Raw genomic sequence first — 72,089 nt, 5'->3', positions numbered from 1 at the left:
GGTATTTAATGTGAGTGATATGACGTGATGGTTCATCTACGCGAAGAAAGATTCCGATCAGGACGTACAATAAACTAGAGAAAAAGAAGATTGGACCAATACCCATCCTTTGTAAGATCAATGACAATGCTTATATGTTATTGATCTTCTTAAAGATATGGAAATCTACGCACGTTCAACATGACAAACCTATACGAGTATCATGAACCGAATCTGACGAATAACTCGAGGACAAGTTCTTTTGAAGTGGAAGGGATTGATGCAAAACGGGTCGCGGACTCGTTCATGGCTAAGATGGAGAAAAAAAAAAAAAAAGCGAAGGATTGAACACACTCAGCATAGTTCGACTGGTGGATAAATCCGGTTGATAGGTTGAAATTCCACTAGAAATTCCACATTACTTGCCTGTTTGGATCTGATATTTTCTCTTATGGATTCAAGAAAAGCATAAATTCAAGTTAGTTTATCAATTAAGGAAGATGGTGATCAATCATGTCCTTCCCTACGTCATAATCCTAGGCCAAGCAGAACTGAAACATACCAAATTTGGATACCAAATCGCAGGCATACGAAAATTGGATCGGCCTCATTTTTGAGCTCATGTCCCTGCTCACAAAATGGATAGACGGAATGGATAAAACACATGGTGGGGTGGGGCAGACAGAGCTTTGCCAGCCAGCACTGATCTGTACCGAGGTGGTGGTACTGTACCGGCGGTGTCACTACTGAATCCGAATCCTATTTTATGTGGCCCAATCCTGGTGTCAATCTCCTCATTTTATCGATCCTTCCCAGATTCAAACTGTGAGATCCGCATAAAAAATTAATGCTGACTCGCATTGCGTAGGAGCCGTCAGTTGCTAAGGAAATTGACTACAATTTACTCATTTACCTGCTATTGGCTGATTTAAATTAATAATAAAAAAATAAAAATAAAAAAAATTTAAAAAAAGAAAAAGAATCTAAGAAATCCAAGAAATACCTAGGATGAAAGAAGCTATTATTAGCTGCATCTTTAAGAGTTAAAAATGATTATGACATAACTATCCTTTTCTCAAGCGGAAGCTTTAAAGAAAAGGAATGCACTAACCACCTTCTCTACAGGAGGTGAGGAGAACAAGTTCATCTCCCCCACTTACCTATCCCCTTTCAGAGAAAGATGAGGAAAAAGATAAAAAGAATTAAGTAATGAAATTATTCCCGTTCATGCTCTTGGGCTCAAAGATAGTGTGATGTCCTGAAAAACCTTAAGCCTCTTTTTGTTGAGATTTCTTAGGTCTGTCGTATTCGCCACTGTTGTCGTCTCAAGAACAGGAGCAAGAACTGCCGCCATAATTGCATCATCTAATGCTTCACTGTCTGGCAATAAGTCTATCCACTTCTTGTCGATTTCTTCAGAAGAAAGAGACCGTCTTCTGGCCTTATGATCCAGCGGCTCTGAACCACTCATGGGTGGTTTCTTAGATTTCTCAATTTCATGCTTGTTGATTGGACCAGCATTGTTGCAGGAGGACCTGGTCCGCTTGAGGCCACCAAGAAGATCATGAAATTGGATTGAAGTCGTGTCCTTTATTAACTTGGAATAAAATGGGGGTGCCTTGCTGTTGAGGGAATTTTGGGCGGGACCCATGAATTTCTGTAATGGGCAAGGTTGAATTCTATTATCTACTGCCCCTCTGTTTATTCTGTTTACGTCAAAATTCTCATCAGGAAAATCATCATGTGGTTTCGATGAGTTTGGGACAAAAGGAATGGTGGGATCTTTGCAAGGTTGAGGTTCCCAAATAGATGAAGAACCCAGGAAGGCATTGAAAAGCTGAGTTTGCTTGAATTGATCTTGACCATTATTCATGAGTTCAGATTCAAGGTCCTGAAGCATTTCTTGAGCTCTTTCAAAAGCTTTGAGATGGGAATCCACACCCCTCGGACCATCTGCCATAGCTGGTTTCACTTGCCGAAGTGTTTCTTTAGCCTCAGTGATTCTCCCTTGCTTCATCAGGCAAATGCCCAAGTTGCACATTTTGTTATTGTCTGGTGCTATTGTAAGTGCTCTTCTGTAAGCTGCTTCTGCTTCTACGTAGTTCTGCTGCTGCATGAATGCCCATCCCAAATTCCCCTACAACATTTGTTTTCATTGTTAGTATACGAGGAAATAAATATATGATCTTCAGCTGCAAATATGATAGGCTGATCGTAATAATGTACATGTGGGGCCCATCTTTTTGCCTTCAACATTGTTCATATGCTGGCCCCAAAAGTCACTCCCTAAAAGTTTGGTTTGAGTCCCTGTCAGTTGTGGACCATTGGATGTAATTGCCCATTTTCATCTGATGGCTAGGATGATGCGATAAGGGGGAGAGATTGGATAATGACCTATCCCAAGATGTTGCCACTCATATGAGAAATATATGATCTTCAGTTGCAAAATTCCCTACAACATTTGTTTTCATTGTATGTGAGGAAAAATACATGATTACAATGAGGAAATATATGATCTTCAGTTGCAAATACGATAGGATCCTAACAATGTACATGTGGGGCCCATCTTTTTGTCCTCTACATTGTTCATATTCTGGCCCCAAAAGTCTCTCCCTAAAAATTGGATGGATTGGGCCTCCGTCAGATGTGGACCATTGGATGTTATTGCCCAATTTGTATCTGATGGCTAGTATGATGCGGTAAGGAGGAGACAGGAGAAGGACCATCCCAAGATGGAGCCACTCACATGAGGAAATATACGATCTTCAGTTTGTGAATTTGATAGGTTGATCGTAACAATGTACATGAGGGGCAGTGTTCACATATGCTGGCCCCAGAAGTCTCTCCCCCAAAAATTGGATGATCCTAACCGTCTGATTGAGCCCCTGTCAGATGTGGACCATTGGATATAGTTTCTCCATTTTCATTAGATAGCTAGGATGATCTGATAAGGGGGAGATTGGAGAGTGACCCAACTCAAGATGGTGCCCCACTCATATCAAGAAATATGATCTTCAGTTTGTGAATTCGATAGCCCTATTGTAACAAAGTACATGTGGGGCCCACTGTTTTGTCTTCAACTTTGTTCATATGCTGGCCCCAAAAATCTCTCCCCCAAATTTGGATGATCCTAGTAGTAGTCTGATTGGGGTCCTGTCAGATGTGGACAGTTTGGTTGTGATTGTCCATTTCCATCAGATGGCTAGGACGATATGATAAGGAGGAGATTGGAGAATGAATCATCCCACGATGGTGCCACCAGATCAACAGCTTATATATGAAAGTAGGCCCAGCAGATCAACAGCTTATCATTGCTGGGTCGAGAAAAATGAAGTTCTTTTGTTCGATCCAGCATCTTGGAAAGTGTAAAGAAGTGAAGAGAAACGTGGGACAGGAATTACCAGCAGTCTAGTCGCTTCTTGCTCAACAGAAACCTGAAATTTCTTCCCTTGAGATCGAGCCGTCTTCGTGCGCTTCCCATTGAAGGCCATCCCTTGCTGTATCAAATACAATTTGTGCTTCAACAGAGCAATTTGATCATCTAATCTCCCACACCTCTGCCAAAAAAAAAAAAAAAAAATTTCGGTCTTCAGAGGGAAAAAGGAAAACAAAAGAAAAGAAAAGGAAAAAAGAAAAATCTGGTAGCGCTTGGAATTTTAGATACAATCTCTCCAATATCAATGAGGAAATTAATTTTTTTAAAAAAAAAAAAAAAAAAAAAAAAAAAAAAACGGAATGTTAGAAGAAAAAACCTTGTAAAGATCGAGAAGTATATTATCCAAAGACTCTTGGGCCTGTTCCGAACACCGCGCTCTCAATGACTTAATCGCTTCGATAGCCTCCTCTGCCCTGTTCTGTTGCTTCATAACAATAGCCATGTCTTTCAGAGCACTATCGACTCTGTCTCCAGCATTAATGGCCGCCCAAAACAGCGCAATTGCCTTCTCAGGGTCCTTGTCCACTAACTGAACCAATCAAGACAACCGAAAATAAGTAAACCCATAAAAGAAAATCAATATAAAAAGCAGGAAATCAGTTTGATTTCAGATTTTTGAATCTGCAACTGCAAAACCTGCTTCTTCTTCTTCTTTTCTTTTATTTATTTATTTATTTTTATTTTTATTTTGTTTTGTGGTAAGTGCTTACCTGAACCTGTTTTGCCTTGACGTAAGGAGTATCACCAATTGGGACTTTGTGGGCCACGTGGAAGGATTCAGAGCGCGTTCGTAGGAGAGGCTTCACCGGCGAACATGGAGCTGATTTTGAAGGCCTCGTTCCGAGGGGAGCATTCCATAGATCCTGCATCATCTTTTCTTCCGCTGTTTCTCAGCAATTTCTGTTGTAGATATGAAGAGGATCTATGGAAGCAAACACACGCACAGAAATTGTTAGGAAATGGGAAACGAGGGAGTTTGTTAAGAAGAGAGGAAACGAGAGAGAAGAAGGATTTGTTTCTTTGGTAGACGGTTGTGTTAATATGAAAGAGCATTTTTGAATTACATGACCGTTGGAGAGTTACCGTTTGAAAATATAGCCGTTGTCACCGTTGTTATTTTCAAAGCGAAGCGCCACTGTATAGGGAGATGATACGGTGGAGCACGACGTACCTTATTATGGTAGCTTTATCTCTACTGGACACGTGGCAGGGTGATGTATTGATCAGTATCACGTTAGTTTTTTGAAACTAAATCCATTAGATAGTTATATCCATTAGTTTTATACAATTCATCCAAATGCATATTTTGATCGTTAATCTTTTCTTTTTCAACCGTTGATTTAATGGCAACGGATCACATGGATAGGATACTATAATAGGAGAGATCTTTTACTATAAATCATCCATAATAAGAGCCTACATATGAGCGGATCTGTTTTGAAATAACCTTTTCAAGTATCTTATGGAGAGATAGTTGTACCGTATTACAGTTCTTCGTGTCCAGCGAGTCACCATCTCTTGTTTTACTTATGGGGACCGATTGCGTACTACCTGCCGGGGGCTGTGTGTGCCTACCGTGATATTTTTGTTTTATCAAGCCGTTCATCAATTTTAAAAGATTACTAGCCCCAAAAAGGCTGCATATCAAAGGCTCGAGTGGACCACACCACAGGAAGCAGTGGCAACAATGACACACCATTGCAACCTTCCTTGGGCTTACCGTCATGTTTATTTGCAATCCAACTAGTTTATAAGGACAAATATAACTCGATGGATATCAGCTTGGCCTGTAAGCGTTCAATCCTCACCGTTTTATGTGGTGTGATCCACTTGATCATTTGATCTACCTTAGTTTTGGAATCATCAAATGAAATGATTCTCAAAATGAATGGACAACAGGGATAAACGTACATCATGGTTGGACCTCACAAAGTCCCTTATACGACCGTCCGTCAACCATGCAGATTGCTGATGTCGTCGGAGTGGATTAGGTGAGACCCTTTGCTTCACCCGAGATACTGCGGCCCTTACTGTGTAGCTCACCTTGATGCATGTATATGTATCGACGCCTCCATCAATTTCTTTTTCCATATTGTTTTAGAGCATTATCTAAAAAATGAAGAATATCTAATTATCAGGTGGACCATACTATTAAAAAACAATGGTGATTGACCATTAATGGCCACAAAAGTTTTGGATCGAGATGATTTTTATTTTTTCCCTTAATCCAGGCTTGTGTGACCTTATCAACAGATTGGATGACAAATAAACATTACAGAAACATTAAGGTTCACCTTAAAATAATTTAATGGTAGAGCATTGGGTCATCACTGTTTCCTATGGTATGATCCACCTGAAAATTGGATCAACTTAATTTTTGAGATGATGCTCTAAGATGATATGAAAAAATAAATAAATAAATAAATAAATAAAATAAATGAAAGGCCGGTGTGGATATAGAATACATACATCAAGGTGGGCCACATGGTAAGGGCTACACCCTCTTGGGTGAGTCTGCGGTCTCACCTAATCTGCTCCCTCCGTCGGGGCTTGCAAGCACTTGTATCGTTGCCACGGATGGGGATTGTGTGCCGCCACTGCCACGACGGACAGAGTCTTGGCTGAGGCTCTGTGTGGCCCACCATGATGTATGTGTTTTATACACGCCGTACATCCATTTTGAAAATTGGTTGTAAGGCATTAGCCCAAAAAGGAGGCAGGTCCAAGGCTCAAGCGGGTCATACCGCAGAAAATAACGGGGATGAACGCCTACCATTGAAAACTTCTTGGGGGTCAAATAAATTTTTGATCAAGCTGATATTTGTAATTTCCCTTCATCCAGGTCTATATGATATTATGAACAGGTTGGATGACAAAAAAACATCATGGTCAACCTTAGGAAGATTTCAACGGTGGGGCCTACATGATGAGTGGTCCAATGATATAAAATTAAAAAATCCATCCACACCGCGGAATCCTTTCTGTACGGCCACTCAATGAAACCCATACTGAAAGTATAATTGTGGCTAACATGACCATGCACCACATTGTACATGCCTTTGGCATGGGTGTTGAGCACAGTAGGAGTTTAGCATGCACGATCGTGAGATGATGTCGCTGAGGGAGTGCAGGCGAGGGCATGTATCATTAATACATATCATCCTTGCATTAACCAGAGTACTTAGGAATGCTTGTTATATTGCTTTATCATTACTGTTTGATTGAATTGATAACATGTTAACCTTTGCCTTATAGCTCCACTGAGTTGATCACTCACTCTCACTGTGGGACGATGTTTTAAAACACCAACCAAACTCTGTTGTAGTTGCAGATAATGATGCAGATTACGAGATGGAGCCTGACTTTTATGATGAAGAGGAGGAGTTCTCCTACATGCAACTCTCTGGCAGGTCTATGTAGACCTAGAGTTGCGTCGCAGGGATTACAAGAATACGAACTAGTTGAACATTACACCTTAGCATTTTCTATATTTTGGAATAGACATGTATTTATTCAGCCTAGCAACATGATCATACTCTGGGGATTTATGAAACACATCTATACTTTATATATCTATCACAGTCTTCCACTTGCATAATCTAATTGTCTCTAGAGTATGATATGCTGATTTAGTGTAATCTCACTCATGTTTAATGCACTGATACAGATAAGATTTAATCATCATTATCTATGTTGTATAAGTGATGCGTTGGAACTCGGGAGTTGAGCTTCTGCTCGACCCCTGATTTTCAGGGCGTTACATGTAATGAGGTCCATTGTGATGTATGTTGGGCCCAAGTGATGAGGCCCATTGTGATGCATTTGAGGGCCAGGCGATGGGGCCCATTGTGATGTATATCAGGCCCATGTGAGCAGCCATTGTGATGTATATTAAGCCCATTAGTGCGACCCGTTGATGCGGCCTACTTGATGTTTATGAGGCCCATTGGTTCGACCCGTTGATGCGGCCCACTTGATATATATGATGCCCGATATGATATATTTATGACCCATGTGTCGAGGCCTACTATGATTCATTTGAGGCCCATTATTGTGGCCCATTGCGATGTATATGAGGCCCTAAGATGTGGCCCATTGTGATATATATGCAGCCCACGAGTGAGGCCCGATGTGATGTAAATATGGCTTATGTGCCGAGGCCCATTGTGATGTATATGTGGCCCATGAGTGAAGCCCATAGTGATGTGTATTAGGTCCTTATGTGAGGTCATGACCCATGATACATTTGGCTCTATGTAGGCCACTTCTTGGGAGCAATGATTATTAAATGTCCACATTGATGGGCAATGATGGTTAAATGTCCACATTATGACCTTCCCTTAGGCCCTTTGTTAGATCGATTCTGATTGTCGAGGCTAATTTCGATTGTCGAGACCGATTCCGATTGTCAAGGCTGATTCCGATTGTCGAGGCCGATTTCGATTGTTGAGTCTGATTGTCAAGGCCGATTTCACTTATCGAGGCCGATTCCGATTGTCGAGACCGATTTCGATTGTCGAGGCTGATTCCGATTGTCGAGACCGATTTCAATTATCGAGACCGATTCCGATTATCGAGGCCGATTTTGATTGTCGAGGCTGATTCCGATTGTCAAGACCGATTCCGATTGTCGAGGCTGATTCCGATTGTCGAGGCCGATTCCGATTATCGAGGCCAATTCCGATTATCGAGGCCAATTTCGATTGTCGAGACTAATTCCGATTGTCGAGACTGATTATCGAGGCCAATTTCGATTGTCGAGGCCGATTATCGGTGCCGGTTGTCGATACCGATTATAAGTATGTGACAGCATAGTATCATGATATATGCCCATACGCATCATCTACATGTTTGTTATGAGATGTGGTTAACCATTGCATATGTCATTGGGCAGGTTGTTATGAGACTCCCTGATAGGCGGAGATTATCTCACATGAGCACACGATATGCGCAGGATTGATGCATGACTGGATTATATGATTTATGCATATTGCGTTGTATGTTGTGATTACTATATGCCCTAGCGACATCAGGGTCGTAGCCTTCACAGGCATGTCGTAAATGGCCAGATGGGACACCAAAAATCTGTTACTAGCATCAGGGCACCATAGATGTCCCTGGGTGAAAATTCCTAACCCTCCATGGCCAGCAGATACCCCAATGTCTAGACCAAGTGGATACATGAGTGCCCGAGTGCCGAATACCAGTAGGCAGCATCTCCCACTATGTCGTGGTCGGTTGGGAAGGGGTTGTGCCTTACTCCCCCGAGGGTAGTGGGCATAGGTAGGCTGAGTTTGACCAGCTCGTAATTGGGTCCACTATCGACGTACCAGGTAAATATTAGCTGACTACTGGCCAGGCGAATTATGAGGTCTCTTCCACTTACATGGTTGCATGTCCAGTGGGCGGCATTGCATGTAGAGTGTACTAGACCCCGGTGATAATCCCAGAGATGTATGGTATTAATATGTGGACTTATTGAGTTGGACTTGTATACTCAGCATCTTACTCATTCATTCATTCATTCACTATCCATTCGAGCTGATTGTGCGCAACTAATTTGATATATGTACCTTCACAATGGCTAGGATTTCGGTTAGGCACGCGACTAACCTGATATCAGGAGTCTACCACATTAAGCCTGACTATCCAAATTTAAGTATGGGACTGGTTTAGATAGAATTCCCTTGTGATGGACCCCATAGCCTGCGATACTACGTACTATTAACCCGACTTTAGACTTCAGCTTGGTCATTTCATTCACACTGCATATCGCATACTGCATTCGCGGCATCTGATACTTGACTCTTTATGGCATTGTATTGAATACTTGGCTTATTATGTCTCCGCCATGTTTCTGCATTACTCTGATATCGTACGATTTATAGATTGCCAGTATTTCTACTTACTTTGATATTTATATGCTTGGCACGTGCATCGCACACACTTACATCACCCTTTAAGCTTTCTATAAGCTTATGCATGATAAATGCATGCAGGTGGTGTTAGGTCGCAGCAACGTTGAGCTTAGAGCATGTAGTTGTCTTCTGGAGCTTCGATTTTTGATATATGTATTTCCCTTTCAGCACTATATTCAGCTGTTTATATTAGTGGATATGTGATAATGATGTTGCCTTTGTAATTTGGGTATACTTGTGGTTATGCTTCTTATGAGATATATGTACATTGGAAAATTTCATTATAAGATCCCAGGATCGGAACCTGGTGTATGGGCGTTGGGAGCCGAGAATGGGGGTACTACGGAGGCTGTTGGTACTGAATTCGGCGATCGGAAATTCTATGAGCCCGTTTTTCGAGTTTGGGACGTGACACCAATCCTTCTTTAGCCTAGCCTAGCCAGAGTCCAAGCTTCCTGACACACCCAAGCAAAAATCTGAGCCACTCAACCTATCCTTGCGACACTACCGTTCATCCTACTATTCAAACCTTTATTAGTTTCATCAAATCAGTACATAAATCAGTACATCAGCATCGTGTAATATTCATTCCCTTCTAAACTCCTTACTCATCATATACATCAACATCATAGTGCATTTTCACGTTTTTACACATCTGACTAGCAGGCGTATGCTCTGTAGCTTGTCGAGATAATCAGATCTTGCCTATCAGAAACCTTAACTAGTTAGCCATTGTTTTAACATATATATTATATTCAATCATTTTCATTGTATCTAACTAGTGGGTGAATGCTCTAAGACTTGCTGATATAATCACAACATGTCCACCAGAAACCTTTACCGATTAGTCGTCGTTTTATCATAAGCATCCATATATCATTAAGCATCCTTTGCACCCCGCACTTGATCATTTTGAATGTATACTCTGCGACTTGTTGGTATAGTCGGACCTTACCCATTAGAAATTTCAATTAATCAAGCATCTATACTACAACATTGCATTACATTTACAGCATGCAAGAACTACTCATATTCTTCAGAAATTAGTCAGATCTGGTGAAGTAAAGACCGTACATCTGTACGGGCAAAGTGGGTGCCTAATACCTTCCCTCTTTTTAACCGCGGTCCCTTACTCGGAATCTTTGTAACATAAACTCACGAGTCATGTTAAGGTTAAGGATCTTTGGCTCCTCAATCTTAAGCGTTTCTATGGGCTCTAATCGAATGTAGAATCGTAATAATTGGTTAGTGGCCACTCTGGTCAAATATCACATCCTTTACCCACTTTTACAAAAGCCCTTGAGTAATGCAACTAGTGGAAAGGAAGAGAGTAGATTGTTGAGGGTCAAATATTATATATTATCCCCCATTTATTACTTGGTTTTATAAACATAATAATATTTAATGTTCTGTTTTAATCATGTTTATATTCTAAGGTGAATTTAAGAGCTCGGATTGAAAAGGATGCTAAAAGCATGGATTTAGTGCTCAAGAATCACCAAGGCAAAGGTGGGATCTTAGGAGACCTAAAATGGAGAATTTTCATGCCAAAGATCCAAGGAAACCAAGTGCAAAGGACAAAAAAGATTGGCAAAAAGCACAAGTTAAAGCACAAAAAAACAACAAATTTCGATGCCACTTAAGGCAATTTTGGAGCCACCGAAAGTGCACAAAACAGTCCAACAAGAAAACAACTTAATTCAGTGTCACTTAAACTTAATTCGGTGCCACCGAAACCAATTTCGGTGCCACCTACTGTCATTTCGGTGCCACCTAAGTATTTTGCACATACAATTTCAGAAGTGATAAATTTCAGAAGCCAACTTTGGTGCAACCGAAATCACGCATAGTTGTTGCATATGGCCAACGCGAATTGCATAAATTGAGGCCTTTTGTAAGCGTTTTCTGAAAATTTTAAGTCGGTACGTAAGAGGGGGATGAACAACTATAAATAGGAGTTCCTAGGACATTCCTAGGCATCATTTAGGGTTTAAGGAGTGGAGCAAAAGTGTGGAGAGCCACCGCCAAGAGTCTTTCTTCCTCTTCCTTAGTTGTTGTTATGTTTTTCTTAAGAGACTTTAGTTCAATCATGTCTATGGTTGGCTAAACATCTTAGCTAGGGCTAAGAGGTGAAGCTTGTAGCATGATTGGGATGTTTACTTTGCTTTGATTCATATTTATATTTGAACGTCAATGAATTCTAGTTGATTCTAAGGAATATTTTCAGTTTTTAATGGTTTATTGAGACTCAAATTACAATAAGTTTGCAATAGCTTTAAATATTTTCTTTTCTATTTGAGATTGTGGATCTGGTAAATCCCGTTGTTTGCTATTGTCTCCTGGGCATGGTTGGGTAATGAAATCCCTTCCAATTCACCACAATTCTCCTTCATTGAGGCTAGATCAATGAGAAGTTCAGAGATTTGACCGTCACTTCTTCCAACTAGAGAGGATCGGACTCTGATTATAGTTGGATCTCTTGAATTAAGCAAGGTAACATCTTAATTTCTACAGGTAAATGCCCATAATGGAGGTTAGTGTCCAACCCAGTTTGATCAGCTTAATGCAGCGAATACCCAACAAGGAGATCATTTCCCAGTATCTCAGTGTCCTTCAACTGGGAGTGCTTTTCAATTTTAATTCCTTGCACACGGAAATTCGGTTACATTTCAACAAGCTCCCCCTAACGGGAGCCATAGGATCGAAGAAATCGATCACTATGTCGAAGAAGCGGAATGGGCCTTGTCGCGAGAGACATCGGTCCCTCAAACGAGCCACGTAGAAATAAAGTTACGAAACAGCTCCAAACCCTGCAAAATTAGCTTTAGAGACAGCGAGAGGTCGATCTCCCCTCAACAAAATTCAAGGACTTATGTCCCTTTCCATATGCATGGGTGCCTCAGAACTTTGAGGTACCCAAGTTCAAAAGGTACAATGGCAACAGATGTCCTAAATCACATCTCAAGGCATTCTGTGGAGAATTAAATGCAGTGATAGGAAACGAAGGAGCACTCATCGCCTATTCTAAAAATCTTTGAAAGGTGATGCTTTGGACTGATACACTTTCTTGGATTGTAACTGATCAAGACCTGTGAATAGCTATTGTAAGCATTTGCTGATAGATTCTCCTACAATCTCAAAATGGCTCCTAGAAGAGCATATTTAGTAGCTTTGAGACAAAAGGGCAACGAGACATTATCAACATATGTAGGGCAATGGTGAGCAATGGCCACGAGGATGCCCACTCCAATCGACGACGAGGAGCAAATCTCCATGATCACCCATTTAACAAGTCAGGGCATTTTTAGGTATCTGATCTCGCATCCCTATGTGAACTTTGCTCAAGATCTCATTGGACCGGCCCCTTCACGGTCAAAATGGTCCATCCTCATGGGGTTGTCAAGATAGAAAACCTGATGAATGGTAACATTTTCAAAGTGAACAGTCATCATCTCAAACCATTCATTGAAATATTTGATTTGGAGGATATGTCAATCCCTCTTATCAATCATGTCTATCAGGATTGACCTTCTAGTCTGATGGAGGTTCATTTATCCATTTATTGTTTTCTTAGGATTAAAATAGTTAGATTTTATTTTAGTCTTATTTTGTTTAGTACTAATCCCTTTAGATGATGAAGACTTCATACCATCTCATGATCTTCTGTAGGTACTATCTTTCTTACTCACTCTTTTATTTTTATCTTATGTTGATTTTATTGCATATCTTTTACATTTAGGACAATGTAGATTTTAGGTTGGGGGATGAGGTTAGGTGAATTAATCAATATTTTTTGACTTGAGAAAATTCTTAAAAAATTTCAAAATTAATTTTCAGTTTCAAAACTCTTTTTGAAGATTGATATTCTACGTAATTGAATACATTTGAGTATTATGATAAGATATAGAATAACTTTAGAAAATATGAAGTCTAGTTAATTAGTAGATTTTTGAATAACTTCTTCTAATTGAATTGATTAATAGAAAGTTAAACATCAATTGAGTCTAGTTTACATCTCACATTTAACTCATATTTTGTGAAGTTAACTTGAACTACTAGTTTTAGCTTGATGATTACTCAAAAGTGTTAGGAACCAAGTCTAGAGATCCTTATTTACCTGAAGTATAAAAAGAAGAAAAAAAGGACTAGCTAAAAAATAGTGAAATCGAAAATAGCTACTTACGGTATGTATTGTAATGAAAAAAAAAACAATGAAAAAGAAGGAAAAGAAGAATGAAAATAAGTGTGAAAGCAATTAATATAAAATTGAAATTTTAGAAAAATAAGTGAAATTGATATATTTTCAGAATCAGTAACTTGTGTTAATCTGTCCACTTTGAAGTAATGATTATGGTTACTATTATGGAGAAAAGGCTAACTTTTACAAATTATAAGTTGGAAGTCACTAAGCACACTAGAAACTTGATGTTTAGATGCATTTTATTGATTAAATTGTTAAAAAGGAACTTAGTTCATTTGTTTACTAGTGATATTAGGTTCTAGATTAATAATGTTTCATTCTTATATCTTTGAATTTTACTCATATGTTTAGGATTGCATATAAAATGTTGTTTTCTACGAAAGGTTTGAAATTTAGATTTTTGGAAGATTAGTTTCCACATGTTTTGCTCGTGATTAGCAAAATGCTGGTTGAGGGTGTGTTAAGAGTAAAATATTATATATTTCCCACTTGTTATTATTTGGTTTTGTGTACATAAATTCGCTTAATCAATCTAATAAGTTATGATTTTCTCTTATGAAGTGATTTTGAGAGCTAAGGAGAAAATGGCTCTTAAAGTGATGATTTAATGCTCAAAGAATAACTCTTGATTCTTCAATCTATAGAGGTCAAGATTGAAGAATCAAGAGTCTAAGATCTAAGGAAACAAAGCAAGGAATGAAGAAAACTGAGGATTCAAAGTGTAGAAAATTAGAAGTGCAGAAATCGACACTTCGATGACATCGATGACACCTTCGATGCCATCTTTGATCCCATTGTAAAAATCATGAATTTGTAATTTCATCGCTGGACAAATTCAGGTACCCTTTAATGCTATAAAAGGCATGTTTGATCCCATAGAAGGCAGTTCAATGACATCGAGAAAATACAAGAATTCGAAAGTTCATAACTGGATAGTTTCATGATTCACCTGGACTCTTCGATGGGAGTTTGATGCCATCGAAGGTGTCATCGAAGATGCGAAAGCTACGTAAATTCAAGTTGGTTTTGAAGTCGGTGCGAATCAAAGCTATATAAATGGTTGTTTTAAAATCTTCTAAACACGAATTAGGGTAAAAGGAGTAGATTAAGGAGTTATAGAGCTTCCAGGAGTCCTCCCTCCTCTTCAATCATTCAGTTCTAGTTAGTTTTTATGTTTTTCTATCTGAATTTTAGTTTAATCATGTCTATGGTTGGCTAATCTCTTAGCTAAACTTAAGAGGTAAAGCTTGTACTTTTTCTTAATGTTTATTTTACTTTGATTCAAGATATTTGGTTTTCATGTTGAATAATTAATTGATATTTAGTTTCAATGAAGAAGTATTTCTAGTTTATTTTAATCTATTGTCGACTACGGGCACGTTGGATGCTTAGGAAGACTATGAATATTTTTTGTAAGTACTAAAGTGTATAAAGCATACCTTTCTTTGTCAAATTTCGTTTAGACAAACTAGCTTAAGAAGTAGTCTGCCTAATGTTGATCTAGAAGGAAAGAATCAAGAAGATGGAAAGTTCACCTTTAAGTGATTCAAGATGGAAAGTTCACCTTAAAGAGAATCAAGATAGTTCAAGTGTAAGACCCTAATCCAAGTGTGCACGCCGTTCTTTTAGGTCTTGCGGTCCTACCGGTCGAATCTCGGTGACTTGCGACCTAGGAATAGTGTTTGCGGTCATCCTCAAGTTCGGTCATGTCAACCTAACTCGGATCTACCCGAAACCTATGCCATTGCGTCCACATCGGCGCCGCTATTTCAACACCTCATCTTGTGTACGAATCCAACATGTACATCACAAGTTATGGGCCATGTTCGATATGGATCCTTGATGTGTGGATGGTGGACCCCACCCCACACATTTTCCCATGAGCATATGGATGATGATGTTATGCCTAGTGTAGGGTTTCTAGAAAACCTACTACCCTATTACCATATAAGCCTACCTCCCTAGCAACCTTGTTTATATCACCATAGCCTAATGAGTGTTTTCTCTAACTAAGGTACAGAAAGTAATGATTATTTCTCTACACCTCCCAAGCAACCCTCATTTCTTCTCATTTCTCTCTAACTCCTTCCTCTCTCCTCACCCTCGCAACTCTCCAAACGTCCCACCTCCTCTCTATTTTTCAACCCTTGCTACCTCAAATACCTTCCCATCCATCCCTTCTTAACTCATCTCAACCTTAGATTCATGATCCTTGGAGCTTCTAGATGAAGATGGTGTAACTTTCAAGCTTGATCCTTAGGTGGGTGTGCTATCATTTGTAAAAATTCAAGTTTCTTTGGTTTCTTTCTTATTTTTCATTCTTCTTCTCATGATGGAGCTTGTGGGACCCATCAAGTAATGATGGTGGCCCCAAGTCTCCATGGATGTGACTTGTAACCCATCCTACATTGCATGCATGTTGCATGCAAGAGACCATTCTCTATGGATTCCTTCATACTTTTCTTCCTTTGATCAGGGATCTTTAGGTCATCTAGACCCTTGATCCTTTGTGGAGATTGGATCTCTACCATAGATCCCAAGTAGATAGCCCTTTAATCTTGTAGATCTTGTGCATATTGTGATAATGGAATGTGCATGTATGTGTGATGAGGGGAAGGGCCTCAATGAGGCGGAGACCCTTCCCTTGTGGCCAGTTTTCCTTCTTTTCTTGTTATTATGCTTCTGATCATTGTGTGTGGCCCACCTTATGGACCAACAAGATCCAAACCATCCCAAGTGGGAGGACGTTTTTGTTAGTCCATCCCTTGGACGTGTGACCCCTAAAATGCACCTAAATGGGGTGCATGCAAAGGTGTTTAGAATGTGTAAATGGTTTGGGTGTTTGTGGGGCCCACTAGGGTGGACCACACCATGATCTTCTCGGATTATATCCCCTTTTAAATAATGTTTATAATTTATTTATTTCAGATATATGTTGCTGTCCAGAATTGTCTGGACAGATTTTTGGGTCATCTTGGGGCCTGATTTTTGGGCATTTGGTGGGGATATTAGTACTATGTAATATTTAATTCTTGAAGGTGTATATCCCACCTATAAGTATGCCAAATTTCAGCCCCAACTGACCCCATTTGAGCCTCCAAAAGGGTGGGCCAACATGGTGGACTACTAGAAATTTCTACTGTGCAGTCCAGCAATATTGTCCCATAAAACTATAATTTAAAAATATTTTCTCTGATAGTGGGTCATCTTTCTAGGTCCCACCTTGTTGTATACATGATGAGGGACCTTGTCCCTCAATTTCAAGAATTTTAGAGGCCCTGGACCCACTCCATTGGAGTGCCCAAATTCAGGACAATAACATGTACATTGCAGAATTTTTTCTCTACCATGCTGTCCTCTTCATGTTTGTAGTAGTAATTGGGCCATAGCTCATTGGATTTTGGTGAATTCTTGTGGGACCCATCCTTGATGTTATTGAGGCCCTTGGACGCCATGTTTGTGGGGCTAATCGGCTGGACCAACAAGTCCTACTAGACGTCCAGCTGGTGGATGTCCAACAGGGTTAGATGTGCTGGCCCACCAAGATGTATGTTTTCATCCACGACGTCCCTCTATTTTTTAGGGCCCACATAGGTTGGGTCCACCCTAGGTGGAGTCTCATGTGGGGCCCACTTGGGACGTGTGGAGCCCACCTTGTTGCATGTGGTTGGCTGGGTCGTCTAGGCCTTGGACCGTCCCACCCCTTGGGACGCCCATGCCATGGGCTGCTACTGGGCCTGCATTCCAGTAGCAGGCCCACTTAGTTTGGGTGCCAAAACCTCTTCCTTCATTTGGTGGGGTCCCCCTATAAGTATTGCTGGTCCTTTTAGAAATAATTCACACATACTTGGACAAGTTTCTAGGACTCAATAGGCCCAGGAAATTAGGTTCAGTCATTGGGCACTAAATGTATATTGTATGGCTAGATTTCCATTGGATGAGGGACCCACCACATTGAGGGATTTGGGTATTTTCTATCCCTTTATATTTTAGTATTCTCTTGGGCTTAATTGATGCATGATTGGGCCACCCATTGATGACCATTTGTGGGACCCAAACACATACCGAATTTTTAGGACTTCCTTATGGGCCCAGATTGGGCTGGAATGTCCCACCTTGGCCAGCCATATATTGGGCTGCCCTTCCACCATTTTGATGGACTTATGGGCTGAGATAAGGGTGGTATTGAGCCCTTGGTGGCCCAATTAAATTGCTAGTTATTGGGCTGATGAGTGGGGCCCATTTCACCCAACTTAGACTTTTTTTGGGCCATGTTTTTGTGCTCATGGGCTGCCCATTCAGTCCAACTAAATGCATGGATTTGATGGCCATTGGAACTTGGGCTTTGGGCTTTGATTCCCTTCCTTTAGCCCATGTTGTTATGGATGGATTAGACCCATAGTTTTTAATGCTTTATATGGACTTATGGACATGGATTGGATGTAGGCCTTGGGCCTTATAGCTTATGGTTTGTGGTTGGATGCCTTGGGGCAATGGTGGTTGAATGTCCCCATTATGGACCCCTCTAGGCCTGTTTGTATCTAAGTATGGTTGAATGCCCACCTTAGTCTTTTGTTAGGCCTGTAGCTTATATGCTTAGTCTCGTGGGCTACCCCAGGTAAATGGGCCCCCACTAGAGGTTGTATTCCTTACAAGGAATTGGTTAAGTACCCAGACCTTTCATGGTTAGGTGAGAATTCATCTTCACCTTATTGGCACCCTGTTCATCTTCATGGCCCACTCCCATACGCATCATGTGCATGCTTGGTTAAGGTATGATTGGACATGATTGTGTCATTGTGTAGAACATGTTGGTATCTCCCCGAGGGATGAAGTTTCCCCTCTTGAGAACGATGGATGCTTAGGATTGATGTATGGGTGATTGTGTGATTCATGCATCTGGCATTGCATAGCATGTAGATATTCACCCTTGTTTCATCAGGGTCGTAGCCTCCACAGATATATCGTGAATGACCGCGTGTAGACACCAGAAATGATACTTGAGCATTTGGGGAGCATAGGATGTCTCTAGGTGATAACCGCTAAACCTTCACGGTACCGAGGAGATGCCTCAACACAGAGACCAAGTGGAAATCATGAGCGCCCGAGTGCCTTATGTCGTTAGGCCACGACTCCCACTGTTGTGAGGTCAGTTGAGATGGGGTTTGGCCTTACCCGCCTGAGTGAGGAGGCATAGCTAAGCTGAATCTGACCAACTCGTGAAATGGGTCCGCTACCATCGAGCCTCGCTAGTGATTAGCTGTCCATAGGTGGGTAGTGAGGTCTCCTACGCTCTTTTAACTGTGTGGGTCTTGAAGAGCGGCAGTCATCCTGCAGTGTACTTGACCGCGGTGGATTCCTTATGATGGAAATGTACTTGATGTGTGGATTGGATATGAGGACAGACATTACTTCACATTGCATTGGCATCAGCTATATAAGCCTTATGTTGCATCGCCTTAATATAGCACTCAGTACTCATGTATTGCATTGCATAGCCCTAGGTACATCTTACTGCATTCATAACTAAGCCTCGATACGGCTAGTATCATTCATGTTTCCTTCTGCATTCCCCCTATCTTCTTTTGAGCACCATTGTTACACACCTTCACCGCCCTCGAAGCTTTCTATAAGCTTATAAACGATTGATGCGTGCAGGTGATTTTGGATCGGAGAAGTAGCGGTGGGTCATTGGATTTGTAACACCCTGAATTTCGAGGGTCGAGCAAAGCTCTACTCCCGAGATCCAGTACATCACTTATGTAATATGGATAATGATGCTTAGATTTCATCCATATTAATGAGTTAAACATGAGTGGGATTATACTAAAACAGTATATCATACTCCGGATATAATTAAATTAAGCAAGCAGAAGTCTGAAGCATATATATTTAAATGTATAAGTGTTTCACAACCTCCAGAGTATGTGTAAGACTCATATCGTAGCCTGTACCGTTCCGTAGGCCTCCGCGGTCCTCCCGGTCGAATTCCAGCAACCCATGATCTGTTATCTGCAGTTGCGCACAACCTTAAGTCGTGTCCTATATTCCAGAGTCGGATCAACTCGAGACTTATACCTTGGCGACCGCGCCGTCGCCGCAGTTCCGATGCCGCATCTTGCACATTGATGCGGTATTCTGGTCAGGAGATGTGGGCCCGCGTTCAGTTCAAGGAAAACGTCGCACGTTACAAATCCCGAGAGAATCCATCACATCAATCACCTCACTTGTCAAAAGTACACCCATCACTCAACCCCTTACTCTCCACATTCCTAAGTACAAAAGCAACTCACAAAAGTCAACTTTCCTATCACCTCACCCTCTCTCTCTCCCATCGCTTCTTTTACATCACTCTCTCTCATCTCTTTCATTCTCAAAAAAAAAAAAAAAACAACAAATCCTAAGAGCTCTAACGTCCATGGCTTCCATGGAGAAGCTTGGTGTGGCCCACTCCCTACCACCCGACCCATCCTCCAAAATTCATTTCGACGGTTAAAATCCACCCCTTGGAGCTCTAGATCATGTTGGCGGAAGAAGGAAAAGAAGATCCTACGGTGGGGGCTTCTTTCTCTCTCCCCCCTGTCTCTTTCAATATTTTGGTGTGATGATGTGGCTGTGTGGCCCACTCGAATGAACCCCATCTTGATGAATGTCTTATTCAAACCATCCAAGCCATGTGAGCCCTACCCCCTGGATGATGGGAAAACGTATGTATCAGATTGATTCAAATCAAGTGGACCACGTCCACATGAGACCCACCAGCCATGGTCCCCACACGTGGGACCCACCTTGATGATACATATACCCACGCCGTCCGTCCAGCGTCCAGGGACGCTGGACGTTGTATTACCGTGAAGACAGTGGCGTGCTAGCAGTTATATATATATATATATATATATATATATATATATAGGTTTGGGATGGGCCACTCTTACAGGCACCACCTTGGTGTATGATTTTAATCCAAGCCATCCATTCCTTTCCCTAGCTCATTTTAGGCGTTGAGCCAAAAAATGAAGATAATTTGCTTGTCAAACGGGCCATACCAGTGGAAACAGTAATTTTCACCGTTTAAATTCACTTTAATTTTTCTACACGCCTAAATATATTGGATATTGGACTCTTTTGACTTGTGTTGAGCTATGAAATCTAATGGGTGGAGTGGATCCACGATCCACCTAATGTGGGCCCCACCTGTGAAAAACCATAGAAATTTGGTTTTCAAAAAAAAAAACAAAAACATGAGCAACACTTCTTCTGCTGACCAAGGACGCCAGCAGCGTCCTCCTGCTCCTAGTGTCGCGTGACATGAAACGGTGGCCAGGAACCCACGTCCCAGCCGTGGGCCCACCGTGAGGTGTGTTGGAACATCAACACCTTGCATTTGGTGGGCCGCCTTAGGGTAGCGGGACACCCCAAAAATCAATCTTATAGCACACTCAGGTGGCCCACGTCAGAGGAAACAGTGAGATTAAACGGCTGCCATTGAGACTCTTTTTGGGTATCACAGAAGTTTTGGATCAGCTATGAAATTTGTTTTTATCATTCATCTAGGGCCATGTGACCTTATCAATGGATTGGATGACATGTAAGCAGTATGGTGGGCCCCACATGGGACCCACCTGATACATGCCTTGGCTCTAAGGGTCCCACCTTAGTATGTATTTCATCTCACCGTCCATCTGGACAGTGGGGACCATCCTGACATATGTTTTATATGATGGACGGTTGAGATTAAACAGCCTCAGCTACTGCTGTACGTCAGCAGTTCCATGGACCCCCCACCTGTGTGTATATGATGCATCCACACCGCCCAGAAGCTGGACGGTGGGTACTGTTTGATGCATGTGTTTCATCCACCGTCCAGCAGCTGGACGGTGGTATACACTATGATGTAAGTGTTTTTGTCTACCCCGTCCATCTCCCACGTGGGGACTACCATGATATATGTGTCTTAATCCACACCGTCCATCATCTAAGGACGTGGGACCCAGCAGCAGGCGACTGCTGAATTAACGTCTGCAAGTTTTGCGGGTCCCACGTCATAGTATTGCATCTGCACCGTCCGTCCCTAATGTCTAGGGCCTGGACTAGACGGTGGTCATTTTCAAAGTAGTAGTAGTAGTAGTAGTAGTAATAATAATAATAATAATAATACTAATACTAATACTATTTTATCCATATCTGGTGGCCCCACGTGGAAACCCATTTGCTTTGGGGCCAACCGTGATGTATTGTTTCATCCACACCGTCCAGACAGTGATGGACGGTGCTGGACTTGTTTGGACAAGTGCTGTCCAACGTTTTGATGGTGCATATTTACTTGTCTAATGTTTGGACAGTGCTAATTTACATAGGTAATGTTTGAATGGTGCTGATTTACATAGGAAACGTTTGGATGGTGCTGATTTACCCGGTCAATGTTTGGAAAGTACTGATCATCATTAGTACCATGTACTACCCCACCATGATGCAGTGTTGTATCTACACCGTCTATGCAGTGGCCCACCTTGATGCATCCGTTGTACACATGGATCCCACATGATATATATGTTTTATATCCATACTGTCCAACTATTTTGATGGGATGCACCATGATGTATTTTGATCCACGCCATCCAGGGCAGACACCCCATTATGATATATATATCAGAGCCCATGGGTTGAGGCCCATTGAGATGTATTCAGAGCCCATGGGTTGAGGCCCATTGAGATGTATTTAAAGGCCATGAGTTAAGGCCCATTGTAATGTATTTAGAACCCATGAGCAGAGCCCACCTCATATGTTCCATCCTAACCATCCAGGTCATATAGGGCCAGCCTCGATGTATGATCCACACCGTCCATGGGACGTGTGACCCACTAGATGTATGCATTCTATATCCACACTAACCATCTAGTGGGGCCCATCTGCTGCATGCACAGGGCCTACCTATTGTGCATTTGTGCGGCCCATTAAGGCAACCCACTTGGTGTGTATGAGGCCCATTAGTGAGGCCCATTGATGCAAGCCCATTGTGATATGTATTGGGCCATGACGCATGGCCCATTTAATGTGTTCAAGGCTTAGATACGTGGCTCATTTGATGCATATAAGGCCCATATGTAGGGCCCACTTGTTATGTATTTGAGGCCCATGAGCAAGGCCCGCCTGAGGTGTATATAAGGCTCATTGATGTGGCCTACTTGTTATATTTGAGGCCCACGAGTTACGGCTCATTATGATGTACTGGGGCCCATGGGTCGTGGCCCATTGAGATGTATACTCAGCCCGTATGTCGTGGCCCATTGAGATGTATTTCCGACCCATTTAGTGAGGCCCATTGTGATATATATTCCTACTCCTATGATGAGGCCCATTGAGATGTGTTTCCGGCCCATATGATGTGACCCATAGCGATGTGCATTAACCCATGTAATGCAGCCCACTTGATGCTTATATGGCCCATATGGTGTATTCTAGGACCCACGTGTAGGGTCCACCTGTTATGTATTGGTGGCCTTTGTCAAGGCCCAATATGATGTTTTTATGGCCCACCTTGATATATTAGTGCGGCCCATTAATGCAACCCACTTGATGTGAATGAAGCCCATGTGCAGGGCCCACCTATGAAATGTATATTAGGCCCGTAGTGATGTATTTGTGGCCGAATTGATAGGGCCCATTGTGATGTATTTATGGCCCGTACCCCGATGCCTGTCATAATGTATATGTAACCCTTGTATGAGGCCCATGTGAGAGGCCCATCGTGATGTGTATTAAGCTCTTAAGTGAGGCCCATGATGTTGTATATTTGGCCTTTGTGTGAGGTCATGGGTCCACTATATGTTAGGCTCTATGTGGGCCATTCCTTGGGGGCAATGTTGGTTAAATGTTCACATTGTCGAGGTCAATTGTCGATGCTGGTTATTGATACTGGTTTATGAGTATGTGACAGCATAGCATTATGATACATGCCCACACACATCATCTGCATGTTTGTTATGAGATGTGGTTGACCATTACATACGTCATTAGGCAGGTTGTTATGAGACTCCTTAATAGGCGGAGGTTATTCACATGAGCGCACGGTATGCGCAGGATTGATGCATGACTGGATTGTATGACTCATGCATCTTGCATTGTGTTGTGATTATTGTACGCCCTAGCGACATCAGGGCCGTAGCCTCCATAGGTATTTCGTGGATGGCCAAATGGGATACCAAAAATCTGTTCTACATGGGGTGCTATAGATATCCCTAAGTGAAAGTTCTTAAACCCTCTTGGTTCCAGAGGTTGCTCCAACGTCTAGACCGAGTGGATGCATGAGCGCATGATGGCCATATACCATTAGGCCGCATCTCCCACTGTGTCGTGGTCTGTTGGAAGGGGGTACGGCCTTCCCTGCTTGAGAGGAGGGGGCAATGCTAGGCTGAGTCTGACCAGCTCGAGGAATGGGTCCACTATCGACGAGCCGAGCCCGATATTGGCAGGCGGATATTGTGGTCTCTTTCACTCACCTTGTTGCGCACGATGGGGCGGCTATCTGGTTTGGAGTGTAATAGACCCCGGTGATTTCCCAGAGAGCAACCGTACTGATATGTGGACTTATTGAGTAGGAGTTGCATACTCATGCATTCATTTCATTCACTATCCACTCGGGCTGGTGGTGCGTAACTATTTGTTACGTGTACCTCCGCAATGGCTAGGATTTCGGTTGGGGCGCGCGACTAACCTGAGATCAGGAGTTTACCATATTGAGTCTGACTATCCAGATATAGGTATGGGACTGGTTTGGATAGAAGTCCCTTGTGATGGACCCCATAGCCTGCGATACTACGTACTATCATCCCGACTTCACACTTCAGCATGGTCACTCCATTCACACCGCATAATTGCATTACATCCGTGGCATATGACATTTTGGGTTAATTGTATTTCTGTATTTATATGATTTAGATACGGTATCTGATATTTGACTCTTTAGGACTCCTCATTTGTATAGTTGATCTGTATCGCGTATTTTGATATTGCTCCTCATTTGTATAGTTGATTTGTATCACGTATTCTGATATTATTCCTCATTTGTATAGTTGATCTGTATTGTGTATTCTGATATTGCTCCTCATTTGTATAGTTGATTTGTATCGCGTATTCTGATATTGCTCTTCATTTGTATAGTTGATCTGTATCGCGTATTCTGATATTGCTCCTCATTTGTATAGTTGATCTGTATCACGTATTCTGATATTATTCCTCATTTGTATAGTTGATCTGTATTGCATATTCTAATATTGCTTCTCATTTGTATAGTTGATTTGTATCGCGTATTCTGATATTGCTCCTCATTTGTATAGTTGATCTGTATCGCGTATTCTGATATTGCTCCTCATTTGTATAGTTGATCTGTATCGCGTATTCAGATATCATTCCTCATTTGTATAGTTGTTCTATATCGCGTATTCTGATATTATTCCTCAATTGTATAGTTGATCTATAATTGCGTATTCTAATATTGTTTGACTCATGGACTTGTCAATATTTTCACTTATATTGATAACGTATGATTGTATGATTATGGCTTTGCGTTGAATACTTAACACTTACCTTGTGCACACACTTTCACCACCCACTATAAGCTTATGCACGATAGATGCGTGTAGGTAGCGTTAGGTTACAAAAGCGCTGAGCTTGGAGCATGCAGCGGACCTTTGGAGCTTTGATTTTTGACATATGTATTTCCCTTTCAGCACTGTATTCAACTGTTTATATTAGTGGATATATGATGATGATGTTGCCTTTATGATTTGGGTATACTTGTGGTTATGCTTATTACGAGATAAATGTATGCTAAAAAAATAATAAAAAAATCCTCCTTGTAAGATCCTAGGATCGAAATCTGGCATATAGGCGCTGGGAGCCGAGAATGGGGTACTACGGAGGCTGTCGGCACCGAATTCGGCGATCAGGGTTCTCGTGAGATCAGTTTCCAAGTTTGGGACGTGATAGTATGAGTATGTAATCAGGCTAAATATATATATGCATTGTTTCAAAATATACAAAATGTGGAAATGTAAGATGTTCAACTAAGCCAAATGTCCCTGTAGTCCCTGCGTATCGGCACGAGGTCTACATAGACCCGCCCGAAAGCTGAAAGTAAGAGAACTCTTCCTCATTCATGAAGTCCTGCTCCGTCACATAGACTTCATCAATACCTATATTTAAACCAGAGTCTGGTTGGTGTTTTAAAACACTTCCCTGGGTGGGAGTGAGTGATCAACTCAGTGGTACTATAAGGCAAAAGTTAACATGTTATCAAGTCAATCAAGCAGTAATGATAAAGCAACTTAACAATCACTTCCTAAATACTCTTGTTAATGCAGGGATGGAGTACAAGTAATGATGTATGCTCTCACATCAAAGCTCCCTCAAAAAGCGACTCCGACAACTAATTTCGCATATGACAGAACTCCCTCAAAATAGTGCAACTTCATCGCCAAAAGCACATCCTAACTAATGCAATGCGATGCATGGTCGTGTTAGCCGATTACTTAATTAATGTTATTCATACAGCAGGTTTGGGAAGCTAAGATATCTCCCTTTATATCATTAACCCGAACCAAAGGATCCATCTAAGGTCGTCAATCCTAGTTAAGCACATATAATAAGCAAGTTGTAGGGCATCACTCCTAATGAAAAGTAGTCGATAGGCAAATTCAAAAGTTTATACTTGCGATCACTACAAGGAGGCTCGTCACCTCAGCGTAGGCCGACAACATGAACACGGTATCCCATTCCACCATGCCCAGCTCACGAGTCTTAGTTGCTCACTGGTCACTACAGGGAGGCTCATCACCCCAGCGTAGGCCGACAGCTCGAACACGATGTCCCATACCACTATACTCGGCTCATGAGTCTTAGCGGATTGCGGTATCATGGTTAGAGTGGACCTTTACATTGGAAAGCGGTACCTTAGATTCAGGCAATAGTGTCCATATATGGTAAACACATAATAGGCCAATCAGTTTGTTAGGCAAGTTCGATTGGTACAGGTACACGCTAACTTAATTGACATGAAGCACATAAGCACCCCTTGTGGCCTAACCACTGTCGACAATCATTGTGCGACTCAGATTCATTGAGTTACCCAATGTGGCGAGACTAATTAGGCCACCCGAATAAGGACTGTTACCGATTGCCTAGACTACATTGTAGCCCCAATCTTACTCAGATGCAATAGATAGACACATGTGATAATCATGTCAATATTCAACAAACAATCCAAATAAATTCCTCATTTGAGCATTTCATCAAACACATTGATCATATTAGCTAAGACTTGCATTTTATCCATAAATCGCGTAAAGCAAATAAGATTACATGAAGGAAACTATATATATGAATAAGGTAATCGAGAATCCTATCTCAATACCCTTAATAAGGTATACACACCCTCCATCTAGTAGGGCCCCCTGTGTGTATTATTGGCCTTCATGAGATTATAGTTAACTAATTTCTAGGCTTTAGCAGGCCCAGGGAGTTGAGTGGGCCGAAAGTTTATCAAGAGGCCTTAAATGTACATTGTTATGGCTAAAACTTTATTAAATATGGGGCCCACCATATTGAGAACTTGTGTATGTGTTGCATACATATATTTTATAATCATTGTGCTTAATCGGTGTATTTTTTTGGGTCACCTTTAGTGATCATATGAGGATCCCAACTTAGATCAGATTTTTAGGACATCCAGTGGGCCCAGAGTAGGCAGGGACGTCCCAGCTTGGCCCAGCCATATATTGGGCCGACTTCCACCATTTTGATGGACTTGTGGGCTGAGATAAGGTTGGTATTGGGCCCTTGGTTGCCTGCTTAAATTTCTAGTTATTAGGCTGATTTAGTGGGGCCCATTTCATCCAAACTTAAACTTATTTTTGGGCCATACATTGTGTATGCAGGCTGCCCACCAAGTCCAACTTAATGTATGGAATTCTATGGCCATTGGGAATTGGGCCTTGGGCCTTAATTCCCCTGTTGGGGCCCATGTTGTTGAAAGTAGCATTAGACCCTTTTTTATGGCCCATTATGAGGGATATATGTATGTGGCCACCTATTTTTATCTTGATTGTGGGCCTTGGGCCTTTTATCAGTATAATTCATGGTTAATATGCCTTTTGGTGAATGGTGGTTAAATGTCCCCATTATGGACCCCTCTAGGCCCGGTAGTATCTAAGTGTGATTGGATGCCCATCTTAGACTCTTGTTAAGAGCCACTTCTGTATTATTTAGTCCTGTAACTTATATGCTTAGTCTCATGGACTACCCCAGGTAAATGAGCCTCCACTGGAGGTTGGTTCCTTATGGATATTGGCTAAATACCTAGTCTTGGTCCCTCTTGGATAAGAGGAGTGTACCGTATTGTATATAGACACATAGCGCATCTAGATTCATCTTTATGGCCCATATACATCATTATATTCTTGCTTGGCACTGTGTGTGTGTGGTTATGGTTATGCCATTGGGCATTGCATGTTACCTTCTCCGATGGACGTAATATCCCCTCTTGAGCACGTTGGATGCTTGGAATTGATGCTTGATTAATTGTGTGATTCATGCATCTGACATTGCATAGCATGTAGATATTCGTCCTTACTTCATCAGGGTCGTAACCTTCACAGGTATATCGTGGATGGTCATGATTGCACACCGAAAATGTTACCTGAGCATATAGGGTGCATAGGATGCCCTTGGGTGAAAATCCTAAAATTTTCATGGTACTAAGGATCTGCCCCAACGCTATGACCGAGTGAAAACCATGAGAGCATAAGGGCCTTACACCGTTAGGCCGTGACTCTCACTGTCTTGTAATCGGTTGGGATGGGGTGTGGCCTTACTCACTTGAGAGAAGTGGGCAATAGTTAGGCCGAGTTTGACCAGCTCGTGAATGGGTCCGCTACTATCGAGCTTTGCTGGTGATTGGCTGACCACGGGCGGGTAGTGAGGTCTCTTATGCTCGTCTGACTGTGCGAGTCTGGAGAGCGACAGTCATCCTGCAGTGTACTTAACCCCGGTAGATCCCTTATGATGAACAGTACTAATACATGGATTAGATATGAGGACAGGCATCACTTCGCATTACATTTGCATCGGTCGAATAAACCTTAGATTGCATCGCCTCGGCATGGTGCCCAGTACTCATTGCATTATATAACCTTGGTATGACTTCCTACATTATTGTGCAGCCTTGGTATGGCTTTCTGCATTATTTTACTGCCTTGGTATAGCTTCTTGCGTTCATGACAGCCTTGGTAAGGCTAGTGGAGTTGGCTTTGATCATGTTTCTTTCTTGTATCCGCTATTATTCTTCTGCACACTATTGTCACACACTTTCACTACCCTCTAAGCTTTCTATAAGCTTATGCATGATTGATGCATGCAGAAGATCTTAAGTCAGCGTCTTAGCAGTGGAGCTTGGATAGGAGTTGAGCCGAGGACCCCAGTGCTGTAGATCTCTCCTTCTTTCGTCTGTTATCATACGTATTTTCTTCAGCCTTGTATCATGTCTAAGCTCAAATTTAAAGTGGATTTTGCATTGTGTGCCTTTGTTATTTCTATAATGTACTTGCTATGATCTTGGGTATGCTCGTAATGGAATGGATGTATGATTATAAAAATCTTCCTTGTAGGATCACAGGATCAGAACCTGCTTCAGGAGCCGAGAATAGGGTACTACGGAGGCTGTTGTGGCCAGAACCGGCCATGGGGTTCCTTGTGAGTCCGGTTACCAATTCTGGGGCGTGACAAAGTTGGAGGAAGCTCTTTCATTTTTGTCTAAAAAGATGAAGTAATGATTATTGTTCAAGGCAAAACTTGGGTAGACTACATCGCTAAAAGGAAGAAGATGGGTGAAAGCACAAACATCCATGACTGTTAGACTCATGGGATCACATCTGAAGTGGAAGGTGTTTGTCGATTAGCTCCAGAAATTCGAAGCTGCAATGAGGAGAGAAGTATGTTCTAAAAATTTGAAAAAAAGAGAACCTGCTGCATTCATAGATGCCAGCCTATTTCCATGTATCTCCATGTTGATGAATTACACAATTGTACCATTCTGCTCATCCTTTCATTGGTCTTAGCCATGATCTTGAATCTTTGAAACCGTTTATAGGATTTAAAAATGCATATATATATATATATCAGGAACATGTGTATTAATGAAAGTATAATTATGACTCCTCATATGATTCGACTGTTCAAGGAGAATTATTGTGTGTCATAATGAAAGCCATTTGAAAATTAAGAGCATCATTCGAGTTTTCATCTCAATCAAGAAAAGTCTAAGAGGTGCTGACACGTGAAAAAAAAGTTGATCGCATTTATTGTATTGAACAACAAATCACCGCCACTTTCACCTTTTTGCCCAAAGGCGAAGCAACGTGGGGGAAATGTTGTACCCAGCTTTTACTGTTCCTAGAAGAGCCAATTAGGAAAGGACATGTGTCATTGCATAAGAAGTATACAACACACATAAGATCTATGAGAATATTTGAAGCGTGTTTTGCAGAAATAATAGCTGGCGCTGATTAGGTAATACACGTCATCTGAAGATGGAACGTGGCCAAGCAGTCGAAGATAGAACGTGATCGAATAGGGAGTGGTTACCAGGGCACATGTCAAGAAGAGAAAGAAGATTCTGAAAGGCTAGAGTGGTGTTGAAGTGATTGTTGTAATCGTTGGACGTGGAAAGATGCATCCAAATGGCTATCTTAAGAAAATCTATAAATAGAGGAGTTCAACAAGAGAAAGAATCTCATACCAAACCAACAAACAAACCAATTCAATCAAATCTACCCTATCAATTATCCTTTATGTTTCTTAGTGTAATATGTCCTTTACGTTCCTTAGGATAACTAGTGGCCTAATCCTACATTAAGAGTAGCAGTAAATTAGTAGTTGTAATTCTTAGTAGTAATCCAAGTTTATACTCATGTGTAGGACGAATCCTATTTTAATACAAATAGTTTTCAAAGATGCTTTGTAATTACTCCTGTGGTTGACTATAAGTATTTTCCTTTTATTTACCTTTGACACTACAAAAAATATGGCTATTAGGGACATTTTTAGCACAGGCGGCCACAACAAACCGCCATTGTAGATGAAATGAGGAGCGTTTTTATGTGGCCGCCTGTGTACAAAACGGGCCACCGCTGCTGTTTTGAAATTTTTTTAAAAAAAAACCCAAAATAAAGCCTATCCCGTGTGGCGCCCTATCAAATATATCCAAAACTGCGTACGCCCGCCAATCCCAAATCCATCGCGTCTCTTCTTCTCCCACCTCTTTTCAACCAAAACCCATCTCCCCTTTTCTCTCCTCCTTGCAATATCCTACTAAAAGTCTCTCTCTCTCTCTCTCTCTCTCTCTCTCTCTCTCTCTCTCTCTCTCCCCCCCCCCCCCCTCAACGTGTTGTTCCTTCTTCGATCTCTCTCCAACAATCGAAGAAAATTGAAGAAAGAAGAGAAAATCAAAGATACTCTCTCTCGATCCCTCTCCCTTCATCTCTCTCTCTCTCTCTCTCTCTCTCTCTCTCTCTCTCACTTCCCCTTTCGATTATCAAGTAGTGGTAGCCATATCCGCCATTGTCCATGGCCGTTGACATCTGTAGGTTAGTTGTTTGAAGAAATGCTTTAACCAATAACACGTACCACTATTGTACATTTAATCTCTCTATTTCTTTAATACTTTTTTGGCCCATCCATGAGTGGACTAACCTGATATATGGGAGGGGAACAATCAACATAGATCCACCTCATTAGGAAGGGCTTTTGCAAACTCGTCATCTCTTTCCTTGAGGTGGGAATTGAGTGGTTGTGAGAAGCTAGCATTTTGGAAAGAGAGTGATAGTTCGGAAAGGTCTGAGTCCTCTTGGGAGAGGTTTTTGGTTTTGCAAAATGCAACAGGACTGGTAACAACAAATTAATCTTTTGATGTCCATCTTTAATCATTTGATTTTTTATATGATTTTTCTTTGTTTTAATGAATGCAGTAGTTGGCTTCATTTGTAGTATTGTTACAAAGGTTTAGCCTCACGAGGATATTTACTGTGTTCAGGAACCTATAATGATGTTGTTCCCCTGTTCTCAAATTGTTTCACCTGGACCTGTGTAAAGCATTTCTCTAACCTGTAGGGAAAAACACTTGTGATTTCTCAACTACTATTTTAAACTGATTTTTGGTGTAGCTGATTGGAAATTCAAAATATTTTATTTTTGGGATTTTTTATTTTTTATTGTTTTATTTTTTTTTTTTGTAATTTTTTTAAAAGTTTGAGTACTGTTTCTGTGATGGGTTTGGCTGAATTCATATGTTGTTGGATTTTTAGTAACAAAGTCTGATTGAGTTTACTTTGATTCTCTTTTTTCCAATTTGGTTTTGAAATTTTGAATGTTAGAGAAGTGCTACTGTGATTTGTCTGGATGTATTTAAGTGACTATTTTGTGTGTTCTCTACACCATAATGAAGGACCACAGCTGGTCACAGAAAGTTGTGAGGTGCATCGGACACAGAAAGCTAAAGGAGATCTAATGGTCCAATGCTCCTAAGCTATCCTTGTTACCATTTCGATCCTCCAACGTCCAATGCTCCTGAGCAATCCTTGTACCATTTGAACAAAGGAAGGAAGCTGTGGTTCTTCCTTTGTGGGTGCCTAAGAAAATCTCCCTAATATCATACAACCACGAAGGAAGGACCACAGCTTCCTCCAAAATATCATACTAACCGAAGAAAACTTTAATTCATTGGTCTTTAGATTTATGACTGACCGAAGTAAAGTATTTGCACTTTTTTAGTCCAAAAATGGAAATGGGTGTGGTGTTTGTAAATCAAAAGGGTGGGTGTAAATAGTTGATCCCTTTCTTCAGAGGATTATTTGTGGAAGAGAAAGGAAAAAAGGAAAGAAAAAAGAATACCAAGTTGAGTTCTATGATTGCCCATGTCTACCATTTTTGTTTTTGGGTGAATTTAGATATCGTATTGCATTTATGTATTTTGTTATATAGGACACGAAGATGGAGCAGGAATTCTAACAGGTTCACTTACAGGATTGTAATGTGTTGAAGGACTCACAACTGATAACTTGTATATATATATATATATATATATATATATATATATATATATATATATATATATATATATATATATATATATATATATATATATATATATATATATATAATTTAAAATAACTTGTTAGTAAAAAAGCAATTTGATTTGGATTTTTGCTTCTTCTTCTTCTTTTTGGTTTTGGGATTGTTGCAAAAGAAGGCTGCAAAACAGAGGTTTATTTTATTTTTTAATGTTTATTTTCAAGTGGTTTGATTTGGGTTTTCTCTAAAACAAAGGCCCTTTGTCTATTTTATTAGTTAAATAATTGTTAGGCCATGCTATATCCATGATAGGTCTGCAATTTAACCGTTATGCATAAGACCATGTAGCTCATGATTCTCCACCATAGAAATAGTCATGTTTTCCATGCCAACCTGGAATTTGTAAAACGGACCTGCTGTCTGGTGGAACACATGTATATATCAAATGTGCTATGAATCAAGTTTTCTTAACTATCTATTCTTGTCTACATGTGAGGAGCACATGATTAGCCCATAGACCCGAGTTTTGGGCCAACGCATCTAAGTTGTGGCTCCACCCGATGAACAGTCAGGATCTCAATCATGTGTGGATCAAGAGTCCCATTGGAAAATTCTAAAACAGATTGGTTATAAGTCCATGAATACATTTCTTTTTCTTCACTATTTGGAGTGCTTCATGTAGTTTTTCCTTGTTAGACTGCAGGTTTGTATTCTTGAGTTGGGAGTTTTGTGTATCATGTCTTGACATCTTCACAAGTTCACATTTTCTTTTCCCTTTTTGTTCTGTTTTCCTTGTGCGGATTCATATTTTTACAGATGAATGTGAAGTTTCCTATTAATTGTTGTGGGTGTTTTTGGTGTATGGGTTGTTGTCTATCACAAAGCATACTGAAGCATGGACATTTTCCGCATGTAGTACTAAGTGTAGGAAAATTCTATATCATGCTCAAGAAAAAAAAAAAAAACTATGGACCTAGCTTGTATAATAGGAAGTAGCTTGATTTTTCTATAGAATATTGATGTCATGTTTGGATGAACCCGTTTGAAAATGATTAAACCATTGGGAGTGAAGGGCATATTATCCCTTGATCCCATCATCTAGATGTTAACATCCAGTCCCCACATAAAACTAGCAAAGACCAATTTTTTTTTTTTTTTTCAACTAGCTATGGAAATGGGTATTCCTTGTTGTGTTAGAAATTGGTACTTAATGATGAATGTACTGCTTGTTGATTGTACTGCTTGTTGATTTATTTTTATTTATTTTTTAAGTCGTCATCATCATCTAAGCCTAAGCCTTTATCATAGCTAGTTGCATTAGGCTTTGTCACGAGCTGAAATATGTTCGACTAATGCTCATCATGACTTGAAAATGTAAAGCATGTAGCAATTTTGCTATACAACATTGATTTCTTTGTGACATTCATGAGGAAGTAGGACTTATTTTGTAATATCCCAAGTAAATTTTGGTGGTATAATTTATTTATTTATTTATTTGGTTGTTCATTTTTTAAAAGAATTCTCCTATAAATATGAAAACTTGATACTATTAGCTATGATAAGATAACACTTTCCTTGGGTGAACCCTACATCACATTGTCATATATCCCTTATAACTTTTTAACCACTCATTCAATTGATAAACTATTCGTACACTTACTTATTCATATTTTAAGGAACCTAACCACCTGTTTATTTTTTTCAATCTTAAATTCTAAATATTTTTTTATATAAATCAAGGGCCACAATTGCATAAGTTCACTTAACCGAATTCCTAACTTTCGGATTATGATATAATTTTCATAACTAAGATTCTTATCAGGTTAGATTTCATTAAACGTGATCGTACATATCACAGGACCAATACCATATTATGATTCAAATGGTATATGTTAAAAATGACATATATCTTTTAAATATTTTGTCTGATCGTAAAACCCTCTGTACATTTACCTTGAAATCACTAGATATATATTACATTCCATCTATAGGATTTTTAGACATCTCTATCATACCAAACAAAACGTCATATGATCAGATCCACCCATTTTTGGAACCCGAACAAATAGTTCGACATGACTATCATGATTCTTATATTTTTCTATAGAAACCATACTAATGAATTAATATTCTAACAACTACAACTCGATCAATTTGGGCGCCAAGTAATCCCAGGATAAATACCCACATGTACAGACCTTTCTCAAAAACTGCTTTCTAGAGGCCCTGTAAAAAAAAAAAAAAAAAAAAAACCGTCTGGACATTTTGTAAATGGCTATATGAGAATTTCAATCATCTATTTTGTTTTCCAAAAATGTCCATCCAGTGGATACTTATCAAAATCTGACGGTAGAGATCACCCATGTTCAGTGACCCAATTACAAATTTGAATTCATCATTACGTAGCGCTTAAAAACCCAAAACCCTTAACTGGGAATTCGTTCATTTAAGTTAAATCTTCAAAATGCGAGGTCCATCATCAATCTAAAACATCTAAGGGTGTAGATGCCCATGCACAGAGACTATTCTTAAAACCATATTTGCACATGCCCATTTATATTCGAACTTATACCAAGACCTATTCACCTAATTTAAACCAAAATCCCTTAATTTCTACACTTAGATCCATTATCTCACCATCCATTGCAAATATGGATCATAACTCTCAAGTGGTCCATCTAAAAACTAACATTAATGGTTCATCATGAAGATATTGTTATGCCCAAAGCTCTTATCGGTTGGTTCTGAGAAAATATCTCTTACGAGACAATTAAACCCACAAATCAATGGTGATCTAGGCTTAGAAAGTTAGTTTCGATTTTATATTTTAAAAGAATGTGTGTACACTTATATATATTATTTCACCCTGTACATCACACAACAAACTCTTATACTTTAAACCATCCATGAAACCATCTGTACACAAACTTCGTCTCCTGTCAAGGAACCTAGTGGACCATAAACTTCTCATTTACAAAATCATCCAACCGCTCATCATTCATTTTTCGTTATTATCATAGATCGTCTTATCTATTCAATCGATCATCGAACCAACGGTACACATTATACAACTTCGAAAATCATAAAACCTTACTGGTTTAGTTTTAGCGTGAGGGGTCGTATTTCATATCAAATATGCGGTTCATACCAAACTTTGGATAATTTTCAATATATATGAAATCCATAACTCACTTGCGTTTTATCTAGTAAAGGGAAAAAAAAAACACGTGAAGATGAAAAATCACGTGTGAAACCTCCCATGCATTAACATAAAGTGGGACCCACCTTATAATATAAAAGAGAAGAGGGGAGACGTAAGTGACATCTCACTACCAAGCAGGAGAGAGAGAGAGAGAGAGAGAGAGGAAAGAGAAAAAGGAGAAATATATATATATATATATACACTTTTTCTTTTTATAAAAAGTGAGTATCTCTCACTTGATAATTATATAAAAAAATTATATATATTATATATATACATATATTTATTTGTTCTTTTGTACTTATAATTAATCTTTGCCATCTTAGATTATTTTTTTAATGTAATTACTTACCATGCTTCCTAAAAATGATCTTTAATTTTTAACTTTTTTTATTACATCGGTTGTCATTATTTTAATATGCCTTAATTCGAGTTTTATATTGTCTTATTGTTAATCTTACATTAAAAATTTATTTTTACATTTTAACTTTGTTGTTAGAATTATTACAAAAATCTTGAGTTTATATATAAATTTCTAAATTCTTAGATGTAATAAAGCACGTTGCGTGTTTATTATTATTATTTCTTTTCTTTACGTAGAACTTTAATCAAGATCTAATATTACATTACATGTTTATTTTTTTTGTAGAACTTTAATCATGTAAGGACAATTTACATTGATTGAAAATTTTATTTTTAGTTTGATAAATTATATACACAAAGTATTATGGATTGATCGAAGAATAGCAACCATTGAAGATTTTTTGAAATACTTGATTAATGCAATATTAAAATCATGCATCATTAAAATAGTTATGAAACACCAGAAAATAGGTGGGGCGATCAAGTCCTCTGGGTTGAAAATCCCTAAAGCGTAAATAGGTGGGGCGATCAAGACCCTTGGGTTGAAAGTCCCAGAAACCCAATTGGTACCTTTTGGAACCTCTACCGTACCCTTTGAGTGGGTGAGCATGTCAGGATTGCAAAAGGTTCCCACTATCAGGTTCGGTAGGGTAGTAGTCTAACCAGCTAACGTACAAATGGGTCCCTCACCAAGTGCCCTTTGGATGGGTGAGCATGTCATGCAAGAGGTTCCCATTGCCAGGCTAGGTGTTGTATTGGCGAGGGTGTTGGCTAACCGGTGTAAACTGGCCCTGGTGTTAAAAAAAATAAACCGCACATGTTATTATGGAGTATAACATATGTTGATTTCATTCATCCATTTTTCTTTGAATTTACATTGAAACATTTTGTTTATTAAATCTCCTCATTTGTTGTTTTGCCCAAATATGTATTGTATTTTTATACAGTTTTATTTATATTACATGAGATTATTTTGAAACCTGTGTTCAGATTACTCACTAGGCTTCGCAGCTTACCCTGTTGGGATTTTAAAATTTCAGGATCGGGATCACATGGAGGAGCTTAAAGAGATTTTCTTTTATTTATTTTTATTTCTTTACCATTTTCTAAATAAGTGTAATGAACATTTAGTATGACAACATTACGATGACATGTGTTTGATGATAAGCTTGAATAGTCGGAACATGGACATTTTTCTTTAAATAAATGTTTAATTATTAAATTTTTGGATTGTTATATTTTATGAATGAAGTTATTTTGTCAATAGATGTGTGGAATATGAAATGTAAATATACAAAATATAAGTCATGCCTGCGGGTACGGAATCGGGGTCGAATATACCCAGGTGCCAGATTTCGTGGCGTGACATATTTCATTTGAAAAAAAAAAATCTTCTTGAAAAAAAAAGCATACTACTAGTCATTTGCTATGGATCTCATTTCTTCCATTTGTAAATCAGGGACGGGTGTGGTTCTCTGCATAGAGAAGGCATCTTCTCAATCTGGTGTAGTTGGTGTTGTGGAAGTCGTGATCGTACAAGTAAAATTTTTTTTTAAAAAAAAACCCTAATTTATAGATTTATTGACTGAGTTTCGATCTGCCTGATTTTTGGACTCTTTTCCTAATGTGAGCATGAGAAACAAATGGACAGAGTGGTTTGAACATGATATGAAAAGAAGGAAAGAGATAAGTGTCTCTAATTACAGTTAATAATTGTATTTAAGTTCATTAGAGATGCATTTACATGAACAGATCAACTGAGTTGTTGAACATCTAATTACGATTTATAGTTGTTAATTGAGCTTGCTTAATAATATTTTTATTGCTTTATTTATAGTTGGTTGGATGATGAATATACTTGCGATTGAGAATAGAAATGATCAACTTACAATATATTTATATATACCCTGGAAGATTTATTTTTTACGGGGACATGTTATTATTGTAACTTGGCTTCCTTTGCTAAATGAATGGTGATAATAGGGCTTGTTTAAATTATATTAGGAAGCTTTGTCAGGCCCAGAGTGTATTTTCACTAACCCGTCTGAGTGGCTAAGGAAGATACTTATGGATAAGAGTTGGATTCATCTGCCAAGGTACCCATTTAGAAACTTCTCATTTTAGTTGTTGTGGCTTAGTGGTCAAGATGCATTCTTTTGACATATCCTCTAATTTCATTGTTTGATTTAGGGTGAGTAACGCATACTTAAATGGAGCTGCAAAATTTATAGATTTTGCATTTGCAAATGCAAGTAATAGAAGCAGGATCCAATGTCCATGTAAGAACTGTAACAATAACTTCTGGGTGTCTGCATATGATCATATCATGTGGGACGGATTTAATACAAGTTACACCTACTGGTATTTCCGTAGGGAAGTTACGTCTTCTTGCATGTCTACTACCACAAATGTCGTAGGCGATAATCCAGATCCACATGATGATATGCACGGATTGTTACATGATGTGTTCAATATTTCAAATCTAAATGGTGAAGAGAGTGATGTGGGCCACACCCCATACGAACCTACATAGGAGCAGAATACTGAAGCATAACAATTTTTCAAATTGGTAGAAGATGCTGATCAGGAATTGTACCCAGGATGTAAGAAATTCACTAAGCTTTCTTTCGTTGTGAAACTATATTACATAAAGTGCCTTGGTGGATGGAGTGATAAATCATTCACCATCTTACTTGAATTGTTAAAGGAGGCTCTTCCCAAGGGTGAAATGTTGCCAAAGTCTTTCTATAAAACCAAGAAGATTAGTGGGGAGTTAAGCCTCAAATATAACAAAATTGATGCATGTCCCAATGATTATATGTTGTACTGGAAGGAGGCCATCAATGAGCAATCATGTGTTATATGTGGTACTTTCAGATGGAAAATGGCTGAACATCAATCAGATGATGAGGGATCTTCTTCATCTGCAAAGGATCAAAAAATTCTAGCTAAGATATTGTGTCATTTTCCCTTGAAACCAAGGCTTCAAAGTTTGTTTATGTCATTAAAAACAGTTTCTTCTATGAAATGGCATGAAGTAGGACGCACCGACGATGGAATATTAAGGCATCCTGCTGATTCCCCAGCATGGAAAACTTTTGACCACAACCACCCAAGCTTTTCTTTGGACGATTGTAATGTTAGACTTGGGTTAAAAGTTGATGGTTTCAATCCATTCAAGACAAGAAGTATTGCTCACAATACATAGCCTGTTATTCTGATACCATATAACTTACCACCATAGATGTATATGAAGCAACCTAATCTCATGTTGTCCTTACTTATTCCTAACCCTTATGGACCAAGTAATGACATTGACGTGTATATGCAACCTTTGATAGATGAGTTGAAGGAATTGTGGGAGGTTGGCGCAGACACTTATGATGCCTCAAGCAATGAGATGTTTCGATTACGTGTGGCATTGTCCTATCAATGACTTCCCTACATATGCAAACTTGTCTGGATGGAGCACTAAAGGACGTCTCGCTTGTCCTTGTTGTAATAAGGACACTTTGTCTAAATGGTTAAAACATGGTCGAAAGTTTTATTATATGGGTCATCGTCGATTTTTAGAACATGATTATAAGTTTAGAACTAATAACAGATCCTTTGATGGCACGAAAGAATTTGGCGAGGCACCAACTCCACTATTTGGTTCTGATGTGTTGGCCCAGTTGCGGGGAATTAATGTCACCTTTAGGAAGAAGACTGTAGGTAGTCATGGGCATAAGAGAAGACGAGAAGATAATGAGGAAGAAAGATATAACTGGAAAAAGAAGAGCATTTTTTTTTATTTGCCGTATTGGGAGCATAATCTATTGCGTCATAATTTGGACGTGATACATATTGAAAAGAATGCATGTGACAATATGCTTGCGACGCTGTTGAATATTGCAGGAAAAATAAAGGATAGTGTAAAGGCACATCTTGACCTATAAGATACGGGTATAAGAAAAACATTACACCCAAAACAGCTTTCATTTAACAAGACATATTTGCCACCCGCATGCTTTACTATGTCACTAAATGAGAAGGATGATTTTTGCAAAATATTAAAGCAGGTGAAAGTTCCAGATGGTTATGCAGCCAATATTTCACGTTGTGTGCATCTCAAAGAGCACAAAATTTTAGGACTCAAGAGCCATGACTGTCATATTATGATGCAGCAACTACTTCCAATTACGATACGAATAACATTACCTAAGAACATAACCTCAGTCTTACTTGAATTGAGCGGATTCTTTAGAGAATTATGTTCTAAAGTTGGTCGAATAAGAGACTTTGACCGATTGGAATCTCGAATTGTGCTAACACTTTGCCATTTAGAAAAGATCTTTCCACCAGCTTTTTTTGATATTATGGTGCATTTGACCATTCATTTAGCGGGGGAGGCAAAAATAGCTGGACACGTACAATATCGATGGGTGTTCCCCATTAAGAGGTGCGTGTTAATGTTTAGAAATTAAAATTATTTGTCATGCTATGCTAGTCATGCTAATCGATTATATATTTTTAAACTTTTTAATATTGGTGATCATAGCTATCTACTCACATTAAAGTCATATGTGCGTAATAGAAGTCGGCCCGAGAAATCAATTGCGGAAGGGTAGTTGACAAAAGAATGCTTAACATTCTGCTCGAGCTACCTGCATGGTACAGAGATAAGGTTCAATTGGCCAATACGGAATGATGACTATGGTAACATTGTTATAGAAGAACAATCCTCTATTTTCCCACTAGTAGGTCGTGCATTAGGGAAGTCTGAGGATTGTGTACTGGATAACGTTACATCTGCATAGGCACATCGATATGTCCTGTTTAACTACCATGAACTTAGCCCATTTCTTGAGTAAGCCAACTATAGGACTTAATTTATACATAGATAAATTTACTCTTTTTTTTGCTAAAACTAATAACTTTTATAGAGAACATATGAATGTTGTTAAGCGGATGAATCGTCGCGGATGGCCAAGGGACATAGAACGCATTCACAATGATACATTTTATAAATGGTTTAGTGATCGTCTAAGTAGTCGATTTGATAAGTTTAAGGACATGTGCATGTTTTTTAATTTTTAATTATTCAAACATGAGCTTTTGAATGAATATTTTCGGTATCTAAATAGGTTGAACAATTGCGCCATGAAAGGAATGAGCAGGTTTCAGAAGACCTTAGATGGCTAGCTAGGGGTCCTAGTATGGTAAGAAGATATAAGGGTTTTATTATAAACGGCTTCAAATTTCACACCAAAGATCTTGAGAGAAAAAAAAGAAAGAAAAACTCAACGTAGTGGAGTTGTTGTGACTGCAAAGACATCAAGCTTCGCAAGTGCCAATGACAGAAATCTTATTGCAAAAGATGTAACATACTATGGTGTATTGATGGACATCATAGAACTGGAATATTATGGTACTCGGAAGGTTGTATTATTTAGATGTGATTGGGTTGATGTTTGATCTCAAGGCAGGGGTGTTAAGAAGGATGGGTTGGGGTTCACGCTTGTGAATTTAAAACGATTATGCCATATAGGTCAACAATTGTCTGATGAACTGTTTGTGTTTGCATCTCAAGTTGAGCAGGTGTTTTACGTACAAGACCTCATCGAGAAGGATTGACATGTTGTAGTGAGAATGAAACCTAGAGACTTATTTGAGATGCATGGGCAAGAGTCTGCAGATGATGTTGATACATTCTTAGGCATGTCGCCCTGCAATGATCAATGTTTGGAGGACCCGAGTGATGACACTGTTAGCTGGGAAAGGACAGATGTCGATGGTAAAACAGTTGTCACATATTTGCCACCCACCCAGCCGATGGTAGAAGAACAAATAGATGATACTGCATTATCTGATCCCATTGGAGATGACATTTTGTACAATAATTGATTTCTTAAGTACCATGTTTTCCTAATTATGAAATAGAAATTAAAATGTCTTTTTTCATATGGTTCTGTTATTTATTTATTCAAAATTGAATCGTCTTATCAACATGATTCTGTTCACTAATGTGACTCAGGTTCTTCTTAAGACATGAAACGTGCTCGTTCTAAACATAGGACTAGGCTACCGATAAGCCTTATGACTGGTGGCATCAATCAGCCTCAACTACCTGAGACTGATGTGGGTCCCTCCCAGCCTCAATTGCCCCAACCTATAGTGGGTCCCTCCCAACATCAGCCTTCCCCGGCTACATCGGGTCCAGTCCAGCCTTGGTTGCCTAAGTCTACAGCTAGTCCTTCCCATCCCCAGCTTCCCCTGCCTACGGCAGGTCTCTCCCAAAGTTTGCCTTAGGATCCACACCAGATAGTTGATTCATTAGAGGATGCTTCTAGTCATATGTTATGCATTGGTTCTAATATCCTTAAAATTTTAATGTATTTTTTTCTAATGAACTATACAAGTCTGCATATTATTTATGTGCATTTTTTTCAACAGATTTGTCGTTCACGAAGAAAAGGAGTCAAGGCCCCACACAATGCCATCAAGTTTGGAACATGCGTGAAGGGCAACGCATTTTTATTACCACCAACAATCTAGGGTAGCCCATTAATGAAAATGTTAGCAAGCTGACAAACTTTTTGGGGACAATAGCACGTAATGGGGATTACACACCCCTTACATATTCTAATTGGAGGGCAGTGCCAAACGAGAAGAAGGAAGATATGTACGAACTTGTCATGGTAATGGTGATTTGTTTTATATATTTTATTACTTTATTATTTATTTTTTGTTCATTATGTGATTGTCTACTTTGTTCATGTGATGCAGTCCAAGTTTCAGTTTGACAAAGAGATTAAATCTTGGGTGTTGATGTCAATTAGCAAAAAATGGAGGGACTGAAAGTGCGAATTGAAGAAATTCCACTACTCGCCTCATGGTAATGATGAGACACGGCTAGTAGACCTCAATGAGCATGTCCATATCGATCAGTGGAAGGCCCTCATTGAGTTTTGGAACTCTGAAGAGGGAAAGGTATGTGATGAGTATCTACTAAAACCTTCACGTTATGAAATTACACAACTGTCTTAAGCTGAAATTTCATAAATTACTCTGTTGATGTGTCATATTTTAGGCCCGTAATAAGATAAATACGGAAAATTGGAGAAAACAACGCATCGGCCACGCTGCAGGCACGAAGAGCTTTGCACGAATATGTGACAAAGATGTAATTTTTTATTAATCACCTGATAATTTGATGTCAATCTATTTCTCATATATAACTTATTTAAATAATGATAGAGAAAGAAGAGGGCCAATGGGGAGGATTTGACCCGAGTAGATATGTTCATGTTGACACATATACGTAAGAATGGGATGCTTGTGGATGAGGCCTCAGCAAGAGCAATGGTATGTATATGTATCCTCTTATTTTGTTTAATCTTTGAGCAATATAAAATCTAAATTGGTGATTTTTAATTGTAGGAACAATTAAATGAACGAGCTTCGCAGCAACCAGAGGCTTCACAAAACAACACTGGGAGGAAAGATATATTCTCGGAAGTCATGGGTGACGAACGACATGGCCGTGTCTGCACTTACGGGTTAGGTCCCTCTCCTTCTGATATATGGGGCACAACATCCCACAGTGTCCAATCCCAAGGGATGACCTCCAATGCTCAGAAGAGAGATGAACAATATGAGGAATTGCATGCTGAAATATCTTCCCTAAGAGAAACTATGGCTAATAGAGATGCTCAAATATCTTCACTAAGACAAACTATGACAAAATTTATGGCAGCCATAACGAATCCAAGCATTAATCTAGCTACATTATTAGGTGTTTCAGCTAATCCCAACTTGAACCAACCCTCCTCATCATCAAGCCACTTGGTTCCAACCCCTCAGGTAATTATAATATATACATGTATATTTTACGCGTAATATGTTTTCAATTATGCATAGTTCGAGCTGTATGCGATGATTGACATTGATTTATCATTTGTAGAGAGACTTGGCGAATAAGGGGAATTCTACGAGTTGCACGGATCCATTGACAAAAGTAGGGGGGCAAAAACTTGGAGTTGGTTTCTAGGAAGTATCTGTTCAAGTGGCAATGGTACGTGATGAGGATTTGATAAAGACCCATGGACGATATAAAACAATTGGGGATGCAATTGGAACGAGTATTGCTTGGCCCACTACTTTATGTAAGGTAAGTTTTTTTAAAAAATAAAATAAAATTAAGCAATAGAACTTATTGCATGAATTGTGAATAGTAATTGATTTTTTTTTATTTTTTATTTTTTATAGGTTATAGACAGAAATGGATGATGACTATATGGGAGAAGTTTTTATTAAGTATTTGAAACTATAAACATCTTTTGTAAGTGGGGGTAGTAGGGATATGTGGTTTCAGACTTTTGGATTGAGTTAGACATATCTAAACAATTTATTTTTATCTTAGTTTAATTATAGAGGGCACATCTAAACTCATCTAATCTCTTTAATTTAATCTTAGTTTTATAAGATTATGATTTGTGATTTGAATTTTGCATTTGCATGTCTTTAATTTAATCTCTTTTGTTTCTTTTCTTTTTACATGTGGTCACTTGGTCATCATATTTGTAGTGTAAGAGTTCCTATCATACCTTTTAGTAAATTTGCATATAAGTCTTGGGTTCCATTTGGTCATCACATCAATCTTTATGAATATAATTTTTTCTCAAACCAAATGGAGCTTAAGCCCTTTATTAACTCTGCCAATACAACTTCTTGCATTGCCGGTCCCAAGCCCGAGTAAAGGAGGAGGGAAAAGGGTGTCAAGGTGAGTTTGTATCATTTTCTTCCATTTTATTTTACATACAACGTTAATCTTCAGGTCACTCGACTAATTTTCAAGTCACTTGACTAATTTTCAGGTCACTTGACATAGTCGACATGGCTCACGCTCTGTTTGGTTGTAAGTGAAATTGATTTATGTACTTTCATATGTACTTTCCCTATTTCAAATGTTATGGTCAACAAGAATAGAGTAGCATGAATATTGGGATAGGACATTTGCAAGCTGGTACTCAATTGGTGGACAGCTTAGATCTTGCACTTGTGTCTGATTGACACAAATGGGAGTATGTAGATGGCATGCTTGATACTTGTGTGTCTGATTAGTAAACCTCTACAAGCAATACCTACCCTGGACATGGATTTCTTGATTGCAACATTTGTTTGCTATCATGCATGGCCTATGCATGGATAGGATTGGGCATGAATATGGATTAAGAAATGATGTATTTTAATAAGGAGTTTGATGTAATTTAAGGAGTTTTGCTAATTATGTGGACTTAACAATTTTAAGTAAATGGGTTGGGCTTGGATTGAGCCCTAGTCAACTTGTCCTACCCGTATAAGTTATCAATGGGTTGAGTTGGATGATCCAACTGGACTTAGCCCAGCTGATCTGATGGTGGCTTATATCTCTGTAGTTTCTTCATTTTACATGTTCTTGCCTTGAATTGAAATCTCATGTCACTAAAATTTGCTTGATTCTATGGAAATCTTTAGGAACCCTGAAGAGATCCCATGGGGTAAGACTAGTGCTGAGTATGTTGCAGAAAGGAGGTCCGTAGCAAATAACGATGAGGGATTGCTATGTGTGTAGAAGACCATGTTATGAATGAGCTGTTCTAAATCCTGTTTTCCTAGACAGTTCTTCAAACTTTTTATTCCACTTGCTAATGTTCCTTGATACAAATCATGCAGTCCCTGCATTTCTATATGGTGCAGCAGATGAGCAAGCAAGGACCCTTGATTCAACCAGTAGAATTGCTAGACAGGTGAGTATGTATGCACTCTCCTTGTCGCTGGTGGAGTATCATCCAAATGCTCCTTTTGGTTATGGCTTGTGTTTTTTGAACGTAACAATTGATGGATTCATGAATGCAACTCAGGATTCCAAAACTGCAAGGTTTGTCAGTTCATGAGTTGACTGTTTCTCCTCTTGTTGGTGAACTAGTGCTTTCTGAAAATATTATCTTTCTGAAACAGAACATTATTTACTTCGATCTTGCATCTAACTTCAAAATTTCTTTCTCGTTTTCTTGTTTCTATCAGAATTTTTTATCCATACTTATCAAAGGAAAATAAAAAAATATTTTTCAGAGATGATGGAGCTCTTTAATGTTGCATACCATTCCTAAACGGCACATGACGCATGCCAAATCCTAAAACCTCCTATAATTGGCACTCAAGAGCCACCATTTCATAATACCACTTTTTATACAAAGATCATGTTGGAAATGCATGCAATCTTGACTTGGAATAGACATTACTTGGTGTCACCTTGAGTCACTCTATGATCATTCCACCAATCCAAACAGCTATGTAATTCAATCACCACCTTATATGGCCTTATGGGAACAACAAGCACACGACATCTCTTTGTAAAAGAATTTAGAAACAAACCTGTAAACTAACCCTGAAGCTTGAATCTAAGCAATTGATTATATATATAATTGTAAATGCAAATCTCTTCTTTCCTTAATAGCTCACTACCTCTACCTTAATAGATTCCTCAATCTATGGTATCTCATCAGCCAACTGCATTTGTGAAAATATCTGCTTTCCCAAACAACTCACTAACTCTGCCTCTTTTTTTTTTCTTTTCTTTTTTCCTTTTCTAATTGCAATTGTATTCTGTGAAGAAGATTTAGATAAGGCTACACTATTGAAGTTGAGATCCATGATGGCCTGTACAACGTCATCAAGAGCTTGAACTACATTGCATTGATTGACGCCATCCACAATGGCGAAGGCAAATGTTGAACAGCCAAGGTAAGTAGGAACCTTTTATGACGCCATCCATAAATACTTTTGAGGTGTTTATGCTTCCAATGGTAGGTTATTTCTATTCCCAGTCAAGACAGTTAGTTATGGATGATAGGTTATGCTTTAAACTTCATTGATGTAGTGAAAAGTAAGAGTTTCCTTGGTATTTCATTGTAGATTTTAATCAATCTCCACCATTCACATTACACATTTCAGCTCGATTGAACTGTAGAAATTTGTGCATAGGCACATGCTCATCATTCAGGCACAACAGATTTTTTGTGTGGGTATTTGAGATCTGATAAATGAATTGGGTAAATTAAAGATGGTAGTTTGGAATCCTCATGATTTATTTGTTGTATATTTCAGGTTATGTGAAGGTGGGGAGCACTTAGAATACTTTTCAGGTGATTCTTTGTTGATTACGTTTATTATTTCAGGTGATTCTTTGTTGATTACGTTTATTAAGTTCTGTCATCATGGTTTCTTTGCATTCAAACATGAACTCAAAAGAATCAATCCTGAAGCTTGTGAAATGGACTATTGTGTAGTTTAATGAATTCCAAAATCTGAAAATTTGAGATTGGTGGCTGTTAAGTTTATTGATCTATGGCCATGGATTCTGTTAACAGTTTCAACCCTGTTTGCTACATGCCTAACAATGATTTCATCTCATTTCATTAACAGTAATTATATTTTAGAGATTAGGAACTCTAATACAGAATTATTGTTAACGTGAACTCACTATGTATTAGAGCACCCTATGTCTAATAAAAAATAAAAAATTTACAATTAATTAAAAATGAGATGAACTCATTTCAGGCAACAACTAGATGACCAAAATATTTTATGAATAACCTCTGCATTCTTCGAAAACTACTGTAAGATCCTTGCTTTCTGTCATGCCCCAAACTCGAAAACCGGGCTCACAAAATTTCCGATCGCCGAATCCGGCGCCGGCAGCCTCCTTAGAACCTCATTCTCGGCTCCCAGCGCCCATTCGCCAGATTCCGATCCTGGGATGCTACAAGGAGGATTTTCAACCTCAGTTTGATTCGTAATAAGCATAACTAAAGGCATAACCCACAAACAACAACTAAAAACTCCACATTTTCACTATGATACAAAACTTTATAAGTACAATGAGTATAAAGGGAAATACAATGATGACAGACAAAAGCTCCAAGCTGATCTGATATGCGCTCCTGCCTCAGCGCTGTTGCGATCCAACGTCACTTGCACGCAACGGTCATGCATAAGCTCATGAAAAGCTTAGAGGGTGGTGTAAGTGTGTGCATAAGGTAGTAATACAATTATGTAGTATTAGAGTAATGTGGAATATGTTGATGAATCCATAAATGCTATTAGCCGTACCAAGGCCATGCGGTGCGAAATGCAACTCAAGCATGTGAATCCTCATCTAAGTCCACATATCAATACAGCTTAAATCTGGAATATCACCAGGGTCTAGCACACTCCAACTAGATTGCCGCCCCATCGGGCGCAATAACGTGAGTGGAAGAGACCTCACTATCCGCCTGCCAATATCAGGCTTGACTCGTCAATAGCGAACTCATTCCTCGAGCTGGTCAAACTCAGCCTAGCTTTACCCCCTCCTCTCGGGCGGGTAAGGTCGCACCCCCTTCCAACCGACCACGACATAGTGGAAAGCGCGACCATCTGGTCATCGGCACTCGGTGCTCATGTACCCACCCGGTCTAGACATTAGAGCAACCTCTTGGTATCATAAGGGTTTAGGGACTTTCACCCAGGGATATCTATAGCACCCCATGTAGAATAAGATTTCTGGTATCCAATCCTGCCAACCACGATATACCTATGACGGCTATGGCCCTGATGTCGCTAGGGTGTACAGTATACATGTCACATAATGCGAAATGCATGAATCACGAAATCCAGTCATACAACAATTATGCGCGTACCGCACGCTCATGTGAGCATCTCCCTTTTTCAGGAAGTCCCACAACAATATGCCCAATGACATGTTCTATGATCAATCTCTCGTCTTATCACAAGCATGCAGATGATGCATATAGGCATGTATTATGATGTTCTGTTGTCACATACTTAAAATCGGTATCGATAATCGACACCGATAACTAGGGTCGATAATCGATGTCGGTCTCGACAATCGGCACCGATAATCAGCAGATAAACAAAGCGGGGTCCATAGATGATCAACCGATCAGCCATAGCATAAGGATCGACACCCGACCGTGGTTATATCAAATCCGATAGCACGGAGTCATCCGTCTACGGTGAATGGAGCCCACTTATTTGGGTTAACCCATGAAGAGAATGGGCCTAACAAGGCCTAAGGGAAGGTCACAATGAGGACATCTAACCATCATTGCCCATCAATGTGGACGTCAAACCATCATTGCTCCCAAGGCATGACCGCCAAAAACATCATCACATACATCATGGTGGAATCTCAATCAATGGGCCGAATCGAATTGGGCCGATTCAAATGGACCGATTCAAATGGGCTGACCAAATGGGCCAAATCAAATAAGCCAACCAAGTGGGCCGATTCAAACGAGTCGATTCGAATGAGCTAATCAAATGGGCCGAATTGATGGGCCTCATGAATATCAAGTTGGGCCCACCCTTATGTATTTTTGAGATCCGACCTATTCATAAGTTAACATAGAGATAGATGAAATGAAGACAAATATCAACGTAATCGGAAACTAATGTGGTGCTTAAGAGTTTGAATGGTGGATGTCACGGTCCACTATTTAAATGGTGGGGTCTACTTGAGCTTTAGATCTAACCCATCCTTTTGCTCATGCCATGAAAATGATATCTCAATATGATTGAATGGTTTGGATACAAAGTAGGCATCATGGTGGGCCCCACCGTTCAAACAGTGAACGGTGTAGATAAGGCACATACATCGTTGGGGCCCCTGCCAAAGGGATGAAACACATATATTTAGGGTGGGTCCCACCATCAGAACAAATACACACCTGCGTCATGGTGGGACCCACAGAGCTCTGGACGGTAAGCGAGAGGGAGAGAGAGAGAGAGAGAGAGAGAGAGAGAGAGAGAGAAACACGTGGCTGCTTTTTACTTTTTTTCTTTGCGTACTTCTTCTTTTTTCCTTTTTCTTTCCTGTAACAAAACAGAGGTGGGTCCCACGTAGGACCCACCATCTCATATATTTGATATAATATAATATATATATATATACTATATATATTATATTATATAAAACAGCCACATCCAGGCCATCCACGGCCTGGACAGTCACATGGATCAAGGGGGGCCCCACACGTGGGGTGTGTCCCACCGTCAGATGGACGGTGGTCACAATACATGCATCATGGTGGGGCCATCTTATATGGATGGACGACATGGATACAACACATACAGTGGTGTGGCCCACAGGAATGGATGGGCTCCCATGCTCGTACACCCATGTCAACCACCTCCACAGGATCAATACCAAGACCTCAAGTGTTGAAATGAGGCATCTTTCACTTGGTTTGCCACTTGAGCTATGGACTGGGTGGGTCCCAGCATTGAAACGGGGTATCTCTCACTCAATCTACCACGTGAGCTATGGATGGGTCCCACCATCCTTGGACGGTGGATGCACCACACGTGTGTGAGGGTGTGGCCTACCAAAATGGATGGATGATGTGGGTGGGTCCCATGGACCCCCACCGTCTGTACACACCCATGTCAGTACACACTCCATGTTAGTGCACCCACTGTCATTCCACATTACCACTGTTAGCTACTCCCACTGTTAGGCCACTTCATTGTTAGCATGCCCCTGGCAGATCACACTTCACTGTCAGCCACCCCCACTGTTAGCCACCTCAAGGTGGGCCCCCCCATGGACGGTTGGGATGGCATATAAACATCATGCTGTGTCCCACATAGATGGGTCCACCGATAGATGGCATGGATGATGTATACACATGAGGTGGGCCATAATCATAGAAAGAGAAAGAGAGAGAGAGAGAGAGAGAGAGAGGCATCGGCGATGTCGGAGGTGATGGAGGGGCCCCGCCACTATGGGCCCCTCTTTGATACAAAACATACATCAAGGTGGGTCCTAATAGATATGGACTCTTAAATCAAACAAATGAATGAAATACAAAATTCAAAATCACCCACTGCCTTCTTCTTGCTCCCTTGGCTTCCTTTGCTCCTTAGCTTCGATCCTAACGGAGGAGATGAATTTTTTATGGTTGAGATGGAAGATGAGAGGGGAGGAAGTGGGCCACACACAAAGTTCTCATGGAGAAGGGAAAGAGCTTGGACGTGTGAAGCTTTCTCTTGCTTGGGAAAATGAGTTGAGAAAATGAGAGAGAGGGTTGTAAAGAGAGAGATGTGATAGAGTGATGGATGGGAGAGAGAGGGATAGGTGTGTAAGGGCCTTTTTGACTTTTGTGGTAGATTGTGTAAGAAAGGTATGGGTGGTATAAGAAACTTTTGACTTTGGGGTTGCTTGGGATGGGTGAGAGGTGATGGTGTACTTGACATGTACTTGACATGATAGGATTGATTGATTGATTGATGTGACAAGTCGTAGAGATTCTCTCGGAATTCGCACGCGCGGCGTTTTCCTCACACAGAACGCTAGCCCACATCTCCTGGCTAGAGTATCGAATCGGCGCGCGAGACGCGACATCAGAACCGCGGTGACGGCATGGTCGCAAGGGTACAAGTCTCGGGTTGAGTCAATTCAGGTTGACGACGTGTGACTCAGGGTCGCGTGCAAATACCGGTTAAGGGTCGAAGGTTGCCGAAATTTGACCGGGAAGACTGCGAAAGTCCATGGAACGGTACGGTCTGGGATGCGGGTCTTATACTTTCTGAAAAGTTAAAGCTAAGAAAACCAAACTGCTTGGTTAATTCCGAAGCGACCATCAGTTTTAACTTTTAAGAAAGCGCTAGAAATGGTTGGGGCTGTCAATGAGCCAGGCTGGAGCCATGTGAAATCAAAATTTTGAATAGAGCCTCTTGATATCCCTAGAAATATTGTAAAATGAAATTATGTTGACCATGTATTAGTACACAACGATATTTACCAGAATAACATTAGGCACTATCTCTATTTTCAGAAAGTGTGGCTTTGTCGTTTTTTTTTTTTTTTCATAATACAAAACTCGTTTTTTTTTTTCATAATTGGCATTACTTGGCTGGCTTATGTCAACAGAACTCAGCTGTCATTTAGTTTTCTACTTGAATATCCAGGGCTAAGGCACAACACGTTGCACGACTTGAGGTGGGCTTATTTTCACTCCAAGCTTCTTTTCTGTCCTTTGTTCATTTTTTTGTAACCAGTTATCAGAAGGTATTTTCTATATGCAATGGTTTTTCTTTTTTTGAGTTTGGAACTATATTCTTGCTTCACTTGTGTAGGAAGAAGAGGCTCTCATTTCAGCTCATAAAAAAAATCCAGATAGAAGAGACTTGCACCAATTGCTTTTGTACTTAAGCTGGTTTTACAATATTGAGTGCTGGATATTAGCAACACCAATCTATATATTCTTTTTGAAATATTGACTTGTAGAATAAAACAATGCGAATGATTTAGAAGATTCAGCCTAACAGAATTTTTAATTGTTTCTATTATTTTTTCTTTTACACTGTAAATGATTTACCGGTGTTTTAAACAGATTTTACCGGCGTTTTTGAATCTCTCATTAGCATTTGTTAGAGGTTTTTACCGGCCTTTGTTGTTACTTTTACCGGCCTTTGTTGCAAAATTTACTTGCATTCCTCGTATCTTTTACCGGCGTTTTTATAGTTTTTTTGGCGCTTCATACCGTTTTTACTGACGCTTTTATAGTTTTTACCGGCAGTCAGCAAAGTCGCCAGTAAATGATAATAAGCACCGGTAAAGGCCAACTTTTAACGGCGGATGTCAAAAACGCCAGTAAAAATGGACGAACGCTGCAGCAGCCGTCCGACCATTGGTAATTCTTATACCGGCGGTTTTTAGGAGTTTTAGGGGCAGTTTTGGCCACTGGTAATGCCTATTTTTCTTGTAGTGTGAATATGAAAGAACGAAAGGTATAGTCTTATTTTCAGAGGATCAAATCTTTCCATAACCGCTTGATTATCTTAAATATCTTGCGAGTTGTTGAACAGTTACTGAACTTCTCAGATGTTTAAAGTACCTGCCCATCTTTGGCATGGGGTTAAAGTTGTTTGGCTGGAATCGAGCTGCACACACGTGACCGAATTTTGAAACCAAGAGGCAATTGGCCTACGATTTTGACGGTGTGAATTGGTGTGTATATATCCCGTGTATCTCGGGCAGATTGGACCAATCCTAGACGTGTCTTATACGTGCACATGCTCAAACCATGAACAATCGATGTGTCTGCACACGTGCCAAGATGCCATGTGGGGGTGAACACTGAAGACATTCATCAGATGGACCTACAGTATAGAATAGATGCCCTGGACCGATAACTAAGCCTTTTCCAGCTGTTATTAGGTGGGCTACATGCGAGGAACAGCTTGTTTTAGCCCTCCATTTATTTTGTTATTGCTCCCCACCCGGCCAAGTTGACCATCCAGGGTGTCTACGAAGTAGGACCCACCTGAAGGACGGCCCGGAACTGTCAATGTCTGGCCTAATGCCCGCAAAGGGACTGGAAAACTTGCTTTTTTCCACAAGCAAGTAGGGATGACAGTATGAGATGAAGAAATTCCATAAGGTTGCCACGATGTCGAATCAGTGGGATGGCACCCTCATAATTATAACCATCCATGAAACAGGCCCACCATGGGGATGTCACTGCCCAAAAATAAAAAAACGTTCATAAGACAATCCAAACCATCAGAACAGTAGACTGTTGATGGATGGTTAAAAAGGATACAGAAGAATGGATTCGGATTCAACAATCAAGAAGTCTTCTATTGGTAGTTAGGATCTCATGGAAGTTGCCATTGTGACTGCATCTCATGGTATGATGTGCCTTCGTAGGAAAAGGATTCCAACCATTTTAATTAGTCGGTTACCAAAAATGTTCAGAATATGAGTGCGGATCCTCTGTTTCCAGTGCACCGTGGTTCACCGTGTCCTGAAATTTAATTGGTACACGTCATTTTTACTGACATCAGCCCAACTCGTTAATAAAATAAAAAACAGTTTACAAAATACTGCTTGATTGGGAAGAAAGGTTACATTTCCAGCCGCTGATTCAAGGACGTAGCTGCCGCCCAGGATCGATGGCATTGGTGGGACCTGTCCGCAGCCCACCTCGATGTATGCTTTATATATCTACGCCCTCCATCCATTTTTATTTTTTTGTTACATTCATTGTCCAAAAAATGAAGAAGATACAAATCTTAAGTGGACCACATCATAGGAAACATTGGTCACCTAACGGCCACCTTCGAAAGCTTCCTAGTGTCCACGGCTATGTTTATTTGTCATCCAACCTGTTGTTGATGAGTTCACAAAGAGTACAGTGAAGGAAAAATACAAATATCAGCTAGATCCAGAACCCTTGGAGCCCGAGGAAAAATTTTAACAGGAAGTGACTACTATTTCTTGCGGGGTGGTCAACCTGAGATTTGCATCAATTTGGTTTTTTTTTTTTTTTTTTCTTTTTTTCTTCCATTCCTTAAAATGAACTAGCAAAACAAATAAACGGCATAAATATGTAATACATGCATCAAAGTGTGCCCCATGCTCAGGTCTCACTCACATCCTGGGATATGGGGTTGCAACAAAGTTGCATTCCTATTTCTAAACAGATTGCATAGTGTAGCAAGCAGCATCATGTGGGTTTTGTGTGCTACTAAATCTCCATGGGGCCACCATGGTAGATGTGTCTTATCCATGCGGTCCATCCATTTTTTAGATCATGTTAGGGCATGAGCACAAAAATAAGGTAAATCCAAATCTCAAGTGGATCACACCATTAAGCAATTGAAATCTCACCATTAAAAACTTCCTAGGGGCACTGCAATGTGTATTTGTCATCCAACCTCTTGATAAAGTCACAAAGTCATGTATGAAGAGAAAATACAAATATGAGCTTGAACCAAAACTTTTGTAGCCACCAGCTTTTTTTATCGTGGGCATCCAATCACTAGTTTCTTGTGGTGTGGTATGCCTGAGATCCGGCCTTGAGTATGTGCTCATGCAATAAAACGATCTTTAAAAATGGATGGATAGTATGAATAATACACATGCATCATGGTAGGGCTTATAAAGCTTTTCCAGCAGGGCACAACTCTTACACCAAAATCATGAAATTGGAACGGCTAGGATTTTGGTTTTAAAACGGTTTTAAGCCGTTTCTAATTGGAAACGGTTCTATACCGTTTCCTAATTTGTAACTGTTTTAATGGCCAACATTGCTATTTCCGTTTTTTGTTGGTGTGTCCCACTTGAGTTTTGGATATTCCTAATTTTTTAGATTTTATATTATTGTTATATTTTAAAATAGATAGACGGTGTGGATTTGATTAAGAGCTTCTCGGTGGACCCCACACTGCCTCAACGACTCACTAATATCTACCTACCCCAGCCTACGGAATCCATTTTCTCCCTTTTATTGCGCTGAAAACGCCCTCACCTTCATTTATTGCGCTGAAAACGCCCCAACCCTCTCTCTCTCTCTCTCTCTCTCTCTCTCTCTCCCCGGCTCTCTCTCGTGATCTATAGCCCTCCGGCGGTGGGATCCACCAACATCAAAATTTCGTAGGTAATTCTCCTATTCCTGTTCCCTATCTTCTTCTTAGCGATTAACCATTACAGTTTAATAATATCAGAAAATTGTAAAAATCTATCTGGGGATTTGAAATTTCAAATCCCTAATTGGGGATTCTTGAAATTTCGATCCGCAATTGGGATTTTTGATATTGGTTCTAATTGTGCATTTTTGAAATTTGAAATCCCTAATTGTGAATTTTTTGAAATTGTTAATCCCTAATTGCGTTGTGGATTTAGTAAGAAATTGTTTAATCCGGAATTTCACAACAGCTAATTGCTGCCTAGTTAGAATACTTGGTCCCTAATTGGATATGTTGAAAATTTTTGCTAAAAAAATTTCTAATCGTGTATTTGTCCATTGTTCTTCCCTAACCGGAAGTGGCAGCTATGGCGGTAGGATGGAATGATGCAATACCACCAAGCTTTCCAAACAGAGTAACCAACTCAAAAAACCCTTCACACAGGAGGAACTGTAGGGTCCTAATGCATTACGTGGGGCCATGATACGATCATCCTGACCGTTGATGCAATGGGACCGATCAGCCCTAAAATGGACCACCTTAAAAGATACGAACCCTTATATCCCACCTAGGAAATGTTTAAGGGCATTCCCATATAGATCAACCGCCTGGATCATCGAACCATGGGCCCCATAAGTAGCAACAAATTCAAACCTAGGAAACTTATGAGGCATCTCCATCCATGGTGGGTCCATTAGATTAACGGTTTGGATCATTGAATCATGGCTCCACGTATACCAAATGAGCTCTTCTTGACACTATTCATGTCCTGGTGCATCAGGACCTTAGAACTACACAGATGGACATGGAGATAAGGGGATTTACTTGATTGACGCAGGGATGAACGTGATGAGGATAACTACTCCGAATCCACGGAGCTTCTCTGGACTCCTCACAAAGACTTCTTGAATCCACGAGGAAAGAAAGCAGAAAATAGAAATAAATTCTAAGAAATTCAAAATTGATTAATTGATGAATAAAAACGAGTTCACAACCCTTTAAATAGGGGTACCAAGCAATGGGAAAGAAATCAGAATCAAACTACAACTCAAACTCTTAGAATCCGCGACTTACTATAAATAGTAAACTTACTATTTATAGACGGTCGTGATGTCTACTAGTGTGCAAGGTTTTCGGCCAAAAATAGTAAGTGTCCTATTTGGCTCCACCAAACCATTCTCCTAATTATTCTAAGCTCTTTTCACGTTGGGCGGAACTCCTAAAGCCCGATGGATGAACAGTTATAATCAAACTAAAACTTACTATTTATAGTAAAAACGAAATTAAAACAGGGAAACGACCGTTGATCCAGGTGTTTTTTGCAATTCCAGGCTACGTAACCCGACATAGCAGGGTTGGTTGGCTTCAGTAGCTCGTTATACCCCAAAATCATATATTTTGTGTCAGATAACTCATTCCGGATTGCAAGATACGCCCGATTTAAGGTTCGATGGTCTGGATCACTTCTGTCATCGACCGGGCCTTTTCTGATCCATCTTGGCCATGTAACTGTCCGCAACCCGCTCTACATCAGTCTCCTCCACTTCAAAAGAACTCATCCTCGAGTTCTCGTCATGCTCTGGTTCATGATACTCGGTCAGGTCCACGACATTGAAAGTCTATGAGATTGCCATGTCATCTGGAAGATCAACAACATAAGCGTTGTCATTGATCTTTCGAATGATTGGTACCGGTCCAATCTTCTTATTTTTCAACTTGTTGTACGTCTCGGTTGGAAATCTCTCTTTGCGCAGATGGACTATAACGTGGTCGCCCACCTCGAACACTTTTTGTCGCCGATGCTTGTCCACTTGTTCCTTATACTTCTCATTTAAGGCATGTAGCTTAGTCTGCACTTCTGCATGGATGCCCATGATATTGTCTGCCATATGTTCTGCTGCAATGCTCGTGCCTGGGTGCTTGGGCAGAGGGACCAAGTTAAGTGTGTGGCGAGGCACTCGTTCATAGATAATTTGGAATGGTGATCTCCTTATCGAGCGGTTCACCATGTTGTTGAATGCAAACTCTGCTTGAGACAAGGCCAAATCCCACTGCTTCGGTTTTTCTCTTGAAATACAGAGAAGGAGGTTTCCCAACGTGCGATTCACAACTTCGGTCTGCTCATCAGTCTGTGGGTGGTAAGCACTGCTGAATTGAAGTCGTGTATCAAATCGATTCCATAAAGTCCGCCAAAAGTGGCTAATGAACTTCGTGTCACGATCGGAAGTAATGGTCTTGGAGACCCCGTGTAGCCGTACGACCTCTTTGAAAAATAAATTCACCACGTGTGTTACATCGAGGGTCTTCTTGCATGGGATAAAGTGCGTCATCTTGGAGAAACGATCTACCACTACGAATACCGAATTCATGCCGCATTGTGTTCATGGGAGACCAAGCACGAAGTCCATTGACAAATCCTCCTAAGGACCATTAGGCACAGGTAATAAGATGTAGAGGCCCGTATTCTGAGATTGCCCCTTGGAGATCTCACAAACATGACAACGTTGTACGGATTTTCCCACATCGCGTACTAATTGCGGCCAGTAATACCGCTCTTCCACAAGAGCTCGCGTCTTGTCTCACCCCAGGTGTCCACCGAGGCCACCTCCATGTAGCTCCTGAATAATCTGCTCCCTCAGAGAACTTTGGGGGATGCACAATCGATTCCCTTTGAAGAGAAAATCGTCCTGTATATGAAGGTCACTGGGGTGACCTTCTTGGCACTTCATCCAAGAATCTTTGAAGTCCTCATCCTCGGCATATAGCTCCTTGAGACAGTCAAAGCCGACCACCTCGTTGCTCATCGTAACAAGTAGTGATGCACGACGGCTAAGTGCATCAGCCACCTTGTTCTGCTGCCCTGGCTTGTGCTTCAGAACGAACATGAATTCCTGTAAAAATGCAACCCATCTAGCATGCACACGATTAGTCTGACTATTAATAAACTTTAATGCTTGATGGTCAGTGTACAAAACAAACTCTCTTTGAATCAGATAATGTCGCCAATGTCGCAGTACCTGAACAACTGCGTACAACTCAAGCTCATAAGTCAATCACTTCTTTCGGGCTTCGTTGAGCTTCTCGCTGTAAAAGGCTACCGGCCTGCCCTCCTGTGATAATACTCCTCCAATTCTAACATACGAAGCATCACACTCAACCTCAAACAATTTGTCAAAATTAGGAAGCACCAAAACTGGTGTTATAGACAAACGATGCTTGATCTCATGAAAGCTCTTGTCAGCTTTATCGGTCCACTGGAACGATCCTTTTTTCATGCAATTTGTTATAGGTGCGACTATGGTGTTAAAATCTCGCACAAATCAACGATAGAAAGTCATCAACCCATGAAAACTCCTCACCTTATGAATATTTGTCGGGATCGGCCATTCCCTAATAGCTCGCACCTTTTTATCGTCCACACGAATGCCTGTGGACGTTACAGCAAATCTTAGAAACAACAGGCTGTCAGTTAAAAAACTACACTTCTTCAAGTTGAGGTACAACTTGTTAATTTGAAGGACCTGCAGCACCTGCCTGAGATGTTTCCTGTGCTCCGCCTCATCCTGGCTATATATCAATATGTCATACTACCACAAATCAGCCAATGAACGGTTTTAGAACTTGATTCATCAAAAGCATTAAAGTACTTGGTGCGTTCGATAGGCCGAAGGGCATGACCAGCCACTCATACAACCCTTCCTTAGTCTTGAATGCTGTTTTCTACTCATCACCGGGTCGAATATGAATCTGATGGTACCCGCTCCTTAGATCTAGTTTAGAGAACACCTTGGCCCCTTCTAACATATCGAGCATGTCGTCCAACCGTGGTATTGGGAACCGATATTTGATGGTAATTTTGTTGATTGCCCGACTGTCGACACACATGCGCCAGCTTCCATCTTTTTTTGGCATTAATAATACTGGTACAGCACATGGGCTCATGCTCTCTCTCAAGAGACCCTTACGGATCAATTCCTCCACGTACCCCTAAAGTATCTCACACTCATTTGGACTCATCCGATAATGAGGGCGGTTGGGCAGGCTAGCCCCAGGGACGAGGTCTATGTGATGTTGGATGTCCCTCATGGGGGGCAATCCATCAGGTAAATCCTCAGGCCAGACTTCTTTGAATTCGTTTAGCAACAGTCTTAAACTTGGAGAAATGTTTGAGGGTTCCTCTTCCTCGCCCTTCACCACTACAGCGTAGACCTCGCCGGTTTCCTTGGATTCCTCCATAAAATTCCGAATGGTCAAGAGGGAACTCCCCTCCACTTTAGAGGCTTCATGGTGGTTCTCTGGGGCCATAGTGGTAATGATTATTTTTCGACTATCCTTGACGAATACGTAAATATTATCTCATTCCCTATAGGTCGCATCACGATCCGACTGCCAGGGTCGACCGAGTAACATATGACAAGCTTTCATATTGACCACGTCACAAAGTATTTGATCCTTATAATTTTTGCCAATTGAAAATAAGATAGTGCATTGTTCAGTTACCTTGGTCTCATTCACCTTTTTTATCCAGCCAATTGAGTACGGGGAAGGATGTTTCATCGTTGGTAGCCGCAACTTGTCCACCATCACTCTCGAGACGATATTCTCGCTGCTACCACTGTCTATGATCACATCACAGACCTTTCCATTGACGGTGCACCGAGTATGAAATATATTGTGTCGTTGTGGATGTAATTCCTTTCGTGGGATATACAGTAATCACCTCACAACTAGAAATTTGTTACAATCCTCGCTTGTCATTTCATCGCCACCTGCTATTTCTTCAGTGATTTGTTCATGTTCATCAAAGCGATGGTCTTCTTCTACGGCCTAATCTTCAGTGCCCCCTTCGTTTATAGTCAAGTATGCTGTGGGACGTTAAGGACAAGTGTTTGATAAGTGGCCTGGTTGGCCATAGCGGTAACAATTGTTCGACCTTGGCCGAGCATAAGGATTTGGAATCCTACTCGGACCTGCTGTTGTGGGTGCTGCACGTTGAGGTCTGGATGAGCCACTCCCCATATCACAATTTGCGGTTGTACGAAGTTGAGGTACTAGGTCTTTTCCTCGTGGCAGCACTGGATCCTGTGTGGGACCCGTCATGGGGGGTCGAGTTGAAGGATATAGACGAGCAGGAGCTCTTGCAAGTTGTGTTTCTGCCATACCTGCCAATTGAATTGCTTCATCCACAGTCCCGACTGGGTACATCTCAACTCGGTCCCGAATTGTCGGTCGCAACCCACCTATAAATCGTGCCACCTACTGTGACTCAGATTCTGACAGATCGTTTCGTGTAGCCAGCTGTTGGAATTCTTCAGTGTAATCCGTGACTGTTCGATTTTCTTGTCTGCAATTTTAATATTGTTGGAATAATATCTGCTCATAATCACGGGGGAGAAATCGAGATCGAAGAAGACGTCTCATCCGTGGCCATGATGAGATGGGCGCCTTGTTCTGGCGGGCTCGTGAGAGTTGTAATTGTTCCCACCATGTAGAAGCACCAGATTTTAATTTAAACGCTACCAATTTTACCCTTTTATGATCTGGCACGTCCATGTAATCAAAATATCTCTCTACTTCGGCTAACCAATCGAGAAAATCTTCTATACGTAATAAACCGTTAAAACTAGAAAGTTCAACCTTACCTCGATAGTCTCTTTCAACACGATCTAGATGATTACCTCCATGGATTGGTCGTCGAGCAAAATCCTCATTAAGGTCCTCGTCGCTAGAACTTGAATCATCTGCTGTAGCCCTACGGTTTACCACTGGTGGTGCTCTACGAAAATCAGGGTTGCATCGTACAACAACCATGGGTGGTGGAGCCACCATGGGTGGGGTAGCAACCAAAGGTGGTGGAGCACCGCCTAGGGCTCGGAGCGGGAGTAGCGCATCCGCAAGACGGTCGAGAGTTGCCGCAGCCCTTGCATGGTCAACTAACTCTCCCAATGGAAAACTTCCATTCTTTCCGAAAGATAACGAATCCCTGGATCACCGTCCATAGGATTTTGATTCATACCTTCATTGTTTGCCATCGGCGCGAGGGAAATCCTCGCTTTAATACCAATTGACACAGGGATGAACGTGATGAGGATAACTACTCCGAATCCACGAAGCTTCTCTGGACTCCTCACAGAGACTTCTCGAATCTATGAGGAAAGAAAGCAGAAAATAAAAATAAATTCTAAGAAATTCGAAATTGATTAATTGATGAATAAAAACGAGTTCACAACCCTTTAAATAGGGGTACCAAGCAATGGGAAAGAAATCAGAATCAAACTACAACTCAAACTCCTAGAATCCGCGACTTACTATAAATAGTAAACTTACTATTTATAGACGGTCGTGATGTCTACTAGTACGCAAGGTTTTCGGCCAAAAATAGTAAGTGTCCTATTTGGCTTCACCAAACCGTTCACCTAATTATTCTAAGCTCTTTTCACGTTGGGCGCAACTCCTAAAGCCCGACGGATGAAGAGTTATAATCAAACTAAAACTTACTATTTATAGTAAAAACGAAATTAAAACAGGGAAACGACCGTTGATCCAGGTGTTTTTTGCAATTCCGGGCTGCGCAACCCGGCATAGTGGGGTTGGTTGGCTTCAGTAGCTCGTTCTACCCCAAAATCATATATTTTGTGTCAGATAACTCATTCCGGATTGCAAGATACGCCCGATTTAAGGTTCGATGGTCTGGATCACTTCTGTCATCGACCGGGCCTTTTCTGATCCATCTTGGCCATGTAACTGTCCGCGACCCGCTCTACATCATTGATACTCTAGAGAATGTAAGGGTTGATACTCAGGCACTCTGAAATCGTATGAATCACATAGATTAACTCCGATCAAACCATCAAAATTTCGGGAAATACTGTACAAACTTCATGATATTGAAATCAGATTTGTTAAACAATCTTTAACTCTGATCTACATATACTTGTTTGCTGAATTCTGACCAATGGATTGTTTCATCTCAACCGTCCAATAAAGGTCCAAAAATCAAAATTACTGATTGTTGTTTAAACAGGAGACTACGGGGACTCTTATTCCATCACGCAGTAGGAACCATGGTCTATGCCTATCACATATTTTGTTTTGTCAGAAAAACTAAGAAATGGAGTAAAATATTGTGGGGCCTGTGTGGTGTGCATATGAAATCCAACCCATCCAACAGGTGTATCCCACCATGATGATTGGATGACCCAAATATCAGGCTGAACCAATCATAAACATTTCAGGTCCCTGATATCCTACTAGCGAATCTCCCCCAGAGAGACCAGGAGAACCTGACTGTACAGTAAGTATACATTTGAAATTAGTTTCTTTAGTTGGTTGCTGCACCCACCTTTCATGTTCTATTGTATTGTGTTTTACTTGTATCCTCATCCCTCAATGTGGACACAAAGGTGCAAGATCGGTCTTAGATGCAAGTTCAACCATCCAAAAGATAAAGTTGAAGTTCTAAATGCATCTGTAGGTGGTACTTATGCAGAAGTTATTGGATCCACTTCATTCTTGCCCCTATGAGAATTTTGACACTTCCTCTAATATATGGATCATGCGATAGCAGGTTGCATCAGAAACTGCTGATGCTTCAGAAGTTCTAAATCTGTTGATTCAAATTTATTTTTCTATTGACTCGGAACTCAAGAGTCCAATTGTATTGAATCACCAGTTGATTTTGAATTTATTTTTCTTCAACTTTGATTTGCACTATGTAGGTGCATAATCGTATCATTTGCTTTTTCGAAATATTGAGAATGCATGTATGTAAATGCTTGTTTTGGAAATTGTTGAATAATTGATCTTAAATCAGTGTACTGAAACAAATCTGTCCTAGTTAGCATCATTTCATCATCCATAAGTAGTGTTCTTGTTTTTTACTATTCCATTAGGATAGCCATCCAGATAGTGGCCCGTTGTTCTTTGTGAAGCCCACCCGAAGTACATGGCTATATATTTCCTTTTGGCAATAAAATACAGGTCGGGTGATTCCACTGGTTTGCTTTTAAAAAAAAAAAAGAGTTGCTGAAATTGGTTTAGTCTATATGCATGTTCTGCTTTTTAGTCACTTGGTGAGATGTTTCTTCTTGATAGTTGGCTTGAGGTCACTGATGAACGACTTAGTTACTAGCAATTCACACAAAACTTTCATAAAAGGTATTGTTCTTTGTGCTTCTATAATTTCATTATGGTTTACTTCCATCTTTTATTTCATTTACTGTTGGAACATGCCTTGAGGAATCAGACACCATACTTGCCATGTTTATGATTTGCCTTGTAATCTGGACCATTCACCATGCAGTGCTCGTCATAGATGAAAGTTTCAAGATTGATGAAATGTTGAAATCCTTGCTTGGGTTGTCAGGATTTTACTTCAATTTGGGGATTTTGTACTTCAAGTGCTTATTTGGATGCACCATTGCAACAATACCACTTTGAAGTTTGCATCTTCAAGAAGGTATATGCATCTTCATAGTTCCATGCCAATACAGTTCTTGGGTAGTTTTTCATAGTCTATGGAATTGAGTATTTACTGATCTGTTTTTTGTTAAATTTCTGAAATCATTTGATTGCAAGGAGACAATCTACTGATACATGTTTGTTAGAGGATTTGGAGAAAGTAGTCCAATAATATCCTTTAAAAAAAAATGTTGGGGCTTGAAAGATTGTGATCTTTCTGTATTTGTTTATTTAGGATAAATTTTTTTTGCAATTCCATGTCATAGTATGCCATGCTAAACTGAATTATTTTGTTTTAGTTGTGACAATTCAATTTCAGCTTTATTCTAAATCATCTCTTTTCTTGGCAGGGAAGTACAAACTTAGGCGATCCAAATCATTAAGAAAGCTAGAGGATCCTTGAAGGATCAGTTTTTAGATGAAGTATGTTCCCTTAGTTTTCAAAGTTTGTGTTGTGTACTGCTTTGCTGTTATCTAAGAATTAGTCTTCTTTTTGATGTCTACGGTGATACTTTTTGGAGAACATGATGGGCATATGCCCGAACACATCATCAAATGGCATTTATTTACAATGGTTTATTTCAATACTTAGATTGTTTGTAATCTGAGAGTTGCATGCAACCTAAGGAACTGCCCAGATCAAACAAACACATTTTACATTTGCATGTGCAAAATCGCGAGTAGCCATGACAAAGTTCAATCACTACATCTAATCACATATCAAACTTCTTCAATAAATTGCTGATGGCATTTGTATTGATTTTGTAATGTTTCTAGGATGGGAAATACTGCCTAGCAGACAACACTTACCAGATGGATTCGAAGTTAGAAAAGGGGACATGGTGGCATACTCACCTTATGCCATGGGCAGGATGAAGTTCATATGGGATGAGGATGCAGAAGTTTTCTGCTCAGAAGTTAAAATTGGAGTCTTGGTGTCTTTGTTTATCTAAACCATATCATTTGCATAGATTGGATTTATTTTTGTGTACTGTAGCAACCAAACAGTTGTCATTTGTATAAGCTATGCATCCACCATCCATTTAAGAATTCTTGTGTGTTTGCCAAGTAAGAACATAGACTGTTGTAGAAACTCACATCGTTAACAGCCAGCCATCCTTAGTAGCCTCACTTCCATTCCTTTTTTGTCCCTTTGCTGTGGTCATGCAGGGTAGGGCGACAAGAGGATCGCCTCTGCTGTTGATCTCAAGTTTTCTTTGTTTGATGGGGTTAATGAAATGGCAAAATAAATAAATAATCCTAAGTTCCTTCAAGTTTGATGGGGTTAATAACCAGGATTGTAACTTCATCACCTAAGACACGTGAAAATGTAAGTGCTGAGATGAAGTTACAATGCTTCTCTCTCACTATTCTGGATAGCTTAGGTGGAATGGTATGTATCTTCTCTCTCACTATCAAGGATTTTGCTTCTTTTTTTTTCTATTAAGGAAAGAAATCAATGGGCATTTTTTGATCGAAGCTGATTGTTCTGACATTTTTATTTAGCAACTTTTACCAAGTATGGCTAAGAACTGTTATTAGCTTCAGTTCAAATTACAATTGGTAATGATGAACTGCATTATAACTCTTATTCTTTGATTTCCCAAGCTAGATTCTGTCAACAAAAAGGTGCAGTTTAATCCACAGCCACAGACTGACTCCAGGAAAAAGCACGTACAAGCAAAACTTCGCCCTCATCCTTCAGGTATCTTGTTCATTTGTTGGAGGCAGATTCTTTTCATTTCAACTATGTTTATTTCCAATTTAGTTTATTCTTTGATGCACTTAATGATTTGTTATTGATGGCCTTGATACATGAAATCTAGAAACTCCTATATCAAAAACCAAAAACCAAGCATACGTTTTCGCTGTTGGTGTTTATTGCAAATGATGTAATTATGTCATACTTTGTTTCTTTCTATACGTCTTGCAGGGTGAGTTTCAGACTGAAAACTGATACAAATCTCTTTGGGATTGCAAACTGCAAGACACGTGTCTGCAATTGAGGTATATAGTGTACAAATTTCTTGAATTTTACTCTTTTGTTTTTTATAGGAATTTAAATTCACTTCTTCACGTATCCAGTTCTTCTTTCATGGTTTCAGATCCTTCCACATGATTGTAGAGAATGGACAGTCATGATCTATCCATGTTCATAGGGATGTTTCTTCTCATCTAGTTTGTAATTGTATGATTCTTAATCCCAATCCATATATTTTACCAATTCAATTGACAAACTGTGCAATTGATGAAAGAAAAAAAAAACTTTTAGGAGCTGCCTTTTCTTTTAGCGAAACTTGCAATGTGATTCTAGTTGTAATATACATTGCTATCATGTGCTTTGCAAATTTTAGATGATTTTTCTTTCATAGTTAGATTTTAAAACTTTTCATTTCACGACTGCTTTGCAAGATCATTTGAGTCCTACAAACTGGTTCTTACTGTTCAAGTTTCAACTTCTGCAGACAAATCAGTTGGATGTTCAGCTGAAAGCAGTGCAGTTGCTTGGTGACCTGTTTGCTTTACCTGACTGCATTATTACAGAAACATTTAAGCTACTTTTCTCATTTTTTATATTAAGTTCCCTTTTCTTTAACAACATGCAAAGAGTTTCAAGCTGTTAGAATTCTTAATCCGACATCATTCATTCAGATGTGGCATTGATGCGGTCTCTATAACAGGGTGTAGTTTGGTTCATGGAATATATGGGCATGCATCAGCATGGTTGCAAAATGGTAGTGGTTCATGCAAAATCGTTCATCCCCAAACACTCATCTCTCTCTCTTCCAGAAAGCAACACAGGTACCCTCTCTCTCTCTCTATGTAAGATCTAAAGGTTCTAAATCAGACATTTCTCATTTCTCAAAGTTTTCGAGATCTAGGGTTTTGATTTTCTTCTTCTTCTTTTTTAAATATTTTTCTATATTGTATTGTATTCATACATGTTCATGATATCTACATCTCTATTTGAGATGTAGTTTTAGATCGGTAGGTTTTCTGCATTTGTTTTTATATTTTGTTGATTTGGGATAGAATTTGTATTTGAAAATGCATTTTGATCTCTCTGCAGCTGCAAATTACACTTTTTCAGCAGATTAAATTGTGCCTTTTGAATGAATATGATACTGTGTAGGCACGATCAAGGATTAAAATTGGTTTTGGTGTATCTTATTATTCACTGCCAATATCGGTTTTAGATGGGATATGGGTAGTACATATGGCCTATATTAGGCTGTTTCTGGTTCATACAGCTCATGGAAAATACCATGGTATGCATCAGCTGATACACTGGTTTTGGATGATAATCTAAACCTTGGCCCTGTATTGCCCTGTTTTGAACCAGTACTGTCAATGACCACTGGTACAATTCGATATTGTCAGAATTTGCTGGCCATTGATTGGTGAGGAGACAGTTCCAACTGAACTGATAGTTCTGCATTTTGACACTTCATAGAGGGACGGAGAGAGTTAAGGATTTCTTCAACTACTACAGGCTGATGTAAGCTTAGCATGAATGCACTCACTTGGACAAAAATCTTATTCTGGTCTTGACTGTTGTTCAGCATGGTGTGTGGGTCAACATGGGATCTGATCTGTTAAATAGAGAATTTCTGTGTTGGCAATCTTCTGAAGATGGTTGTGGTGTTGGCTCTCTTTTACATTGGTAAGTTTTAAACGGTTGATAAGAAGCAAACTGCTGCTAATCATGCAAGTTTTAGAAAATTCTGATGCATAATGTTGGGTGTTATCCACTGCTAATCATACATTGGTGTTGGCTTTCTTTTACTGCTCAAACTGCGAACCTATTGGAAGGATTGGGTGTCACAAGAACTTAATAGGTTGGACGTTATCCACTGTAGCATGCACTGATTAATGTTACTTGATGTCCAAATCTTATGCTTACAATGCTTAGAAGATTACTGACATAAACATCGTACCCCCGGTACGCATAAATCCTTTTGTATTATGAGAATAATACTTTTCGACAACTGCGAGTTTGTATTTTATCTAATGATCTTTCAACTACTACAGGCTGATGGTACAAGCTTGCATGAATCTCCGATCTATTTGGCTACTGTTCTTTAGTACTTGGCAGCTGAGGTTTTGGAGCTGGCTGGGAATGCTGCTAGAGACAATAAGAAGTCTCGCATCATTCCAAGGCATGTTCTTTTGGCTGTCATAAATAATGAGGAGCTTAGGAAATTGCTAGCTGGTGTGACAATTTCAAGTGGTGGTGTTTTGCCAAACATGAACTCTTTCTCTTGCCTAAGAAGTCTGAGGAAGCTTCAAAATCTCCAAAAAAAGGATTGATTGGGTTGGGATGAATGCTTAGGCCCCACTATGTAATTCTTATTTAATGGATTTTTTGGGCATTTCTTCAAATTTGTAATTTTGGTTTTGGTGTTGGGATGGTCACTGCTGCTTTCTTTTCTTTTTCTATATTTTGTAAATAGAGTAATCTTACTGTTGAGGTTTAGATGTATGTGCTTCAATAAAAGGATGCAATAGATGTTGTCATTGGATTTCCATCAATGAAGTTTCTCTAGGTTTTAAAAATTAAAAGAAAAATAATAATAATAAAAAGGGTATAAAATTGTTCCTAAAATCTGATCGTTGGAAACGAAATGGTTTAAAACCGCTCCTAAAGTACCGTCCCTAAAATTTGAAGCGACACCCAAAACGGTTCTGAACTGTTCCTGTTTTTCTGCGACGCCTCATTTCGGAACGGTTTTAAACCGTTCCTGAAGCAGTTAGGAATGGTTCCTAAATAATGATTTTGGTGTAGTAACTGTCCACAGTGCATGTTACCCTAGGCAATCTGTGTATTATCCCTTCTAGCCATCTATAAGAGCAAATGGTTAATTGGTGGATCAGGTGGGGCTTACTATGAATTTATATAAAATAAACCCCAACCACTAGGTTTTTCGCCCCATGTTAGGCCATGGGCCCAAAAAATCAATTCCATGTATGATTCATGTTGCCTTGGACATAATGTAAAGGGCTCTGCTAAACTATTTCCATTGGTGTGGCCTAAGTGATTCATGTCCAGTTACAATTTTAGGGCATAGGCCTAAGTCTTCTTTTTTTTTTTTTTTTTTTTTGTAATTTAGTGGTTGAAGTGGATTTCATACAAGTATCATGGTGGAGCCTTTAAAAATCAAGGGTATACATCTCTCCCAATCATTTCTTTTAGTGCGGCCCACGAGAATCACAATTCGATTTGATTTTTTGTCTTTATACCCAATATGAGACTTAATAGCAAATGGTCAGTGGATCTTACAAAAACATCACGGTGGGCCCTATCTAAGCCCATAGCTATGTCCCATACAAATATTTTTTCTAAGTAAACTCCGCATACAGTTAAAGAGGTTCTACTAGACAAAGTGATGGGTTCCACTAGACAAAGTGATTGGATTGCCAGATAAAGGAGTTCCACTGGACAAAGTGACAGGTATAAATGCTATCTTATCTAGCTCCTAGGTTTGTCAGATTTTGTAGTGCCAAAACCTTTTAGAATCTATATCTTATGTAGCTCAACTTTATATCATCCTTTACGTACATTCAAGTACAAGTTCAAGAAGTTCAAATTCAAGTTCAAGCATCTCAAGTACAAGATTTAGAAGTTCATGAACAAGAAGCTCAAGAACTAGATCAAGTTTTCAAGTTTCAAATATATCAAGACAATGTGCTTTACTCAAGTTGAAACTCAAGTCTCAAGTTCAAGCTCATCTTCATATATACATTGTCAAGCTTCAAAGTACTTCAAGATGACAAGCTTTAAGTACCTCATGATAATCTATCTACCGAAGCGAACGGTGTTTCGATGTTCAAATTTCACCTATAAGGTATGAATGACCCTAGATTGACCATAGGTTAGGTCATACTAATTGCATACTTAATTTGGGTCATTATATAATTTTTATAGGCGTATTCTCGACTAGTCTTATCCTATGTTCGACAAGTCCAAGTACTGGCTCGACCAGTCTAAGATTTTTCTCGACTAGTCTAAGGTTTGTTGTGATTTTTTGAAATTTCAATTAAACCCTCGACCAGTCCTGGAGACTGCTCGTGTCACGCCCTAAACCCGAAAATTGGACTCACAAATTTTTGATCGCCTAATCCGGTGCTGATAACCTCTGTAGTACCCCATTGTCGGCTCCCAGCGTCCATACACCAGGTTCCAATCCTGGGATCCTACAAGGAGAATTTTTCCAATGTACATTCAACTCGTAATAAGCATAACCGCAAGTTTACCCAAATCACAATCCACTAATATAATACATTTGAATACAATGCTAAAAGGAAAATACATAAATCAAAATCAAAGCTCCAGGAGTCTGTTGCACGCTCCAAGCTCGATGCTACTGCAACCTAACGCCACTTGTATGCAACTATCGTACATAAGCTTATTATAGAAAGCTTAGAGGGTGGTGAAAGTGTGTGCACAAGATAAGTGTCAATCATATAAATATCAGAGTAATGCTGTAACACCCCAGTTCTCGAGACCCGAGTACACTACTCGTTTTCTAAAAATCTGAGTGTTAACCTTTAAAATATCCCAAATTTCACATACATTTTTTTTCTTTTTTTTTTCTTTATCAGAGGTAACCATTTAAGCGAAATAAAAATAATCCAAGTATAACAGGGAGTCTAAATATGCATAACCAAGGTTTCAAGTGGTTACCCAAAAACTTATGCAAATCAATGTCTTTGACAATACAAATTAAATACAAATGAAATTAGGAATGAAGAGTCGCAGGATCACTTGGCTCCTCCCATTCCATATAAATGCCAGCATGCACGTCATCTGCGTCTCCTGCACGCTGAATACGGTTTGATAGCGTCAATTACTATCTAGTGAGGTATAACCCCCAAGATTTATCGTAGCATTAAGATAATTAAGCATAGTTATTAGAGACAATATATAACAAATATTACACAATGATTATCAAGGGAATTAGATAAGGTTCATCAGATACACATTCATTAAATAAATCATACTAGATAATCTTGTTTAAATGCATGGATGCATGCACATGCTCATAGACCTGGGGATGCACATCCAGCTGGTAAAAAGTTGCCCAAGGAGAATTAGCCACCTGGAACAGTACTCAAGGTATGTCCAAAGAGAACTAGTTACCCGGAAAAGACCGCATGCCATGAAAATGCATGATTAGACCAACCATTATTATTCCAATTTCAAACAATCAATTTAGGAAAGCTCAAAGGTCACTATGGGGGGTTTGTCACCCAGCATAAGCCGACAGCTCAGGCATAGTGTCCCATTCCACCATCTCTGACTCATGAGACTAATGAATGAGGTGTTTAAAGGTAACCTACTCAACTAGTGGCCAATTATAGTTCTACAAGTGGGACTTATCATCAAAGGATTATTTAATAATAATTCATTAAAGCCACAAGGGCAAATAGCCAATCCGAGCCACAAAGGGCAAATAGTTTATCAAGGCTGAAAAAGTAATTAACCAATCAGAGCCACTGGGGCAAATACAAGCCACAAAGGCAAATAACAAAAGCCATTTAGGCAATAAATGGCCCATAAGATGGTAAGTCCACCATAATTTCATTTAATTCATTACACCAATAACCACTAATTCGAGGACTTCTAAATACGCCATAAAGTAATCGCAATTAGTAAAATAATTTACACATATAAAATACGCATCTTAAATCAGATTAGAGATACTAAAGATTCATAGCATGTTAAATTACTCAAATTTAAATCTAAACATGTTGTATTTATAAAAGATTAGTCAAATGGAACTAACATTAATCATTATTTTCACATTGCACTATATTAAGTAATCAACAAATTAATTAAACTAAGATAACTATTATGATGTAGGAAAAGCTTGAAGGGTGATCCTCACCTTGAAATGTGGATTCTC

The 72,089-nt window shown here is 39.7% G+C and overlaps 2 protein-coding genes and 2 long non-coding RNA genes across 4 annotated transcripts; 3 read left to right on the top strand and 1 right to left on the bottom strand.

The window, feature by feature from the left end:
- Positions 1 to 970: 970 nt before the first annotated feature.
- LOC131237255 (protein POLLENLESS 3-LIKE 2) lies at positions 971 to 4,412 on the bottom strand. Its single transcript, XM_058234945.1, has 4 exons — positions 4,126 to 4,412; positions 3,732 to 3,944; positions 3,381 to 3,536; positions 971 to 2,116 (listed from the first exon to the last, which is right to left on the bottom strand). Exons 1-4 carry the CDS (start codon positions 4,285 to 4,287, stop codon positions 1,205 to 1,207), a joined length of 1,443 nt encoding a protein of 480 aa, XP_058090928.1. The 5' UTR covers positions 4,288 to 4,412; the 3' UTR covers positions 971 to 1,204.
- Positions 4,413 to 43,200: 38,788 nt separating this feature from the next.
- Positions 43,201 to 44,254, top strand: LOC131226265 (uncharacterized). Its single transcript, XM_058222055.1, has 4 exons — positions 43,201 to 43,387; positions 43,462 to 43,569; positions 43,645 to 44,067; positions 44,168 to 44,254. Exons 2-4 carry the CDS (start codon positions 43,504 to 43,506, stop codon positions 44,252 to 44,254), a joined length of 576 nt encoding a protein of 191 aa, XP_058078038.1. The 5' UTR covers positions 43,201 to 43,387; positions 43,462 to 43,503.
- Positions 44,255 to 45,486: 1,232 nt separating this feature from the next.
- Positions 45,487 to 52,554, top strand: LOC131229502 (uncharacterized). The gene is made up of 5 exons (XR_009163381.1): positions 45,487 to 45,992; positions 46,863 to 46,989; positions 47,353 to 47,390; positions 52,181 to 52,249; positions 52,387 to 52,554. It is a non-coding gene; the product is annotated as an uncharacterized LOC131229502 (long non-coding RNA).
- Positions 52,555 to 63,122: 10,568 nt separating this feature from the next.
- LOC131237254 (uncharacterized) lies at positions 63,123 to 68,659 on the top strand. The gene is made up of 4 exons (XR_009167143.1): positions 63,123 to 64,180; positions 66,648 to 66,690; positions 66,864 to 66,984; positions 67,637 to 68,659. It is a non-coding gene; the product is annotated as an uncharacterized LOC131237254 (long non-coding RNA).
- Positions 68,660 to 72,089: the final 3,430 nt, after the last annotated feature.

Source organism: Magnolia sinica, chromosome 2 (assembly GCF_029962835.1).
Source record: "Magnolia sinica isolate HGM2019 chromosome 2, MsV1, whole genome shotgun sequence".
Classification (NCBI taxonomy): domain Eukaryota; kingdom Viridiplantae; phylum Streptophyta; class Magnoliopsida; order Magnoliales; family Magnoliaceae; genus Magnolia; species Magnolia sinica.
This window is presented reverse-complemented; position numbering and strand designations above follow the sequence as displayed.

Excerpts from the sequence above, each read along its gene's own strand:
- LOC131237255 (XM_058234945.1), bottom strand. The coding sequence starts at position 4,287 with ATGATGCAGGATCTATGGAATGCTCCCCTCGGAACGAGGCCTTCAAAA. Across the intron at positions 3,537-3,731 it reads TACTTCTCGATCTTTACAAG|AGGTGTGGGAGATTAGATGA; the intron begins GTTTTTTCTTCT and ends TTTTTTTGGCAG. Across the intron at positions 2,117-3,380 it reads AAGAAGCGACTAGACTGCTG|GGGAATTTGGGATGGGCATT; the intron begins GTAATTCCTGTC and ends CAAATGTTGTAG.
- LOC131226265 (XM_058222055.1), top strand. The coding sequence starts at position 43,504 with ATGTTCATGTTGACACATATACGTAAGAATGGGATGCTTGTGGATGAG. Across the intron at positions 43,570-43,644 it reads AGGCCTCAGCAAGAGCAATG|GAACAATTAAATGAACGAGC; the intron begins GTATGTATATGT and ends TTTTAATTGTAG. Across the intron at positions 44,068-44,167 it reads ACTTGGTTCCAACCCCTCAG|AGAGACTTGGCGAATAAGGG; the intron begins GTAATTATAATA and ends TATCATTTGTAG.